Source organism: Schistocerca cancellata, chromosome 5 (genome assembly GCF_023864275.1).
Source record: "Schistocerca cancellata isolate TAMUIC-IGC-003103 chromosome 5, iqSchCanc2.1, whole genome shotgun sequence".
NCBI lineage: Eukaryota > Metazoa > Arthropoda > Insecta > Orthoptera > Acrididae > Schistocerca > Schistocerca cancellata.
This window is the reverse complement of record NC_064630.1, coordinates 63139491-63211579: the sequence shown is the minus strand read 5'-3', so window position 1 is coordinate 63211579 and position 72089 is coordinate 63139491.

The following is a 72089-nucleotide window of genomic DNA, read 5'->3' as shown; positions in this document are numbered from 1 at the left end:
ACGCAAAATTCAGACATGTCTACCACAAAGACGGCAAAATTGGGAGAAAAGTGAGGTGACAACAGTACTGAGTTCTTATAGGGAGAAGGCATGTCGTGTGGCAGGGACTGATCACACAGAGCACTGGCATTGGTGGATACTCAGGGAGATATGAACATGGAAGATAACTGATCAGTGCACACAGAGGAAGGCATGGCCATGGATGTCATATCAGAATCAGATATTGATGTAGTGTCTTCGTCAAGGGTAGTGGGTTTAACTCAGTTAAGTTACATGATCTGTTATTTCCCACTGAACAAGTGTCCAAAGGTTTATTCGTATGCTGAAGTACCCTGTTTGGGTTGGAGTAAACATGAGTAATGCTGCAAAGACCGTGTTATCTCGGAGCAGAACGAACTCACAGTGATCTAGGTATTTGTGTATGAACGCTCACAGTGCAGTGTGAGCATGTGCAGGCTGAGTCAGATGTTGGAAATGTGTGAGCAAATGCGATCGACTAAGGGAGGCAGCTCAGCAGGGGAGAGGAGCTCAGAAGTGTTTGACAGTCTTGGAAGGGAATATCAGAGTACCACCATAAAATATTATGGCTAAGGAAGAGTTTAGGTTGCCTTAGAAGGCTGTGCAGATGCTCAGTAAGACACAAGGAAGGGCCTCTGAGCAGGGGCCTTAGTGACACATGAGGACCATTTTAAGTGTGTGATGCCAAAACTTGACCAGTTCATTGCTCTGGGGATGGTACAGAGTCATGTGGAATTTCTCGGCACTACACAGGCACATAAGCTGGTAAATAGGAGTAACTTGTATTGTCTCCAGCAGTGAGTTGTGATAGAAGAGGGACAACAGAAGCAGGAAAGTTATGTAGTGACAAAGACTCATGTGACTGAATTGCATATATGTCTGCTGGAGGATCAGCCTCCACGCATCTGCCGGCATGATCGATGATAGATAGTATGTTGCTAGAATCTACTGAAGAGGAAAGAGGGCCCAAGAGGTCGAGGGGGTTGAACATGACAATCAACCTTGCTACTCTGTCAAGGTAAGCACACACATGTCTAAGAGCGACAATCGTTTTTTACCACATGCTAGTGAAACAGTCTGACACCAGACCTATGGTAGCATTAATTCCCAGATGTGCCAGGTCATGAATGGATGAAAAAACTCTACGTCACAGGGAGACAAAGATCAGGGCGTGGAGAATACCAGTAGATGTATCTCACAGCACTGTATGTGAAGAACTGGAAGACAGCAGGATTCCACTATCAACGCAGAGTTGGTGTATGGTTGCAGATTTTGAATGTCTGGGTCACTCATTTGCAAGTGTACTAACTCATCCAAGTCCAAGGGAGAAGAAGTGGCATGCCATGTGACATGTAGTCGGCGATAACTTTTATCATCTCCTCTGGTGTTGTGGACGTGTGTAGTTTGTTGCCTAATGAGGTCCACATGACAGAAACGTTTGGGGGAAATATCAATCGCAGGGCTGTGGAACGCATCCACAGGCGATTTGTGATCGGTGAAGATAGTGACTTCTCATCCTTCAGTGTCCTCACAGAAGTACACTCCTGGAAATGGAAAAAAGAACACATTGACACCGGTGTATCAGACCCACCATACTTGCTCCGGACACTGCGAGAGGGCTGTACAAGCAATGATCACACGCACGTCACAGCGGACACAGCAGGAACCGCGGTGTTGGCCGTCGAATGGCGCTAGCTGCGCAGCATTTGTGCACCGCCGCCGTCAGTGTCAGCCAGTTTGCCGTGGCATACGGAGCTCCATCGCACTCTTTAACACTGGTAGCATGCCGCGACAGCGTGGACGTGAACCGTATGTGCAGTTGACGGACTTTGAGCGAGGGCGTATAGTGAGCGTGCGGGAGGCCGGGTGGACGTACCGCCGAATTGCTCAACACGTGGAGCGTGAGGTCTCCACAGTACATCGATGTTGTCGCCAGTGGTCGGCGGAAGGTGCACGTGCCCGTCGACCTGGGACCGGACCGTAGCGACGCACGGATGCACGCCAAGACCGTAGGATCCTACGCAGTGCCGTAGGGGACCGCACCGCCACTTCCCAGCAAATTAGGGACACTGTTGCTCCTGGGGTATCGGCGAGGACCATTCGCAACCGTCTCCATGGAGCTGGGCTACGGTCCCGCACACCGTTAGGCCGTCTTCCGCTCACGCCCCAACATCGTGCAGCCCGCCTCCAGTGGTGTCGCGACAGGCGTGAATGGAGGGACGAATGGAGACGTGTCGTCTTCAGCGATGAGAGTCGCTTCTGCCTTGGTGCCAATGATGGTCGTATGCGTGTTTGGCGCCGTGCAGGTGAGCGCCACAATCAGGACTGCATACGACCGAGGCACACAGGGCCAACACCCGGCATCATGGTGTGGGGAGCGATCTCCTACACTGGCCGTACACCACTGGTGATCGTCGAGGGGACACTGAATAGTGCACGGTACATCCAAACCGTCATCGAACCCATCGTTCTACCATTCCTAGACCGGCAAGGGAACTTGCTGTTCCAACAGGACAATGCACGTCCGCATGTATCCCGTGCCACCCAACGTGCTCTAGAAGGTGTAAGTCAACTACCCTGGCCAGCAAGATCTCCGGATCTGTCCCCCATTGAGCATGTTTGGTACTGGATGAAGCGTCGCCTCACGCGGTCTGCACGTCCAGCACGAACGCTGGTCCAACTGAGGCGCCAGGTGGAAATGGCATGGCAAGCCGTTCCGCAGGACTACATCCAGCATCTCTACGATCGTCTCCATGGGAGAATAGCAGCCTGCATTGCTGCGAAAGGTGGATATACACTGTACTAGTGCCGACATTGTGCATGCTCTGTTGCCTGTGTCTATGTGCCTGTGGTTCTGTCAGTGTGATCATGTGATGTATCTGACGCTAGGAATGTGTCAATAAAGTTTCCCCTTCCTGGGACAGTGAATTCACGGTGTTCTTATTTCAATTTCCAGGAGTGTATTATACAGCCTCATAGACATCGTTGAGTCCCTGGTTTAATGCTGACCACTTGTGTTGAGAAACGGAGAGTTTCTCTGAGTAAAAACGAAGAAATTTGGTCGTATCACTCATGTGATGCTGAAGAACGGCGCTGATCAATGATTCATTCACCTCGGTCGTGACAGAGGTATGAGCATCAGTTAGCAGGAGCACAAGTGTAAGGGCGTTCGTGAGGGCAGTCTTGAGAGCTTTCAACGTGTGGATCGTGTCGTCGGATCGCTGCATTTTTGCCCCAGAAGGGTTCTTGCCCTCCAAAGCGTTCATCATCAGGCCGTGGAGAGAAGGAGAGTAAGGTATATGGCTCCATAAAAAATTACGATTCTGAGGAATCATCACAGATTGCGGTAGGTCTCTGGTAAACGAAGGTCATTGATAAATGCAAAGTGGTCCAACATCAGACAGATACGGAGCTGTGCCGGTGTGGCCCAGGAAGGTAGCACTAGTGTGGTGCAGTTGTGATCTGATGTGGTTAATCTCCACACCATTGTCGGCGAGTGCTTTAAGTGTTGCTCATGCTACTCAGTGAAGTTGGAGTAGATGAGAATGTCGTCAAAACAGGCATAGCAAAAAGGTAGGGAAGAAAGTACAGAGCAGCGTTCTTGACACTATGTGGCACAAAGCAGTATTCAAACCAACCAATCAGTGTAATGATCACTGCTTTCGTTATATTGTCTTTGAACATAGGGATCTGATACACGCTTCACGACAATAAATCACACTGAAAATCTGTGTGCTGGTGAGTTGTTGAGCAAAGTGTTGCCTGTGAGGAATAGTGTAGAAGCCCATAAAAGTATGAGCATTGAGCTTGTGATAGTCCCTACACAGCTGGAATGAACTGTCCTCCTTAGAGACTTGCTGATTGGGTGAAGACCAGTTCCTTTCAGATGGATTCACGATGCCAGCATTTAAGAGTCCTTAAACAGCTGCTTTCACGTGATCAAGATTCTTAGGGGTTGGGTGTAGGGCCCTGTAATGGACCAGAGGGCTTTTTGTGAAGAATAACCTGTGACAGGTACCATTTGTGATATCCCAATAATAGCAGTTTGAATACTTGGAGGAACACAAATGTACCAACATGTGATGGAAGTGCCTGATCAAAAAACCATTGATTGATAGGGTGTCACTGATCTGAGTTGTATGAAGCATGGTCAGGGGCGAGGGAGAGGTGGGCATGAAGACAGAACCCACAACATGAAACAATTGTGAAGTGGTAAGATCATTGATGGCATGAAGAATATGGGACAGGTTAGGTGAGACATTGGCAATCAGCTGATGAAGGCTGTTGTAGAGGGCGTCGATCTTGCAGTGCTGAGTCACAAGCTGAGCTAGTGAATTGACGGTGTTACCAATCAATTGTGATCATTTAGAAGTATCGTGAAACTGGGGGTCATATGGAACCAGTGGTGATAGAGATTTGGGGGGGGGGGGCAAAGGAGCTGCGAATGTATGTGCTGCTTGTGTGATGGAGTAAAGCAGCCGAAAGCAGACTGGGAGTGTGACCAAAAGGCTGCAATTCAGGTCATCTGGGAGGCTGGAGGGGTAGCAGTGGCGGACAAAGTAGAGGTGCCAGCAGAAGTCCACAAACATGGCAGGGAGGTCTGCATGAGGGAGGCAGATGGAGAATAGCTCTGAAAGTTCATAGGAAACATTTTGGACGAGCATGAGGAGCATTACACTGCATGGGGATAAACAAAGTTCTCACACTGTTGGGGCAGTGAAGATGGAGGCGTCAGTGTGGCAAGCTGATGTGTCGATGTGGCTTCATGCTTCAGATAATATGGCACACAGCTGGGATAGGCTGAATGAGCTTGGAAACAAACATGTGGTTCAGGACATAGTGGTGGGAGTACATATGCTTCCCACCATGACGGCATCAGCTGGGTGATGTTGGGTGCTGGGGCATGTATATGAAGTGAATGTACATGTGTTCTTGAATCTGTAAAATGCAACATAAACAGAGTTGATTCTTCGCAGGCAAAGTTAACTACAGGAGCTGGGAATGCAGAGTTCGTGTCACAATGTAATAGTGATCCATTGATTACATCTCTTGGTCTGAAACTGGTAATGCACAACACGTATTTTGCAGAAGGTAGAAATGAATCATGGTAAACAATATAGGAATGAGACCCTACATCTTCAACCTTTATTGAATAAATCATAGACAACAAATGCATACACCACAAGATTAAAAGGTAGAGGTACCTACTCTGAACTGTTGCGCCTTGCCCCATCTCCCACCTTCCGCCCCCACCCTTCTCCCCCTCTTCCAGGAGAGGATGGGACAAACGTACCTGTGAAGAGTAAGGGAATTGGTAGAGTCTCTAATTTACATTTTCAAGTCCAAATATTCCCATCAGTTATTACAGTAGTGGTTAATGTCTGAGAGCTTATAATACCGTATATGCTTTTTATTGGAAGTCCATCAAGAGACTGTGATAAAGAGGGTATGGTAAAGAAGAATGGAGGGGAACAGCTCATGTTAGTTTCTCAGAGAATGACAAACAGGTTTTGAGATTTAATGATAAAATAAACCCAGTACAGATATTAATAATCCATATCCATTATATGTTCTAATTTTCTTCAGGCTGCTACTGAATTAACTTTCCTGTCTGTTTGACACGCAGAATGTATAAAGTGCCACTTTGTGCCGTAGACCGAGATACACAGTCCACATGGAGCCAAATTCTACATCTAGTATTACACCTACGATTTTCCCATTTCATCTGAAGTTCACTCTTATTGATAACCAGAAATAGTAATAGGGAGGAGATGTATTGTAATTACAGTGAAACAATCCACAGTTTCTTGAGGATGTAGATTTTCTAAGCTATCATAAGCATGTGTGAGTTGTTATGTCATAGATTTGTCAGACCATCAGGCCTGTGGAGGACTGGAGTATTGAGAATATACACGAAACATGTTTACAATATCTGAGCAAATATGTTATTGTGGAACATTATCTTGGCACTAATCATTTTGCAAAAGAAACGAGTACAGTGACTCTGGAATGTACTTCCAGTTGTTGGGATAGTGTGACAAAATATGTAGTGGCAGCTCAATTAGCAAATGCCTTTGTAAACGGAGTCTGAGAGTTTTGTTTAAAATTTCATTGGAATCTTGCTCTCCCCTGATCAAACAACAGAGGGACATGCTAATCGTTGACACTGAGGTACTAACTATTCTCTAGTAATAACTCCTGAAGTTAGTAATTTTGGTTGTGTGTAGGTGCTATGTGATTAACAGCCCTACCTCTTGAGGTTGTCGATTTTCATCTACAGCACTTTCTTGTTGCATTTGTGCTCTGATATGATGGGTGTTAACAACAGTGGGTGTGAAATGTGTCATCCAGTTGCATTGGCATAAGTTGTTTGTAGATTATATTTATACGCTGAAACGCCAAAGAAACTGATACAGGCACATGTGTTCAAATACAGAGATATCTAAGTTGACAGAATACGACGCTGTGGTCGGCAACGCCTATATATGACAAGTGTCTGTCGCAGTTGTTAGATCGGTAACTGCTGGTACAATCGAAGATTATCAAGACATGGTGTTCTAGTCGGTGCATGAGTGATGGGCACAGCGTCGCCGAGGTAGAAATGAGGTGGGGATTCTCCTGTACGATCATTTTATGAGTTTACCGCGAATATCAGGAATCCAGTAAAACATCAAATCTCTAACATTGCTGTGGCCGGAAAAAGATACTGAATGTTATTGAGCATATCTGGGATGCCTTGCAACGTGCTGTACAGATGAGATCTCCAATCATTCGTACCCCTAGGGGTTTATGGACAGCCCTGAACGATTCATAGTGTCAGTTCCCTTCAGCACTACTTTAGACATTAGTCGAGTCTGAGCAACGTCGTGTTGTGGCACTTCTGCATGCTTGCTGGGGCCCTACACTATATTAGGCAGGGGTACCAGTTTCTTTGGCTCTTCAGTGTATTAAACACATGTCGGGTTGAGTGATCTAGTGGTAACACCCAATGCTGGAAACCGAGGAGTTACAGGATTGAATTCTGGTTGGACTATAAATTTTTTGCTCTGCATTTTAAATTAGCTTCCATCTCTCATTGATGTGGGAAGTCGACAGAAATGACAGTTGGTTCGGATTCCATGTTATGTGTAGGACCTCTTTCTTCATTTGGCTAACTGTGATGAGTTAGAGAAATGCACTAGCCAATGTAGTGTTGAACTGAAAGACTTGTACCAAGCACTTGAGTTACATGAAAGTATTATTATTATTATCAATAATATGATGTGTTAGCAAATACTTCCTGAATATGGTTGTCATACTAGATCCTTCCACACACAAGTTATTAAATGGAGGAAATGTCAAAAAACACTAAAAATTAACATTTGATATTAGAAATTATTCCAAAGTACTGCAAATAATACTAAAGTGTATCAAGAAAGTATTTTCTCAAAATTTGTTATTTATATAATTTAATAGAAACCTAATTCCATAAAGAAGGTTCCAATTACGTAAATAATTTGCTAAGGAAGCCGTTTTCACAAACCTTGTTATCGCATTATTGTCACTTTAACATGCATTTTCACAATACATGCAATCAAAAGCTGAGCGAAATTCCCATCTTGAAATACAAAGTATTCAATTTTCAATAAATTATGCAATTTCTTTTTGAATTGTGGTTTGTAGATGATTTCATCAGTAACACAAAGAAATTAACCAAAATCCTGGTTTTTGTGATTACAAGATCTACTGGAATAAAAGCTGTGGTGTTTCAAGCCAAGTGGCAGTGTTAAAATACCATGATAAGTGTCATACTTGACATCTTTATATGAAGTCTCTAGATACACAGATCCTGTAACATTTATACTAGTGGAGTGACCACCTCCACCTGCCTATGGGTGACCATGTACCGTTTGATCAGTGGATGAGTAGGACAGTGAGGCTGCAGTGGTGGGGTAGTGAGTGCTCCACTCACATCCTTACATGGGCATTCCAGCTATGTCTTGGGAGTTGGATGGTGCTGGTTGCTCTCTTGTCCTGTTTCCACTAACACTGGATACCATCACCACACTTACTTGATATCCTTCATCTCTGTTGAGAAGACTGTAGTGAGCCTGTATTCATGAAGCTCTCCCAGTAGCTACTTGCTCGGTATTTTCGCGAAATGTCTCCTTCAAGTATTGTAGTGAAGCATATATTATTAGGGCATTCGAAAAGAGACTGGATGTTGGAAACTAGCAAATGGAAGAAAAAGACAAGTTTCTCGCTTTCCATCCATACCAAGACTGCCTTCAGACAAAATCACAAGGCTACTTGAAAAATAAAACATAAAAACAGTCCTCTGACCACTGCCGAACATGAAAGAGTGTCTTGGCTCTGTGAATGACCCGCTGGAAATGAACGTAATTAGTATATACAAGACTGCCTGTGAATGCAGCCAGCAGTATATTGGGCAAACGCAGCACTGCACATAAGAGAGTGCTTCACAATGTCATAAAATAAACTAGAAAAGTAGCAATGATCACCACATAGTATAGGCCAGGAACAAAATGAAAGTCACCTGGAAGATGGTCAGAAAGCAAATAAATGGCCCCCTCCGAAAAATGAAAACCTCTAGCTACAGCAAGACAGAAAACTAATTACAAATCTGGAAGAAATAGGAAGTGACTTTAATACATATTTTCTCTATATTAGTGATCAATTACTCTGTTGCAGCAAATTTCCCAATACAATTTCTACCAGATCACAAGCAAATATAAATAGAAACCCTGACTCTCTATTTCTTCCCCACACAACACTAAAGAAATGTACTAGTAGTTAGTAAGTTAGGAGCAAAATTTCCAACAGGAATAGATGAGATCCAGGATTATGTCTTTAAAGACACAGCTGACCTTATTGCAGTGCCATTACGCCACCTTTTTAACAGTTCATTCACAACTGAAATCTTTCTTTTCGGCTTAAAGGTAGTGAAATTCAAGCACTGTTCAAAAAGGGTACTGTAAAAAGAACATATAGCGAATTGCTTTGCTCTCTCTATTTTCGAAAATACTAGAAAAAAATTTCATAAGAAGTTGTTAGATTTTCTAGAAAAGTGTGACATATTACTGACAGCCCAACATCGTTTCTAGAAAGGCCAATAAACAGAAACAGCAATATTTGAATTTCTCATTGAAGTACTCCAAAAACTTGATAGTAGCGAAAAAGTAACTGAAATATTCCATGATCTGTCTAAGACGTTTGACATCATAGACTACATTGTATTGCTGCATAAATTTGATACTATTGGAATCACAGGTACACCTAACAACTGGTTCAGATCTAACCTTACTGGCTGCAAGCAGAGAGTAGAAATACATTTTCAATAAGACAATAAATCAACCAGACATTCTTCTGATTACAAAGAAATAAAGTATGACATACAACAAGGCTCAGTAATATCTGCCATCCTGTTTTTGATATGTGTAAATGATCTAGCATTAACCAAACAGTGTCATAGCACAATCCAGTTTGCAGATAATCTAAGCACTTTACGCAGTGGGATGACACCACAAATGCTACAGACAACACTATCTGAAACATTAACTAGTCTTGTGAACTGGTGCATCCAGCACAAACTAATAATAAATAAAAGTAAAACGGTAGTTTCTAATTTTCCTAACATCAGGAGAAACAGTGAACAGGTCATAAATCTGCAAGTATCAGACGCAGACATTACATGTGTAGTGAACACAAAATTTTTGGGGATCTGGTCCCAAGATGACCCTAGATGAGATACTCACATTGGTAGCGTATTTAAGAGACTAAGTCCCATATGCTATTTAACGAGAGTGCTTGAAAACTTTTGTCATGAAGACTGCCTAATGACTTTTTACATGGTAGTATACACTGTATTCTGAAGTATGGCATCACTTCTGGGGTAACTCGACATCCTGCCTAAGACTCATCAGGTAGCAAAACAGGATAGTGAGAATCATGGTTGGAATGAAAAAGAACAAAACCTTACAGACTACTATTTAAAAGGATTGGGGTCCTTTCTCTTCTATGTCTTTACATCTTTAAAAGTGCAATGTTTATTACGAAATATGCAATAACAAATTCTAGTGTCCATCTGAAAAATGAAAATCTGCATCAACATAACACAAAACAGAAAACTGACTTTCATATGCTCCAAAAAAAAACAGTTTGTGACAAAAAGGAACATTACACTATGGCAAAATTATTTACAATAAGCTGCAAAAGAAAGTAAAGTAACAAATGATCTGGAAAAAATTTAAAGCAGTATTAAAAGTATATTGATTGATGCATTAATTTCACAGTCTGGAAGATTTCATAAAATCCTTTGAGAGCCTAGGAAAGTTAGGGTTATGTGTATAAACTGTAATGTTTATTATTTACAAAAATTTTGAGTAAATATGGATATCTACTTGCATAATGTAAAGACTGCAATAATTAATATTAGTTTATTCATATTACAGTTGTAATTTTCTAGCTTAAGTTTTTAATTATCAGTCAGTGCTGAAAAAATGTATTCATGATTGTAAACATGAAGATATATCTGCATTGACCTGTCCAATATCTGATGTGCTGTACTGTTCATGGAAGAGTTATTGGATGAAATAAATCCAATACACTGTGGTACACTATGCATTCTTTCATTAATACAGTGCACTAATGTACACAATAGCTCAGCCACACCAACGACTCGACCCCAAAACAGGCCAACTGGTTGATTATAGTAATCCTGAAAGGGGCATATTGATGATTTTTTATCATTTTCATCAAAAACCATTCTGTTCAATTTTGACCCAAGCAATAATGAAAATGAAAACTTTTTCTTTAATGACAGGCCAACTTTTTCATAGGAAAGGATGTGTAACTATGGTATTAGACCCTATGTTGTTGCACAGCATCCAGTTCATTAGCTGATTGGATTACGTGGTTTCAACAAGATTGTTTTATGTTACTACACTTTCACTACACGGGTTTCTTATAACAAGAATTCATTTCTGAGATTATAAATGAAAAGTTACATCTAGATATGAAACACACAGCGCTTACAATGATTTCGACTTGGCACTAACTTTGGAGGGTCAAACTAAGTTTCAACAAACTACAGCGTTTTGTTCTTCGGAGAGAGAGTTTTTCTCACAAAATGCTTGTATTATGCTAGTTGGTATTGAGTATGGTGCAGTACGAGACAATATCTTACAAATAAACTTTAAAGTACTTTTGACCTTTGAATGTTATGTCTCTTTAAAAAACACTTAATCTGATTTTATATAATAGTGCAAGATTTATCAGTGAGTACTTATTTTAACTGAAATCTTTTATGTTTACCAACATATATTTTAATTTCAGGACTTCAAGCTCATATCCCTTTATTTTTCAGGACTATATTCCTAGCCATCTTACAGAAAGTCAAGAGAGGAAACTGGAGGACTATGAATCCTCAACATCAAAATATAGCAGTGTATCCCTTGTCATGAAGTATGTATTGACTCAGTTATGAATACTATCTATGTTGGGTCCTATATTTCTTACCCACTGAAAATAATAGTGAATCACATTAGTGCTGTAGTATGTAAAATTATCAGATTCGAAATTAGCACACAACAATTTGAATCCTGTTACAAATAAAACACACACACACAAATAGAGAGAGAGAGAGAGAGAGAGAGAGAGAGAGTTGCTCAGTGACTACTGGGTGAGTTCAAATCCCACAATTAGTCTCACTTGAATTGTCCAGCCCTTAACTGTTTTATTTCTATCATACTTCTTCTGCTGGTTAATTCTTCATTACTTGTTTAAGTATTCCTTCTCCATATGGTGATTTATGTTTCCATTTCATACATTCTTGCTGTATTCTCCATTCTTACAGGATATATAATGATTATAATATACCACACCACAAGTACTTCTGGAATGGTTTAATATATCATTGATTTTCGCCCAGATGAACTGTCAGAAAATTATCAATAAACAAATTAATAGTCAATGGGGTTAATTACAATAAGTACAGTGATGTCAGTATCTGAAGTAGCCTTAGCTGAGTGGTGTACCAAGGTAGTGATTGGTACACATGAATTGGTATAACAACAGTTTGTTTATTCACCTTGAATTAAGAGGATGAAGGTTCACACTTCTCTACAACTGAAAATCCATCTGTGATGATGCATAGTGAGTGACCATTATGACAAAGACCATGGTTTCCGTAGTGGTGATCAACAGGGAGCTGCCATGAGTGCGTAGTCACATGGTCCCTCAAGGCTGTGAACTCTTGGACAGTCGAGGAGTAGATCTAACGAAGAGGGGCCTTCTTAAGCAACTGATGGGAGCCCAGTGGCTGTGACTAAGGCGAAGGGCCTTCTAGATCAGATTATAGTGCATCAAGCATCTGTGATCCTGGCAAAGGTGTGAGACAACACTCGCTGATGAGTAACAACAGTGGCAGATGTTGTGGTCCAAAACATAGGCTTGAGGATGGCTGGCAGTCAATCTGGAGCCTGGAGTTGAACTGGCAATCCTGAGGCTGAGTGACGACCAAGTACCCATGAGCGAGGGAATATAGGTGTGTTGTCACATGGATATGTGATCATATTAATGCAGATAGATGCCTGTGACTGCAGCGCTATCTACCATGGCTTGCACATCATATGTTGGGGTGGCTTGAACTGTGGGGACTGCAGGAGTCTTGGTGGTAAAAAGCTCAGCGATTCTTCTGTTGGCAAAAATCCTCCAGAGGTATGTCAGGGGCTGTACTTGGTCAGCAAAGCATATAAGCATATCCACAAGTGTGGTGGCTGAATATGCAGTGTCCTATTCCTGCATATACCACAGTATCAATTTCACTTTTTCAAGTAGAATGATAGTAGCTAATGCTGGCAACATATTTGTCAAAGGGATGAATTCAGACACATATTATTTTCTAAAATCTGATTAGTAGTTTGTTCTGTTTGACACTGTCTGTCAGTTTACTCTTTCATTCCTGCTAGAGACGTCAGTGACTCACTCGACATACTTATGCCTATGTCTGGTGAGTTCACTAGGCATGATACAGAATGATACATCTGCTGTTACCAAGTCACATGGGGAAACACCCATACTAGATTTCAAAGCCATTGGCATGGGCCAACCACCACAGTCTCACCTGTCAATCAACAAATGCTTACAGCAAGCTATCAAGTGTATCTCTTGAAAATGATCCTGTGCTACATGGTTCTCTTGTAGATTGTGATTTGAACTTTGCAGTTAGCTGCAAATGATATTTGACTAGCACACAGATTCACCAGTTTTCCAAATGTGGGGCAGTCTTGGGGTACCAGTCAAATATACATTGCATTTTCAGCAAACTAAATGAGAGCTTATGGGTGCACCAAGTGCATCGTTTGCCTCCAAATATTTCCCATTCAAACCTACATCAATGGTCTCCAGGACAGATGTGTGAGTTATACAACAATCATTCAGAGTATTGTTTTGACAATGAGGGATCCACCTCCAGAAGATCTTTGTTATGTATAATTCCAGAAGATCCAATAAATATTACTTTCTGTGATTTAGTTGTAAATAAGTTATGCTAAAAAAGTCTCAGTTGCTGAAGAAACAGACTTACGACAGATACCTGTGTACACGCAAATTAATTGATCTCTATGCAGTCCTGCATACTCTAGTGATGCACAATATGTAACTTCTCTTGGTTTGTGCAAGATATTTTTTTCCAAGGTAGCCAGGCCTTGATACACATATTCTACATACTGGATGATCAAAAAGTCAGTATAAATTTGAAAACTTAATAAACCACAGAATAATGTAGATAGAGAGGTAAAAATTGACACACATGCTTGGAATTACTTGGGGCTTAGTTGGAACAAAAAAACAAATACTGCTAGACATATGAAAGATCTCTTGCACGCATCGTTTGGTGATGATCGTGTGCTCAGCTGCCACTTTCGTCATGCTTGGCCTCCCAAATCCCCAGACCTGTCCATGCAATTATTGGCTTTGGGGTTACCTGATGTCAAAAGTGTATTGTGATCGACCGACATCTCCAGGGATGCTGAAAGACAACATCCGACGCCAATGCCTCACCATAACTTCCAACATGCTTTACAGTGCTGTTCACAACATTATTCCTCAACTACAGCTATTGTTGAGGAATGATGGTGGACATATTGAGCATGTCCTCTACAGAACATTATCTTTGCTTTATCTCACTTTATTATGATAATTATTGCTATTCTGATCAGATGAAGCGCCATCTGTCAGACTATTTTTTGAAATTTGTATTTTTTTGTTTCTAATAAAACCCCATGTCATTCCAAGCAAGTGTGTCAATTTGTACCTCTCTGTCTTCATTATTCTGTGATTTATTCAGTTTTAATATTTACACTGACTTTTTGATCACCCGGCAGATACGATAGAAAGCTGTATTTCCTCTGTGCTTCTTTTAGATTAGTATTTTGGTGGGTCAAAACCCTGTTCCTCCTTACCCAGTGTGATGTGTTTCCTTATCTTATGAAATCATAAATATCCATTTAAGAAAGCAATCATTTTGATCTTTAAACTAGATAAACCTTAATCTCTATTTACTGTAATTTGATATCTACGATTCATGAAGTGGAAATTATTATATTTCTGTCAAAAATCTGTAGTTTAGGTCAGTATCCTGTATCTTTTACATTAATAATGTATGATAAAAAACAAGACACTAATAAGGGAGGTCTTCCTTACAAGTGTCTCTGTGAAAAAGAAGAGTACATTACTTAAACACATTCACATATATTTAGGATGAATAACTTAGCTGAATAATTCTGAATGTTTACCTCCTATGCAATAGTTTTTATAGCTTTCCCTAACTTTGTAGGAATAACTGCCTAATTGATTTAAACTTGTATAAAAATCGGCTATTTCAATTGTAAAGGCTACAAGCATATTTGTAAAGTAAGATACATACTTATTTTCTACAAATGCAACTTTGTAGCCTCAATCAATATTTTCTTCTTTCCTATTCTTAATTTTAGAGCGGTTCAAGTAAATTTAGTAAGTAGGCTTGACTATTACACAGAAAAAAAAGTTCACGCTTTGTAATTCGTCTGTTTGTTAAATTCATAACCAAACTATCCATTATTTACAAAGGAAACTTGAAATTTCTGATATCTTGTTACTATTATTGACCAACATCTTTCTATTAGTACTCATTCTTTGTTGATGATGTTTCTCATAACGTATTCTAATCATCATTAACTTTTGCAGTGACAGAATAGGTCATCAAAACACTAACAAGTAATACCAAGGACAACTAATATTTGAATTGTAGAGATTATTAATATTTTACTGTCATCATATTTTACACATGTTTTTAATTATATTCTGTTTTCTAAATTAAGATTCCATTATGCTTCTAATAATTTTCAAGTGCATGATTTAAGCATTACCAACAACAAGAAATATATAAGTGATTTTTCATATGTATCTTTCTAATGTATACATCTACTACATAGGACTGAACTGTAACAAAATTAAATCATACTGACAGGATGGTGTCCACATATGGAATACGCTTTACCTAACACTACAAGTTCATTGTTTGATACCTCGAATTTTGTAAAACATAAGCAAACTAATCAATACTACACATCTCATCAACCTATATTTAACTGTGCAATACCCATGGTAACATTGCATCACATGTTTGATCTCTAAGGGTGCATCAGATTCCATATTCAATATAACTGTGGCAACACTTCATTCAAAAGTATTGAGCAGTCTCTCCCAACCATTTTTCTTATGTTACATATATAACTATGCAATACCACTAGTAACATTGCACCACATGTTTGATCTCTGATGTTACTATAGATTTCATGTTCAATATAACTGTGTCGATCTCCATTCAAAAGTCTTTAGCCTTTTTCCAAACCTTTTTCGTTTTGGTACATATAAATCTCAATAAATTTCGTTAACTTACACATTCAGGAGATTATTCTCATTTATTTCTGCTTAGCAACGAACTTTGTACACTTGTCTTGTCTTGAAAATTTGTTCTTGTACATAACTACCACATGAAACACTGGAAATCAATGAACTGGAGTGCTACGAACAAATGATGTATTTCCTGCAGATTTACAGGAACTGACTGTTTTTCACTTTTTCGTATCAAGCTGCAACGTATCCCAATGACTACGGAGTTTCATGTGCACTATTATAGTTTCCCTCCAGAACTGCAGATCTGTTTCCTGTTGCCAATGCCTGAGTTCTGTTAGCATATTTAAGGGAGCTGTCATTCATAAAACTGTGTGGGGGATAACCACGTGAGTACACACCAGATAAAAGATTGAGACTCTCAACATGGGTTAAATATACTTTATTGCTTGGAAGCAATACGCTGAAACTCATGTGCATACGACAAAAGCTCAGAATGAACTGACTCCAAAGATTGTCATGTCATAGTGTTGACCCAAAGAGTTTTCTAACTGGCTGGCATAACCACTGCATCTCTGTTGGTCCATCATAGACAGGGGACATCAGCTGATATGTAATTGTAAATGCCAATAAAATTCATCAACAGCCATATTCTTTAAGATATTATTTTATTTTATTCTGAAAGCAACCAGTTTTGGCACTTAATTACGCCATCTGCAGGCCTCATACATTTCTACCCAAATAAATGTATAGCACCATAAATCACTGGATATTGTGAATTCCAATCGTTATACAGTTCATTCATCCAACTGATTTCCATAATGATTGGAATTCACGATATCCTATGATTTATGGCGCTATATGACAAGTTCGTTTATTTGGATAGACGTGTATGGGGCCCGAAGATGGCACAATGAAACACCAAAACTGGTTACTTTCAGAATAAAATAAAATAATAAATTATATGGCTGTTGGTGAATTTTATTCACATTGTCAATTTACTGACATTGATAATCACTACTTGGTAGCCTCAGACTGCCCTTCGAACTGATGTTCACTGAAAAAGGGGCAGGTGAGAGGTGTGGGGGGGGGGGGGGAATGGTCTGGATGACACTGCAGTTGACCCTATCTTCACACAGGTGCATGTCACCAACCATGCTGTGACTAGCTGTCCAAACAGTTCATTGCCAGACTGACACTCATCAAGTGGATGGAGTGAAGTGTGATTGCTGCTGGTCAGTAAAGATGATGCTCTGGGAGGTGAAGGTTGTAGTGCGACATCATCCTCTAGCATTACTTTTCCTCAACAGTAGCTGTCTATATCAGTATTATTTTTCAAATTTTGGGCAGGTCAGTATTATCTCAGTATTTCTATTATGAATTGCTCAATCTAGTACTGTTTACTATGTTTATTTCTGGATTCATTTATGAAATAATAATAGAAATTATTATAAATTCGTTTGTCAAGAATTTTTGGAATATTGTTATTTCCGCTGAGTCAGATAGTAGCAAGCATGCCTCTGATGTGATCGGACGTATTTTTGTATTTTAGGTGAAAACTGTTATTTTGGCTTTGTTAATGTGAAAATTTAAAAGACTTTCTGGTATAATAAAATGTGACAAAATATATTAATATAACAACAAATATTCTGCAACAACAATCTTCAAATTTATTTATATCAATTCAACCATGAGAACTTAAAATGTGAGAATTTCAGCTTCAAGGACCATACCCCTAGACGAGAAGAACTGGGGCCAACTCTACATGGAAAGATAGTAAACTAGAAAGTTTATTCACTCACCTCAAATTTTCCATAGAAGGCTTTGCTTACTTTTTGCAATAGCTGGAATTAGCAAGGGGGGGAGATTACAAGTGTGGGCGTCGTCTGTGATTAGCTGACTAATAATGAAGTCTTGTCTGTTGCAGAAATTGCTTTATTTCGTTGATTTTTTTAAATTTGTGTACATATAAATTTTCGGTCACATGGAGCAAAAACTGAAGGCTGCCCAACAAATGATCTTTAAACCAACAATGACGATGTACTACCAATAATGGTTGACCAGTTCGAATAAACGTGAAGAGCACTACAACCAGCGACATAAAAAAGGAAAGATGAGTATAAACTATTTGTGAAGTTAATTTGTTTGTGGACTCATGTATTGTTAACAAAATGATTAGGGATGAAATCAAAGACAAAGTAGAACTGTAAGCTGCAGGATCCAATCAGGACTTTATTGAGCCAAGTGAAACTGTAGTCAGCAAATAAACTCTGAAAACTGATAATTTGCAGTTAATTTTGGCAAAATTGGAGGAATCGATGACAGATAACAATAGTAAATTTAGGCCAGTTAATGATCATTTACCTGAAATGAGAACTGTGGATATTTAACTGTAGAAAGTCGCAAAGTGCCAAATTTACGACCTGAAGTTCTTACAAACAAACTGTCTGTAATGCAGTGTTTTAGTTATTTATTCCTCAAACTTTTCCATGTTACAGATGAGTGTCTTATCATATATTAGTGGTGGTTTCATGACACAGTTGTAATCGTTTGTTGCTGAACGCAGCTCAAACAGAAACATTTATGAAACATGCTAAGGGCCATCTAATTATTCTAGGTGCTATGTTCTTAGTCACTCTCCATAGACCTGCACATAATATTCTTTATGCTCATTCTTTCCCAGGTAAGGTATCATAGCCTTTAAATCTTTTTCTTTTCATCTATAATTGAATGGATTGAGGAAATAGATTCAAAGGCAGCAGATTGAATGTTTCTAATATGTTTCCCTTTTTTAAGCACATTCACCTTATGGATCCTTTCCATGTCGGTGTAACATTCTTTTATTGCTACACATGCTACATCTGTTTAATCACATATGATACTGTCAGCTTCTGAAATGTTCAGCTTTTTTGTAGACAATATCTCGTCTGCCACAGCTTGCATATTAAAATATCTGAAGTATACATAGACATTACTTTGAAAGGTCTAATAACCTTTGCTTCCTCGACCATTTTCAATAGATCTCAGGGTACAAATACCTTCATCACAGACTTCCTTCTCTTTATCTAGGCAAACTCAGAGTCACAGAGGAGGAAGCTGTGTCCACTAACAAGAAGTCGTTGTGCTATTCGTGTGAACAACCCATTTCCCACCAGAAAAAGAGAAATAAATACCATCATTGGATTCCTGTTTCGTGCAACACAATTGTCACTCCAAACAATAAGGTTTTTCTTCGTTGTTATCCCAGTGTTTGACACTTTCAGAATGCATGATGCAATTTAATTTTCACCCGTACCAACGATACTCTCATCTCACATGCACATCTAAGACTGAAGGATGTCACCTACAGATAATGCCAAGTTGTAACAAGATAACTGGTGGTGATAAAACATCTCGGAGTTCGTTAGTGTGGGGAAAAATGTAACCTGCTGCATATCAATCGATATGCAGCAATGTCACTGTCAGGTAACTGAGAAGAAGTGATGTCACTCTTTAGAAAGCTTTGTACCATCTCGGCCTTCCTGTGACAGATCTCTAGATGTACCTGTGACTGTGGTGAAGCTGATTTTGCTTCTGTGTTCAGCAGGTTACATGTCTTGCAGGCACCTTTCTTAAGTGTGTGGGTGGAAAGGTTGGGAAATAACTTCAGAAAGACTCTGCGATAAAAACTGCAACTTATGGTGTTTTCAGAAAACACCTGAGGTATTCCTTCCTTGATCTTGGTCAGCTGTAATGGCTAACTTCCTAGGAAAGCCATTTTTGGTCAATCTGAACAAGAAGATCCTCATGATGTTTGTGAAGCTGGTGAATTACGAGAAGATGACGCTGCAAGCGCTATTGATGATGAGGAATATATCCCTCCCATCAATAAAATCAGTGACTCTTCAGACAGCGATTTTGCAACTGTTGGACAAGAGGAAGCCGTGAAGTTGCAAATCAATGTTGCTTTACCTATAGCAGCCACGTTGGTGTAGCCATTGTATTATTATTTTATAGTTTATTGCAAATGGTATTTCAGCAAACATTATAAATGTTTTCTATTTTGCTGTATTATAATTTGAAATTCATGCATTTTGTTGTATCTGAATCATCCTTGTATATACTGTATATTCAGGTACGTCAAACAACAGTGTGCGCTTACCTCCAGCTAACAGCATACGAGGCGTTCGTGGCAGAGTGAAAGGAAAAATTCAGATGAAAGATAATCTTTCCACTGGGAGTAGTGAGACAGCTAATGACGGTACAACATGAACTGTTACACGAACGAAAGCTCTTCCTGGAAGATATCCATAGCAGAACACCTCGAAAGTAGCACCAGAACCTATAGGCTATGTGAAGAAGTTTGTCAGGAAAGGTATATATTCTAGTCCATAGAGATTGCTAATTGATGACAGCATGCTTCAAAATATAAAGAAGTGTACAGAAAATAGAGCTCTCAGAGAGCTACATCATGCTGATTGGACTATCAGCGTCGTTGCAATAGAAGCCGCAATATCACTTACGTATGTACGAGGCATATATGGAGCAGAAAACTTTCTGTTGAAGCTGTTATGGTCGAATACTTGGGGACCAGCATTTTTTCGGAACACAATGAGCAGAAATACGTTCAACGAAATTTTGCGGCTTATGTGATTCGATGAAAAGAGCACACGGTCACATAGACTAAAGACAGATCGTTTTGCACTTGCTACCACTGTGCGGAATCCTTTCATTGCCAGATCCTTGCTGTGTTATATTCCAGGTGAAAATATCACTGTGGATAAGCAACTGTTTCCATGTGAGCCTAGATACTATTTCATTCAGTGCATGAGCAATAAACCAGACAAATTTGGAATAAAGTTTTGGCCTGCAGTTGATACGAATTCTAAGTATCTGGTAAATGGGTTTCCTTACCTAGGCAAAGATGAGCAGCGTCCCACAAGTGTTCCCCTTGCAGAGTATGTTGTAATTTGTCTTATGCAGCCCTTTGTTTCGCAGGAAGAAACATAATCTGCGACAATTGTTTCAAAGGAAATGCCTTGCGGAAAATTTGAAATGTAATAATACAAGCATTGTAGGCATAGTGAAGAAATCTAGAAGCGTCATACCTCGATCAGAGAAATCTGCTGTAGCACCTTTGTGCACAACTATTCTTTATAAGTCAGGTGACATGACTCTAATATGCAGGTCAGAGAAAAAAAATGTGTTTATTTTGAGTTCAATGCATGATGCAGTAACTATCGATGAGCATCATCCTAAAAAGCTACCAGAGTCAGTGGCCTATTACAACACCACCAAGTATAGTGTTGACATAATTGATGAAATGGCTCGGCTTTACACTGTGAAGTATGGCTGCTGCAGATGACCCATGTGCGTTTATTTCAATCTCTTGGACTTAGCCACTATAAATGCTTTGGTACTCTATAAGGAAGTAACATGAGAAAAATTAAGCAGACATCAGTTTATGTACAAATTGGCAGAAGAGTTGGCTTCAGCGTATAAGGCCACAAGGGAGCAAAATACTCTTCTTAATGCAGTATCACAACATTGCAACATTCGGAAGATTTGTCAAATTGGAGTGTGTAGATACGGGAATAGAAGCAAGCATATAACATGTTTACGGACCATGTTTAGGCAATGCTGAATACACCTGTGTGAGGTCTCACGATGCAGTAGGTGGTTTTGATTGTGGAAAAGCTGGGTTATAAAGGTTTTCTCTTGAATATATTGTGCTTTTCAGATATTTATGTTAAAACACATGGTTTTCTTTTCTACTTAAAGTTATCCACTCCATATTTTGTTACATAATGTTTTGCTTATCTTTTAGGTATAAAATGTTCATTGTACCATGTAATCCAACAGAAAAAAGTGGAAATCTATCCTGGTAAACTGTGTAACTCGTCTGAAATAAATTTATGTATGTTAAAATGTGTTTACTTTTTTAAAAACTGAAAGTGAAACTATACCCTTCAAAATGATAGGTCGGTCTTTCTAGGTAGACTGAAATCCCTGGTCGTTCTAGTGTTAAATTTACTGAATGCCCAGTTTACTGCCAATGATTCCTTTTCAGTCACAGTGTAGATTTCCTCACATTTTTGTAAAATGCTACTCGCAAAAGCAATGGATCTGTATTTAATTTTTCCAATTTCTCTTTCCACAAAGAACAAACCAGTATCGCTCCTGTCCATCATATTGCAAAAAGGAAGAGACATGTCTCACCTACACAACATTTTCTAAGAAAGAGTTGATTTTTGATTTCATCAAATGCATCCTGCCATTCGTAACTCCATTCTCAAATTGCATTCTTTGTATGATACTTCGTTCAAAAATAAAATGTCATAAATACTGAAATGCGTGAAAAAAATACCACATCATGCATGAAGTTTTAATATATGTTTATTCTTTATGTCTAAGAAACTCCCACAGTCGAGTCAACTTAAGGAAATCCCTGACACCTGGCAATGCTTTTGACAGCTTTCAACTACAAAGTGCAAACGGCTGTAGGTGGAAACGATGATCATCTACAGAGCTATGGCTATTCTGGAACTTCACGACTCTTTTATAACAGAGATATTGCAATTACAGATAAACACGTTTTATTCGTGTAAGATTACAGAACAGAGTAAGCAGTCTGCACATGCCTAACAAGTCAAGAAAGAAATTCCATCAGGATCAGAAAGATCACTCGAGTTGGTGAGGTCGATAGTCGATCCACTGTTGATCGCTACCACAGACGCCTCTGCCACTGTGGCTGGAGTGAGGGCCTTGTACGAGGAAGTGGCGGCGGGACAGTTTCGATAAGATGGTGAAGCAATTTGTCTCACCAGATGTGCTGCAGCCCGTCTCGAAGGAAAGCTCAGCGGGACCATTTCTCGTTGCTTTGGTGAGCAGGAGCGCGTGACCGACCATTCACGCAGGGGCTGGCACTTGTGTAAGACACAACTGGACCATCTCTCTGAGACTGGAGGTTGTTGGTTGGTTGATTGGTTGATTAGTGGGGGTAGGAGACCAAACAGTGAGGTCATTAGTCCCATCGGATTATTGAAGGATGGGGAAGGAAGTCGGCCATGTCCTTTCAAAGGAATCAACCCGACCTTTGCCTATGTCCTTTAGAGAAATCATGGAAAACTTTAATCAGGATGACTGGATGTTGGTTTGAAACGAAATCCTGCAGCCAAACAGGTGAGTGTAAAAGTCAAAATGTGCAGTAGCATGGGAGATCTATCAAGGTAACTCATGTATGTGCAGTCACTCACGATGGTATAGCGATGTGAAGGTGGCCATCCTTAGTGGTGTGAGCTTTGATGTTATGTGCATCACTAAGACTCTGCTGAGAGTGCAGTGGGCAGTCATGTTGGAATTATACATTCTCCATCGCATTAGGAAAATCAGCAAACACCAGGTGCAGACATTGCATAGCTGCAGTGATACATCCTCACGGCGGAAATTCAATATATCATCCATATATGTCGTAATACTGTAGGGTGAAGTGGTCAAAAGGTACTACGATGGTTGCACACTCTCAGCTGGGAGAGGAGTGTCACAACTAGGGGCGGTCTCGACCCATGCACCATAAATGGTATCACTAGATGAGTGTGGAACTGCACATGGGTTTGCATTGTCTCTGACCAGCCCCTCCAGAGTAGTGTTTGTGGGCGAAGGTGGTTCATCATCCATTGTCCACACAGGTTTAGCTCTATTGAATGAGATAGTTCGACTCTTTACGTTTAGAAGAATGTTTAAAGTGTTGGCCAGACTTCTGAGAACCTTGTAGCAACTGAATAAGGAGATTGAAGGACAGACCTTGTGGTGACATCGTGTAGCATGATATATTTGTAATGCACTAACTCACTGTGAACGAACACTTGTGTGAGAATACGTGCACAGGGCCAGCGTGTGTATGTCTGAAATGTGAGGACGAATTTGCTTGACTAGATCAGGAAGGGCCTCTAGAGGTGGTAGAGGAGTTACTTCACCGAATTCTATGGGTAAACCCAATGGCTCACCATAAAGTATTTAGGCCAGGGAAACCTTTAAATCCTTTTTATTGGCTTCAGAAATTCTCATTAACACAGGGCAAAGCCTCTGACTATGAACCTCCATGGCACATTATGGTTGCTGTAAGTGCATGATGCCATGTTCAGCTAACCCACTGTCTTGTGGGTGGTAAACTGCGGTATGGAATCTGTTCACACAACATAAGGTGCAGAAGTCAGAGAGTAGCAGAGATTCAAATTGACAGCTTTGGTCTGTCGTAAGGGAAGAAGGACAGCCAAAGCACACAATCCACAGAAATGAAGATTGGGATGACGTAGTCCACAGTGATGTTGGTCAGAAGGGCTGCTTCAGGTCACCTTGTAGTAGGATCTATCGCTGATAGAATGTACTTAAAACCACCTGAAAGAGGAAAGGGCCCAAATAAATCTAAGTGCATTCTAGGTGCATGTGTCGTAGGCGACCTTTGGGGATGTCAATAGTCGCCAATGCTGGCTGTGTGTCATCTGGCTTTACTACGGTGGCGCAGAAAAATCTCTAGCGCAAAGACGACAGTCTTTCTGCACTCCAGTCCACGAAATGTTAGGCAGTGAGGCATGTAGTGACCTTGATGCCTGGGTGTGTGAGGTCGTGTAGGGATGAAAAAACTGTCCAGCATAAGAGACTCAGGATGCATGGACGAAGGTTACCAGTGGAAGAATCACATCAAACAGGGGAGGCCGAGCCGGGAAGCTGGGAAGATATGAAGTGTAATTCTGAATTGTTATCTCGACATAAATTTTGAAGTTCAGTGTAATCAACTTGTAATTTAGCCAAACTCGTGCAAATCGATTGGGCTGATGATTACAACGATCCATTACCGCACTGTCTGCCCACATATATGTACCTGTTTCTGATGCTTCTCAACCGAGGAAGAGAAGCTAAGGATCTCATCAAGATAGTGGATAACAACGTGGGATTCCTAAAAACGATGAATCAATAAGTGTAGTCACACATTCTTTAGATCGTATGGTATAAAATACAATTCAAAGAGTATGAATGGAATAATAATTGCTGTTTTTAGAATGTAATTCCTAAACATGGGATTTCTAACTAAACCATCCAAAAATTGAATATGATAACCACTTCTGCCTCATTAAGGAGTTGTGTGAAATCCTGAACATGAGGAATGGGGTAATTGTCAATGATAGTGCACGTGTTCAACCAGGGATAGGCCTGCACAGATGGATTGAACTGTCACTATACTAAACATAATCGTCTTGAGAAATTCAGCAACTCTATTTAAATTTCACAAGATTCTCAATTATTGTTTCAGGTCAGTTGACCATTTTTAATGAGATTACATATTTGGATCACTCTGGATCATCTTAAGATCTAAGTAGTTGCATCAGCAAACTGTCTTGTCTACTCATAACTATGTATTGGGGTACTGACAATAAATGTAATGTAATCCATTTCAGTTGAACATCTTTAATTAAATTATATGTTTCAATCACTCTGGATCATCTCAAGATCTATGTAGGTGCGTCAGCAACCAGTCATTTCATCTCGGAACCACATATCAGAGTACTGACACTAATCTTGTACGTAGTTCTAAATAGACAAGACGGTTTTCTGACACAACTACTTAGATCTGACGAAAATCCAGAATGATTGAAAGATGTAATCGAATTAAAAATGTGCAACTGAGTTGGAACAATAAATCAGAATTATATTGAAAGGAATGAATTGTCTTTCCGAGTTATATGGTGAATATGCTAAGACCAGTTACAGTCTGATGGTCAGACATTCCCAATGGATACCACTTCATTAACAACAACTTCTGCATGGCGCAACTTGATTGGAGTATGGCAGTGAGCCTTATGATGCACATGGGAACCTTCCATTGTGTTTATCATACAGCAGGTACCGATAGTATCGTTTCTACCTGTATGTCCATCACATGCATAGGAGTAAGACAAGTGTCTTCACTAGAGGCTGCTCATCAAGAGAGAGGAAATGTCACTAACATTCATGTCCAGTGGCTGAGGTTCCAATAGCTGTGTTTCGGTAGCAGTCAGTGTCGCAAGGCCATGTGAGAGCAAACTGGTGAGGTTTCATGGTTTTCAGTACACTCGTGCACGGTTATTCATCACTGTGTTCAAATTGTGTATGAGCTCCCCACTGTGAGATCATGAGGCATCGACCTCTGATCGCTTGCAGAAGATCTTTACAAGTAGGGAAACCAAGAGTCGTTTTATAGAGGAACACTCAGAAAGCATGAATGGGAATGTGTCACAAGGTGAAGGAATGGTGTTCATAGTGGGCCCAGAAGACTGGATATTCACAAATGCACATGTGTAAGGGACATATTGGTAGTGCATAATGACATTTTAGTAGCCAGAGGTTGTGGCATCTGGTGGAATAACATCTGCTCTGGTATCAGTGAGGAAGTACATGATCAATGTGAGGTCCTGAGAGTAAAATCATCAACTGGGTGTGTTGGAGATATTAGATGACTGTTGATGACAGTGCCATGAGGAGTCATTGCAAGCCATAACGCCTAAATCGACTTGGGTGCAGTATTTGCTATGCACAGGGCAGTTTCTTGCTGCTTCTCCCTATGTCATTTGAAACCAAGATAGATGGAATGCTGCGTGTTGTGCATGGCCATAGTTTTGTACATCCCATCTCTACTAGTTGCTATGATGGATTCAAATGGGTGCTCTTGTGAAGTCAGTGGCAGTCATGAATCTGCCGCTGGTAGTACAAGCTTGCAGCTACTACTGTAATTTGCTGTTGTTGTTCAGCTGACCTTGCATGCCCACTGCTGCTGTAGCAAGGGAGCAGAGGGAAGGGGCTAGCACAGTTACCAAACTCACTTCCCACCCCCAAAGTTACAGCCAGTAGAAACTGTCTATGTCGTATAATTCCGGAGGCTTGGTTAGCCTTGTAGAACTTCACCTCGACAAGCTGAGATGTGTGCAACAGTAGCTGTAGCTGCAGTTCATGGCGGAGCCTAACTAACCACCAAATCCACAGTGCAATATCTGGCATGTATACAGGTTCAATTAGAGCATAGAGGTGACGCCAGAGCTGGGAGGATGTCCTGGGTCCCAGGTGATCATCGTCGATGATGTGGTTGATGGTTTCATCCAGTGGACGCGACAGGCGCTCTATGGCGGTTGATTTCGCTGTTTCATACTTATGATACACTGGGGGCGATAGCAGCATCGCTAATTATGTCATGCCTGTGACTGATCAGGCAAATAAATCAAGCATTGTCTCCTGGATACCAAGTAAATTGAGAAAGTTGTCGACTAAAACGAACAAGGTCTTGGAGTTGTATTTTGTAAATGCAGAAGCTTGGGCAATCTGCCTGCCTGTGCTTGGTAAATGTTCATAGAGTGTTTGAACGGCCTAGATAATCCACACAGTATGGTGGATAGGTGTTGTCATGAGTAAAGTGTCATCATAGTCTTTGGATGTCATCAACGAGACAATGAGAGTAGGAGTACTGTACACATTGTCGCCTTCGGTCAGTGTGCCATGTGCAAGATTATGGCTACACATAGTGCACTGCTAGGGATGGCATGACATTTACCCACATGGACGAAACGATTGAAATTTGACTGGTTACAGCACAAAATATGTTCAAAAGTTGAGGCAGCTGTCTCAAATGTACACTTCGTATTGTACACTTGGGTGGTCATCATATGTTGATTTTGCAGCACATATGGTATTTATGGTATTGTCAGATTAACACCAGTTAGCATTAACGTCTGGCTTTGCTGTAAGCAAACTGAGATCTGGCGCTACAGATGTGAACCAGTGTTTGGCATGGCCATATGTTTACAACGATGCTCGTGTGCCCGTTTCCACCATGGTGTATTTGCAGAGGTTAGGTGTACCATAGGATGTTCAGGTGGAGTAGAAAGTACAGTATAATGTGTGTCTGTCAGCAGAGTTCTTGGTGGCACTGTGACTTCACAAACATATCCAAGCGTGAAGCTCTCAAGCATGTGCATTGAATCATTCCAGTGCTGATGATCCCCTGTTTTAACCTGATGTGGATGCAAAACTGGAACGGACTGCCTGAAATGAACAACTCAGTGTCACCAGTATGGGCACTGTGGAACTAGACACAACTGATGTCTAACAGAAATAGCACACGTTTGGACGAACACATTTTATTGATGATAGATTACAGAGCAGAATGAACAACATGCCCATACCAAGCAAGACAAGAAAGAAGTGTCCAAAGACCGTCGAACCAAGAGTGAAAGTTCTAGTTGCTGAGGTCGATAGTCGATCCTCTGTCGATCACTGCCACAGAGCTATAAAGAGGCATTCCCATGTAGACGTTCACAAAATAGCATTCTAAACATGCAGGCAGCTGCGCCCAGCATACAGAAACTGTCCATGATCTTCGTGTTCTCACGAATACATGAAACTGAATTTTGTTTCTACCATCAACAAATTTCATTTTTTGGGGTTAGAAATTTGGCAAAATGAATACCTGGATTTGTTTGATAGTTTTCTATAAATACCTACTAACCTGTAGAAAGACTTCAGTTGCTTTTTGTTCCTTGGCGTCGAAAATTTTGCAGTTGCTTCAATTTAGGTATTATCTGGCAAAATTTCCTTTTCTGAAATGTGTCCCAAAAATTTGAACTCCTTCAGTTTACATTTTTTCCATCTGAATATCATTCCCCCTTCCCTTAACCACTACCAAAATTTGCCAGGGTGATGCATTTTATTAAGATTACCGCCACATGGAAGATTGATGACAAGAGAAACTCTCCATCACACACCCTCAGATTTAGCGGTGGATACCCCATCAAAAACTGAACACGGTTCAAGCATAAAAGGGTGTACTGAACTGTGAAAGAAAAGCAAAATAGAAACAGTAAACTGTCCAAGCTTAAGACATGCAACATCGAGCACATTGGAAGAACTATGGCTTCGCTGTTGTGTGGTCACGGTGTTGGACTGCAAAGTGAGAAATTCGTGTTCAAATCTCCCTCATGTCCCATTTTCTTTCACAAATTTACGCATCCAATCATTGACAAGTCCGTTCTCCTTCTGTAGGCTTTGCAATTGTCATACTATACATTGGTTATCGAATGTGAGTCACATGATAAGAATGTATTACTGTCGCAATTAAATGTGATGAATAGTGACAGAAGGCGAGATGCTACATAGACCTCTCACAGAAATGAAAACAAGAAATAAACATATAAATAGGTGTGAACTACTTTACAAGTAAGGAATTCAATAGGCAAAGCTTCCAAAATGGAACGCAAGAGTCATAACATGTGGAACCTGTGTAGAAAAAAGTGGATACACACACATGTGGAGGTTCATTGTTATACCTCATGTTTGCTTATGGACCTTACACCACGACACAGACTCAAATCTGAATACAGCCAACAGACAAGTCAATGACCAGACAGACCATAATTTTGTAAAAAAAATTGGCATGAGGGGGGTCTGATCTGAACATGTATCTCGCCCTTTGCAGTGCAGTCCAGCAGTGTGACCACATAGCCACGATGCCATACCTATTCTAATTTGCTCGATGTTACACATCTTCAGCTTGAACTGTTCACCGATTCTATTTTTCTGCTTTTTTCACGGTTCAGTATGCCTTCTTGTTGTTTTCATGCTTTGTCTGTGTTTAGTTTTTGACTGGGCCATCTTACTACGAAATCTGAAGCGGGTGCGATGGGGAGTTTCCCTTGCAGGAAGGCTACTCATGCTACTATCAGAGAGAGGATTTGCTAACCAAGACGAAAGATAGATCTCATTTCAGAGGAATTGTAGCAGTTACATATTACAATACATCCGTCTCCTGTATTATGCGACTGGGTTGATAAAGGGTTGTTGCCAAGTTCAAGGACCCATGGGGATGCAATTTTTCGGCTGATGTGGAAAGTTTGATCATCTGTTGACGCAGCAGTCGCCGCCGCAAGAGGGTGTATGGTCTGGTTACATTGTCAGTTTTACAGAGGGAAAGTTTGGGCAATGCGACACTGTCTATACTAAGCAAGGGACTTCATTTTTCATCTGCATCTAAAGCACCTCTCTTAACAAATTCTTCCTTTGGATGTTGCAGAAGAAATAAGGAGAAATTTTCTGTGTTCTTTCGAAAGCTCCTCCTCAGGTAAGTAACTTAACCTCTGCAGAAATGGCTGCACTATAATTCTTGTGACAGGACCCCAATGCTGTTGTATTTAAGGCTGACAGAGGTAATGCAACTGACGTTTTACCTCATAGTGTGTACGGTAATAAAATGCATAGTCTGCCAATTAAGATGGATTACGAACCTACAGGACGTGTACAATGGAAACTTCTGCATGCCTAAATTCCTCATCATTACCTCAAGAGATTAAGACCAGATGTTTGTGTAGCATCAGGACTGTATGGCCTTCCAAACATTCGTAGGGAAAATCTTCTTTTACGTCCAACAGCAACATAGGAGCTCCTAAATGCGATTTAGCCAAATATCTTGCTTGTTTCCTGCGACCATTGTTGGACAAATGTTCACATGAAGTTCGTAATTCACCTGACTTTGACAACAGACTGGAGGTGTCCATCTAAGCAACTTGAACCGTTTAGTTAGTTTTTATGTGATATCATTTGTTACAAGGATGCCTCTCACAGATTCTCTGGTACTAATTCATGAGAAATTTTGGGTGGAAATCACTGCTTTGTTTCAGCATGCACTTTCCTCAGCCTATTGTATGTTCAACCAAGAATAATTTGAACTGACTGACAGCATTGCCAGGGTAGCCTTCTGTCTCCCTCGATGGTCAACGTTCTTATGGAGGTCTTTGAGGAGAGGAAAGAGCGTTTGGATCAGCTGCCCTCAAAACCAACTTTATTTTGGGTGTACTCAGGTGACAGTCTCATAGTGTTGCCTCACACAGATGATAAATTAATGAAGTTTCTACACCACCTCAACTCCATCCATAACAGTGTTTGGTTCACAATGGAAATAGGCAAAGATGGTTATCTACGTTTCTTGTATGTCTTAGTTAAACAGAAGAAAGATGGATCTCTAGAGTATTCAGATTATTGTGAGCCCACTCATACTGACTAAAATTTACAAACTTCGAGGTTCCATCCATCGCAAACTATGCTTAAGAGAATTGTACACAGAGCTCACATAGTCTGAAATCCAGAAAGTTCGCCCATAGAGCTGACACACCTAAATACAGTGTCCAGGAATAATGAACATTCTACCTAGCAGATTAACTGGCCACTCTCAGTTAAAACCAAGAACCAGGGAGTGGATAAAGAGAAGACACCGGCAAAATTTTTAGCTTTTCTTCCTTTTGTGGGCAATTTTCGTTTAAGGTATCAAGAATCCTCCATAAATTTCAGGTGAAAGTGGTTTTCCACTCACCACTCTAGATTGCAGACCTTTTGTGATCAGTGAAGGACAATTTATTGTTGCAGAAGGTCGGAATTTACAAAGTACATTGTCAATGTGGTATGTCTTATGTAAGACAGACCACAAGCACTGTGAAAGAATGCTGCACTCAGTATCGATTTTGCACTCTCCTTTTGCAATCAGGCAAGGCCACTATCGCCGAACGTTGTATTTCCACTGTACTTTCAACTACCAGTTGGACAGTGCATGGAACCTTTTTCATTTCCACATTGCTCTAATCAAAGTGGCTGCAGCGAGTGGTAATGCAGAGGACAGCCGACTTCCACAGTTCCACCAGAGAGGGCGCTGCCATGGGATAAGTGCTCCGTCTGTAAAACTTATGTTGACACATATGCAGATTATTCACAGCGTGCTGTGCGCTACATATTGCGAAATGGAGGATGTCTTCACGAATCTTCGATGGCTCACCTGAGGATGACTGGCAGATGCACAGTTAAAATATCGTGCCGTGTATTGAACGAGGACCAGCCAGAAGCCCAAAACTGTTTTGAACATTCTGTTCACCGGAAAATTTTCAAATTTTACAACTTAGCTGCTTTCATGACAATCACTGAAGATCCTTCGCATTTTTCTTTGGCGTAGTAGTCTCCTTTTGTGCAAAAGCTGCATTGAGGTCTCCAAGTGCATATATTTTTGAACAATAATTCATTGTGGGATAGCATATTGTTTTCAAACGGTTTTTATTGCGCCATTTCATTTTCAACATCACACAGTCATTCCAAGTCATTACTACATCAGCTAACTTACAGACCGCAAGTCCATATTCACTACAAATACCTTACAACCTCGTTACAACTGCTACTGACTCGTACCAAAACACTCTAAGTAGACAAGAACAAACATAACAATATAAAGCTCACAACACACTGATATTGTCTAGACAATTAGTATTATGTTCAGAGAGATTCACTCCACTGTCATTTCTTTTTACATTTGTTTTTATAATTAAATGTAAATATAGGAATAATGACAGTTTCTAGTGTAATTATGATTTCAAATTAAATGGAAAATACTGAAAGTAATTATGTTTACTCGAAATTAAATCCATGTCAGTTCCATCTCTCATTTCTGTTTGCAAAAGATAGAAGACTGAGTTACATTGTCAGATTTACAACAAGTACACAGCTAAAATTTTGGTTCTATGGATCAGATTGTGAAATAATTGATATTGGATTCTTCCACATATGATGAAACAGAGGTGCACTGTCTAGCTCCAGTATAGGATGGATTTACTGTGCTTGTAATATGTTACTTGCCCCACATGCACATGAAAGGAAAAATTACAGTATAAAACTTAATGTTATATTCATTACTTAAATACTTTCTGCAACATTTGAAGCAAAATGACAGAATGCTTTAACACTTAAGATAATCGTTTTCTACATTGGCCACACGGGATTAGCCAAGCGGTCTAGGGCGCTGTAGTCATGGGCTTGGAGCTGGTCCTGGCAGAGGTTCAAGTCCTCCCTCTGGCATGGGTGCATGTGTGTTTGTCCTTAGGATAATTTAGTTTAAGTAGTATGTAAGCTTAGGGACTGATGACCTTAGCAGTTCAGTCCCATAAGATTTCACACACATTTGAACTTTTTTTTCTACATTGGTCCACACATTTGAATTCTATAAAATCTCATTTATTACTAGAAATTATATTTATTATAATACTAAATAGTTCACGTAAGGCCAACGTAAACAGTGACCCAACAGCCACCACCATGCATCATCATCTACATTTTAAAAAATTGGGGCCAATCCATGGTTCACTCGAATTGGTCGTGATAGATACGCGAGCACCAGTAAATGTGTGCACAAGTGTAGTAGCGTTCCTGAGGGCAGTCTTGAAAGCGTCGACCGTGGGTGTCATGTCGTCGAACCCTGCACTTTCTGCACCTAAGATGAGTTCTTGCCTATAAAGGCACTCTTTAAAGGGGCCTAGAGACAAGCAATTTGAGGTATACGGCACCCAAAAAAATTTACCATTCCAAGGAGTCGCTGCAGATTCCAGTAAGTTTGTGGTAATGGCAGGTCATTGATAAATGCGAAGTGGCCTAATGTTGGATGGATTGCCCGAGCTGTAATGGTGTGACTGATTGAAGTAACACCAGTGTTTCACATTTGTGGCCGGTTGCAGTTAATCTCCACACTGTGGTCGGTGAGTCCTTGAAGACCTTTGTTGTGTGTTGTTCGTGCTCCTCAGCAGAAATGGAGAAGATAGCCATAGCAATAAAGTAGGGAAAAAATTAAAGAGTCAGTGAACTGCCACCAGATCTGAATGGCGTTCTCGAGACCATATGGCATAAAGCTCCATTCAGACAAGCCAAACAGCGTAATGAAGGTTGTTTATGGCATATCATATTTGTACAGAGGGATCTGATGATATGCCTTATGACAGTTAATTACACTAAAACTCCATGTGTCGTGGAGTTGTTGAGCAAAGTCTTGTATATGAGGAATAGGGTAGTTGTCCATGATGGTATGAGCATTGAGCTTGTGATAGTCCATACACAACTAGAATGCACTGTCCTTCTTAGGGACTTGATGAAAGGCTAATGACAAATCGCCATCACACCGACACATAATTCCATTATTTAAGAGTTCGTGAATGACTACTTTCATGTCACAAAGTTGATTGGAGGTTATGTGTCGAGCCTTGTAATGGAATGTAGGGACTTCTGCAGCAGATAACCTATGGCAGGTAGCGTTTGTGATAGGGCCAACAAGAGCAGTTCGAGTAAATGGAGGAACACATGCGTATAGACATGAAATGGAAGTGCCTGATCACATGAAGATTGGTAGGATGAATATCACTGACTTGACTTGTATGAAGCGTTGTCAGGAACGAGGGAGCAGTGGACACAAAGGAAGAAACAATGACGTGAGGTTGCCTCGAAGTGGTGAGGTCAAGACTGTGCAACAACCACATGCCAGGTTGGCTGGCACATTAGTGATCAGCTGATGAATGATGTTGTTGTTCCAGCAGAGTGTGTCGATCCTGCAGCGCTGAGTTGCAAGGTTAGCTTGTGAGTTGACAAGGTTACTGTCAAAGGGGAACATTCAGAGCACATGAATAGTGTCGTACTCAACCACTGGTGAAGGGAGGATGGATCGAAGGTGCCAGGAATGCATGTGTCGGTTGTATTTTGGAATAAGGGGACCCAATGCTGGTTGGGAGAGAGACTGAAATGCTTAGGAAATCGATCCCAAAACTGGGTTGTCCATATTGGCAACATGGAAGGCCCAAGAGAACTCCAACTCTTGTGTAAGCAGGAGCCAGATGTCAGCAGTGCTGTCTACAGTGATCTCAGAGTTGTTGGCAGTGCATTGTTGGCAGTGCAAAGAACTAGCTTCATAGGGATAAGGCTCGAAGGAGTATCGAAGGAGGGAATGACATTGACATCCATGCTGGTGTTGGTCACAAATGTAAAGTTGTTGGCAGAGCCTGAGACGTAGAGTCTGCTGCTGGTAGAAGTGTTTAACAACTGATGTAATGGCGCCCTGTAGTGTTGCCATGAGCTGTGGCCCCTGAATTGACCTCATGTTGAGTTTGGAAAGGCGCAGGTGGGATGACAGGTCCTCACCACAAGAGTTGCGTGGTACCAGAAAAGTGGGTATGTGGGATGCAGAGTGAACTGTGATGTAGGTGAGCAAGCTGCAAGCTGTGTTTCAAGTCAGTTGGGAGGCTGGTGAGGGGAGCAGTAGACCATGGAGCAGAAAGTACCAGCAGTGGTCCACCACATTGCAGGGAGGTAGCTCGTTAAGCTGCAACAGCTTGCACATAGCTTGTACCATCCAGGCATGGAGTGCTGTTACCGACGTTAGAGGTAGGCAACGAGCTAGCCATAGGAAGAAGCTGTTGGTGAAAGATGATACGATATGCCTGAGCTGCTGACCGAAATTTAGATTTCTAATGTTAGAAACCAAGATCACTTGATGTGAAGTTTATTACATGACCAGCTTGGACAACAACTAGCTGCAATCTTCAGATTCTCAGATGTAAAATGTGCAGAGAGAATAACGTTAGTTTGATACTCAATGTAATTCTATAACAATTACACACAAGGAGCCATATTACCTGAATAGTAAAATCGTATTTCACATCAAGCGATTTTGGCTTCTAATATTAAAAACAATAACATTAGATGGCCCCAACGAAGTTGAGATTCAAAAGTGTCAGTAGAATGTGAAAGTAATTGAAGTCGTAAGTCAGTTGGAGGTTTAATGAGTCACAGTTTCCACAAAGCAACATCAGGCTTGTTCCGTAAACCAACCTGCATTAGAAGGTGCCTTCCAGCTGCGAAGGTGTTCTGTCTTGAAGTTGTACCTACTGTACTCGTATATTGTGATGTATCGCCTCTGATAGAGGGTGCAACAGGTGCTCAATGATGAGGGGCTTAATGGTGATGTATTTCCACTGAGTAAGAGAGCTGAGAAGAAGATCTCTAATAAGGTCTGTACGATCATGGAGATGGCTCATAAGACAGATAAAACAAGGGTCATCGTTAATTATTCCATGACCATGCAGGCCGGCCGCGGTGGTCTAGCGGTTCTGGCGCTGCAGTCCGGAACCGCGGGACTGCTACGGTCGCAGGTTCGAATCCTGCCTCGGGCATGGGTGTGTGTGATGTCCTTAGGTTAGTTAGGTTTAAGTAGTTCTAAGTTCTAGGGGACTTATGACCTAAGATGTTGAGTCCCATAGTGCTCAGAGCCATTTGAACCATTTGAGCCATGACCATGCAAAACGTTGTCAACAAAGGCAAACCACGTTCTTTTCCTGCTGCTTGTGGATGTCTGAAGAATCTGCCCACAGGAACACACTGCAGTGGAACAGGGTAGAGTGTGGACCGATGAGTGGATGGCAAAGGCTTAGGTAGCTGAGGAGGAACGCCGTCGGAGTCTGAATTCTGATGTAGATTAGCGGACAAGGTAGGCATAGGATGCAGTTCGTCAGCCGAGCCCGGCATGTGGGGAGCAGGTGGTCACTGTCTGCACATCACACACAGTGAGGTTGGTGTAGAAGGTAACCTGACAGACGTGATGCAACTGCGGTTACCAGAGAATGATTCAGAAAGTTTGTAGCAAACAATTTGAATGAGCATGCGGAACATTCATAGGCTGCTGGGACAGTGAAGACAAAAGTGGAAGTGTGGCAAGCTGATGTGACAATGTGGTTGTGTGCTTCAAATACCACAGCAAACATTGCAAATGAGCCTAGAAACACACTTTTAGTTCTGGATATAGTCGTGAAAGTACATATCGTTCCCACCATGGCGACGTCGTCCATATGAGATTATGGACTGGAGCACATGTATTAACGTGCAGGTGCACGCAAATCTGGACAATGTAATGAAGACAGAGTCTGTACTTCAGAGTCGGAGTTCACTGTAGGATACGGGAATGTAGAGTTTGAATCACAATGTTGTAAGCACTTCATTGTTTCCAGATCTTGGTAACATACAACAAGTATTTCATGAATGAAAGAAACGGACTGGGGTGATGAATGTGGCACTATATACTGACACGTGACCTCTTTACATAACGAAATGTATTTATTACAATACGTTGATACAAAGTCGTCATTCACCAACAAACACAATGGCAAGAAAAAAAAAACAGACTGAGTCAAAGATGATGTCACAGAGTTTTGCAGCAGTTTAAGCTGACAATTATCGATAGTTTCCACATGTGTGTCCTACAATCAAATTATTTAGATTTCACACTTTTCTTGTTTCATTAAGGTATCTTCTCAGAAAACACTTGCTAATGGAATTTCAATTATATACAATAAAACCTTTGCTGGTATTTAAATATTGGTGAAGGTATCATGTTACAAATTGCATTGAAAACAAAATGCTGAGTGATAGGAATTTCCAACACAATATGCAGCCACTTAAAAAGAGTATCCAGGGGTAGACATTGCTTTATGTATTTCAGCTTGCTGTTCAGCACTTTATCTCAAAGGTGAGTAGTAAAATTTGTGGCATAATTTTTACAGATTTTCTGGTATCACTTAGCAGCATTTCGACATGATATTGCTTCCTAAAACAATAGCAAAAAGTAAACATTTACATAGCATTTCGTTTCGAAGGTCAACATAATTTTAATTTTTTTCGCTGTAGTTAACTATAAAATCTTGGGAGCACATTTAAATTTGATCTAATTAAACTATAATGCTAGCAAAAAGATGTTTATATGTAAGTTCTGCACTAACATGCATAGTTTCTTCCATGTTACAGGATCAAGAATTTAAAAAACATGATGTTTACACCTGATAATGTAACAGTGCAAGTATGGGAAGTTATCACATTCACAATTTGTGCCTACGTACACTATGTTACTGCACTTTATCAAGCTGTATTTGAGGAATATTGCACATGGCTTTTGATTGTTGTATATCTATTGGATGCCATATCTTTGATTGCAATGTATTTTAAATTTCACACTGGTTATGAGGATGAGTTTGGGAACATCGTGCGGGATCCAAAGATGATAGCTACAAGGTAAGAAAATAGTAATTGAACACTCAGACTAAACTTTAATAAATTAGTGACTAATCAGCTAAATTATGATAGTAATAACCACCACTTATTTACAATCCTGTGCATTACCCATTGATAAGATGTTTGTACACCAAACAACCTCCAGTGATCTAGCTACAACACAAATAGACAATGATGTATCTGGTCATGATCGTCTAATGTTAACAATAAAATATGCTGACCAGTTAGGTACAGCTAGTAGAAGGTGAGTAAACTATCAGAGTAGCTTAAAAAATGAGTTGAGCATGGGGCTCAAAAATAAATTATGATAAGTATGAAGAAGAGAAATTTATAAAATAGATAATGTGAATAGAAGATATAACTCTTTTGTGATTTTATTTTTACAGAATTTTACAGCTACACATACATTTACATACATACTGCACAAGCTACCCTATGCTGCGTAGCGGAGGGTGCCTTGTACCACTACTAGCAAATTCTCTTACTGTTCCACTCGTAGACAAGGCGAGGGAAAAGGACTGTCTATACGCCACCATATGAGCCATAGTTTCTAGTGTCTTATGTTAGTCGTCCTTACGTAAAATGTTCTTTGTGGCAGTAACATCGTTCTACAGTCAGCTTCAAATGCTCCAGATTTTCTCAATAGCGTTCCTCAAAGAGGATGTCATCTTCCCTCCAGGGATTCCCATTTCAGTCCCTCAAGCATCTCTGCAATATGTACATGTTGACTGAACCTACCAGTAACAAACCTAGCAACCCCATCTCTGAACTGACTTGACATTTTTATTTAATCCGACTGCTAGGGATCACAAACACTCGATCAGTACTCAAGAATGGGTCGAAGTAGTGTTTTGTTTATGGTTTCCTTTAGAGGCGAACCACAATTTTCTATAACACTCAAGGTAAAATGAAGTCGAGACCTCCTCGGTTCTATTTCATATTGCTTTGCAATGTTATTCCTACATATTTAATCGACCTGACTGTGGCAAGTAGCACACAATTAATGAGGTATTCGAACATTACAGAATAGTTTTTCCTTCTCATCTGCATTAACTTACATTTTTCTACTTTTAGAACTAGCTACCATTCATCACACCAAGTAGAAAGTTTGTGTAAGTCATCTTGTACCCTCCTACTGTCCCTTAACGACTGTGCTTTCCTGTACACCACAGCATAATCATCAACCTGCCACCCACCCTGTCCGTCAGATCATTTGTGTATGTACAGAGAACAACAGCGGTCCCGTCACACTTCGCTGGGGCAGTCCTGACGATACCCTTGTCTGTGACGAACACTCGCCATCGAGGACAACGTAATAGGACACAGAACTCAATAAGTCTTCGACCCAGTCTCATATCTGGGAACCTATTCCAGAAGTTCGCACCTTAATTAACAGCCTGCTGTGGGACACCGTGTCAGACGCTTTTTGGAAACCCAGGAATATGCAATCTGCTTGCTGCCCTTCATCTGTAGTTCACAGGTTGTCATGTGAGGGAAAGGGCAAACTGAGTTTCGCACGTTTGATTCTTTGTAAAACGCGCTGATTCGTGAACGGAAGCTTTTACGCCCCAGCAAACTTCATTACATTCGAAATGAGATGTCCAAGAATTCTGCAACAAACTGGTGTTAAAGGATGTTGGTCTATAATTCTGCAGGTCAGTTGTTTTACCATTCTTATACGTAGAAGTTACGTGGACGTTTTTCCAGTCGCTTGGGACTTTGCGCTGGACGAGAGATTCAAGACCAATGCGAGCTAAGTAAGGGGTCAGTGCCGTGAGTAGTCTTTGTAAAACCAAAGTGGGTTCCATCCGGACCTGGAGACTTATTTCTTTTCAACTCTTGTAGTTTGTTCTCTATACCAGGGATACCTATGATTATGTCCTCTACACAGGAGCCTGCGGTGGTCAGACTGCGATATATTTGTACACTCCTCTTGCGTGAACGATTTCTCAAACGCTAAATTTAAAATTTCAGCTTTCCATTTGCTATCTTCTAATACCACAACAGATTTGTTAACGAGTAAGTGATTAGAAGCCTTCGGCCCGCGTAGCAATTTTACGTAGGACCGGAATTTTTTCGGGTTCTTGGCTAGATTCTTTGTTAAGGTATAGTGTTGGTAGACGTTCTATGTTTCGCACATCGATATTTTTACAGACCCACGAATCACTACTAACGTTTGCCTCACGCCACTTTCGTGTTTTCTTTTGAAACTAGAGTACAACAGTCCTTGCTTCCTCAGTGTTTCCTAAATTTCGTTATTAAATCACGGCGGTTCTTTTCTGTCCATAATCCACTTACTCTGCACACACTTCTACAGGACGGGATATGCGATCCATTTAAACATTCCCCATAACTCCTCTACTTCCATCATACTAGAACTAAATGCTCTCCTCTCAATGCCTGAGTGGGAGTCTAGTTACTGCTTATCTGCCCTTTCTAGAAAAAATACTTTCCTAGCATTCTTGATTTATTTATTAACTTTAGTAACCATAGTCGCTATTATGAGTTCATGGCCACTGATCCCTATATCTACACTGAAACCATCGATAAGGGCAGGCTTGTTTGTTGCTACAAGGCCTAAAATATTTCCATTACGCGTGGGTTTTCAAACTAGCTGCTCAAGATGTTGTTGTTGTTGTGGTCTTCAGTCCTGAGACTGGTTTTATGCAGCTCTCCATGCTACCCTATCCTGTGCAAGCTTCTTCATCTCCCAGTACTTACTGAAACACACACCCTTCTGAATCTGCTTAGTGTATTCATCTCTTGGTCTCCCTCTACGATTTTTACCCTCCACGCTGCCCTCCAATTCTAAATTTGTGATCCCTTGATGCCTCAGAATATGTCCTACCAACCGGTTCCTTCTTCTTGTCAAGTTGTGCCACAAACTCCTCTTCTCCCCAATTCTATTCAATACCTCCTACATCTACATCTACATCCATACTCCGCAAGCCACCTGACGGTGTGTGGGGGAGGGTACCTTGAGTACCTCTAACGGTTCTCCCTTCTATTCCAGTCTCGTATTGTTCGTGGAAAGAAGGATTGTCGGTATGCCTCTGTGTGGGCTCTAATCTCTCTGATTTTATCCTCATGGTCTCTTCGCGAGATATACGTAGGAGGGAGCAATATACTGCTTGACTCTTCGGTGAAGGTATGTTCTCGAAACTTTGACAAAAGCCCGTACCGAGCTACTGAGCGTCTCTCCTGCAGAGTCTTCCACTGGAGTTTATCTATCATCTCCGTAACGCTTTCGCGATTACTAAATGATCCTGTAACGAAGCGCCGGCCGAAGTGGCCGCGCGGTTCTGGCGCTGCAGTCTGGAGCCGCGAGACCGCTACGGTCGCAGGTTCGAATCCTGCCTCGGGCATGGATGTTTGTGATGTCCTTAGGTTAGCTAGGTTTAACTAGTTCTAAGTTCAAGGGGACTAATGACCTCAGCAGTTGAGTCCCATAGTGCTCAGAGCCATTTGAACCATTTGTAAAGAAGCGCGCTGCTCTCTGTTGGATGATCTCTATATCTTCTATCAACCCTATCTGGTACGGATCCCACACTGCTGAGCAGTATTCAAGCAGTGGGCGAACAAGCGTAATGTAACCTACATCCTTTGTTTTCGGATTGCATTTCCTTAGAACTCTTCCAATGAATCTCAGTTTGGCATCTGCTTTACCGACGATCAACATTATATGATAATTCCATTTTAAATCACTCCTAATATATTTGTACACTCCTCTTGCGTGAACGATTTCTCAAACGCTAAATTTAAAATTTCAACTTTCCATTTGCTATCTTCTAATACCACAACAGATTTGTTAACAAGTAAGTGATTAGAAGCCTTCGGCCCGCGTAGCAATTTTACGTAGGACCTCATTAGTTATGTGATCTGCCAAGCTAATTTTCAGCATTCTTCTGTAGCACCACATTTCAAAAGCTTCTATTCTCTTATTGTCCCAACTATTTATCGTCCATGTTTCACTTCCATACATGGCTACACCCCATACAAATACTTTCAGAAACGACTTCCTGACACTTAAATCTATACTCGATGTTAACAAATTTCTCTTCTTCAGAAACACTTTCCTTGCCATTGCCAGTCTACATTTTATATCTTCTCTACTTCGACCATCATCAGTTATTTTGCTAGCCAAATAGCAAAACTCCTTTACTACTTTAAGTGTCTCATTTCCTAATCTAATACCCTCAACATCACCCGACTTAATTCGACTACATTCCATTATCCTCGTTTTGGTTTTGTTGATGTTCATCTTATATCCTCCCTTCAAGACACTATCCATTCCGTTCAACTGCTCTTCCAAGTCCTTTGCTGTCTCTGACAGAATTACAATGTCATCGGCGAACCTCAACGTTTTTATTTCTTCTCCATGGATTTTAATACCTACTCCGAATTTTTCTTTTGTTTCCTTTACTGCTTGCTCAATATACAGATTCAATAGCATCGGGGAGAGGCTACAACCCTGTCTTACTCCCTTCCCAACCAGTGCTTCCCTTTCATGTCCCTCAACTCTTACAACTGCCATCTGGTTTCTGTACAAATTGTAAATAGCCTTTCACTCCCTGTATTAAACCCCTGCCACCTTTAGAATTTGAAAGACAGTATTCCAGTCAACATTGTCAAAAGCTTTCTCTAAGTCTACAAATGCTAGAAACGTAGGTTTGCTTTTCCTTAATCTTTCTTTCTTCTAAGATAAGTCGTAAGATCAGTATTGCCTCACGTGTTCCAACATTTCTACGGAATCCAAACTGATCTTCCCCGAGGTCAGCTTCTACTAGTTTTTCCATTCGTCTGTAAAGAATTCGCGTTAGCATTTTGCAGCTGTGACTTATTAAACTGATTTTCACATCTGTCAACACCTGTTTTCTTTGGGATTGGAATTATTATATTCTTCTTGAAATCTGAGCGTATTTCGCCTGTCTCATAAATCTTGCTCACCAGATGGTAGAGTTTTGTCAGGACTGGCTGTCCCAAGGCCGTCAGTAGTTCTAATGGAATGTTGTCTACTCCCGGGGCCTTGTTTCGACTCAGGTCTTTCAGTGCTCTGTCAAACTCTTCACCCAGTATCGTATCTCCCATTTCATCTTCATTTACATCCTCTTCCATTTCCATAATATTGTCCTCAAGTACATCGCCCTTGTATAGACCCTCTATATACTCCTTCCACCTTTCTGCTTTCCCTTCTTTGCTTAGAACTGGGTTTCCATCTGAGCTCTTGATATTCATACAAGTGGTTCTCTTTTCTCCAAATGTCTCTTTAATTTTCCTGTAGGCAGTATCTATCTTATCCCTAGTGAGATAAGCCTCTACATCCTTACATTTGTCCTCTAGCCATCCCTACTTAGCCATTTTGCACTCCCTGTCGATCTCATTTTTGAGACGTCTTCATTTTTGCCTGCTTCATTTACTGCATTTTTGTATTTTCTCCTTTCGTCAATTAAGTTCAATATTTCTTCTGTTACCCAAGGATTTCTATTAGCCCTCGTCTTTTACCTACTTGATTCTCTGTTGCCTTCACTACTTCATGCCTCAGAGCTACCCATTCTTCTTCTACTGTACTTCTTTCCACCATTCCTGTCAATTGTTCCCTTATGCTCTCCCTGAAACACTGTACAACCTCCGGTTCCTTCAGTTTATCCAGGTCCCATCTCCTTAAATTCCCATCTTTTTGCAGTTTCTTCAGTTTTAATCTACAGTTCATAAACAACAGATTGTTGTCAGAGTCCACATCTGCCTCTGGAAATGTCTTACAATTTAAAACCTGGTTCCTAAAACTCTGCCTTACCATTATATAATCTATCTGATACCTTCTAGTACCTCCAGTATTCTTCCATGTAAACAACTTTCTTTCATAATTCTTGAACCAAGTGTTAGCTATGATTAAGTTATGCTCTGTGCAAAACTCAACCAGTCGGCTTCCTCTTTCATTTCTTAGCCCCAATCCATATTCACCTACTATGTTTCCTTCTCTCCATTTTCCTACTCTCGAATTCCAGTCACCCATGACTATTAAATTTTCGTCTCCCTTCACTACCTGAATAATTTCTTTTATTTCATCATACATTTCTTCAATTTCTTCATCATCTGCAGAGCTAGTTGGCATATAAACTTGTACTACTGTACTAGGCGTGGGCTTCGTGTCTATCTTGACCACAATAATGCGTTCACTATGCTGTTTGTCCCCCCCATGAACCATGGACCTTGCCATTGGTGGGGAGGCTTGCGTGCCTCAGCGATACAGATGGCTGTACCGTAGGTGCAACCACAACGGATGGGTATCTGTTGAGAGGCCAGACAAACATGTGGTTCCTGAAGAGGGGCAGCAGCCTTTTCAGTAGTTGCAGGGGCAACAGTCTGGATGATTGACTGATCTCGCCTTGTAACATTAACCAAAACGGCCTTGCTGTGCTGGTACTGCGAACAGCTGAAAGCAAGGGGAAACTACAGCTGTAATTTTTCCGGAGGACATGCAGCTCTACTGTATGATTAAATGATGATGGCGTCCTCTTGGGTAAAATATTCCGGAGGTAAAATAGTCCCCCATTCGGATCTCCGGGCGGGGACTACTCAGGAGGACGTCGTTATCAGGAGAAAGAAAACTGGCGTTCTACGGATCGGAGCGTGGAATGTCAGATCCCTTAATCGGGCAGGTAGGTTAGAAAATTTAAAAAGGGAAATGGATAGGTTAAAGTTAGATATAGTGGGAATTAGTGAAGTTCGGTGGCAGGAGGAACAAGACTTTTGGTCAGGTGATTACAGGGTTATAAATACAAAATCAAATAGGGGTAATGCAGGAGTAGGTTTAATAATGAATAATAAAATAGGAGTGCGGGTTAGCTACTACAAACAGCATAGTGAACGCATTATTGTGGCCAAGATAGACACAAAGCCCATGCCTACTACAGTAGTACAAGTTTATATGCCAACTACCTCTGCAGATGATGAAGAAATAGATGAAATGTATGACGAGATAAAAGAAATTATTCAGGTAGTGAAGGGAGACGAAAATTTAATAGTCATGGGTGACTGGAATTCGTCAGTAGGAAAAGGGAGAGAAGGAAACATAGTAGGTGAATATGGATTGGGGGGAAGGAATGAAAGAGGAAGCCGCCTTGTAGAATTTTGCACAGAGCATAACTTAATCATAGCCAACACTTGGTTCAAGAATCATAAAAGAAAGTTGTATACCTGGAAGAATCCTGGAGATACTAAAAGGTATCAGATAGATTATATAATGGTAAGACAGAGATTTAGGAACCAGGTTTTAAATTGTAAGACATTTCCTGGGGCAGATGTGGATTCTGACCACAATCTATTGGTTATGAACTGCAGATTGAAACTGAAGAAACTGCAAAAAGGTGCGAATTTAAGGAGATGGGACCTGGATAAACTGAAAGAACCAGAGGTTGTACAGAGTTTTACGGAGAGCATAAGGGAACAATTGACAGGAATGGGAGAAAGAAATACAGTAGAAGAAAAATGGGTAGCTCTGAGGGATGAAGTAGTGAAGGCAGCAGAGGATCAAGTAGGTAAAAAGACGAGGGCTAATAGAAATCCTTGGGTAACAGAAGAAATATTGAATTTAATTGATGAAAGGAGAAAATATAAAACTGCAGTAAATGAAGCAGGCAAAAAGGAATACAAACGTCTCAAAAATGATATCGACAGGAAGTACAAAATGGCTAAGCAGGGATGGCTAGAGGACAAATGTAAGGATGTAGAGGCTTGTCTCACTAGGGGTAAGATAGATACTGCCTACAGGAAAATTAAAGAGACCTTTGGAGAGAAGAGTACCACTTGTATGAATATCAAGAGCTCAGATGGAAACCCAGTTCTAAGCAAAGAAGGGAAGGCAGAAAGGTGGAAGGAGTATATAGAGGGTTTATACAAGGGCGATGTACATGAGGACAATATTATGGAAATGGAAGAGGATGTAGATGAAGACGAAATGGGAGATAAGATACTGCGTGAAGAGTTTGGCAGAGCACTGAAAGACCTGAGTCGAAACAAGGCCCCGGGAGTAGACAACATTCCATTTGAACTACTGATGGCCTCGGGAGAGCCAGTCATGACAAAACTCTACCATCTGGTGAGCACGATGTATGAGACAGGCGAAATACCCTCAGACTTCAAGAAGAATATAATAATTCCAATCCCAAAGAAAACAGGTGTTGACAGATGTGAAAATTACCGAACTATCAGTTTAATAAGTCACAGCTGCAAAATACTAACGCGAATTCTTTACAGACGAATGGAAAAACTGGTAGAAGCCGACCTCGGGGAAGATCAGTTTGGATTCCGTAGAAATGTTGGAACACGTGAGGCAATACTGACCTTACGACTTATCTTAGAAGAAAGATTAAGAAAAGGCAAACCTACGTTTCTAGCATTTGTAGACTTAGAGAAAGCTTTTGACAATGTTAACTGGAATACTCTCTTTCAAATTCTGAAGGTGGCAGGGGTAAAATACAGGGAGTGAAAGGCTATTTACAGTTTGTACAGAAACCAGATGGCAGTTATAAGAGTCGAGGGGCATGAAAGGGAAGCAGTGGTTGGGAAAGGAGTAAGACAGGGTTGTAGCCTCTCCCTGATGTTATTCAATCTGTATATTGAGCAAGCAGTAAAGGAAACAAAAGAAAAATTCGGAGTAGGTATTAAAATCCATGGAGAAGAAATAAAAACTTTGAGGTTCGCCGATGACATTGTAATTCTGTCAGAGACAGCAAAGGACTTGGCAGAGCAGTTGAACGGAAGGACAGTGTCTTGAAAGGAGGATATAAGATGAACATCAACAAAAGCAAAACGAGGATAATGGAATGTAGTCAAATTAAGTCGGGTGATGCTGAGGGAATTAGACTAGGAAATGAGACACTTAAAGTAGTAAAGGAGTTTTGCTATTTAGGGAGTAAAATAACCGATGATGGTCGAAGTAGAGAGGATATAAAATGTAGACTGGCAATGGCAAGGAAAGCGTTTCTCAAGAAGAGGAATTTGTTAACATCGAATATAGATTTAAGCGTCAGGAAGTCGTTTCTGAAAGTATTTGTATGGGGTGTAGCCATGTATGGAAGTGAAACATGGACGATAACTAGTTTGGACAGGAAGAGAATAGAAGCTTTCGAAATGTGGTGCTACAGAAGAATGCTGAAGATAAGGTGGGTAGATCATGTAACTAATGAGGAGGTATTGAATAGGATTGGGGAGAAGAGAAGTTTGTGGCACAACTTGACTAGAAGAAGGGATCGGTTGGTAGGACATGTTTTGAGGCATCAAGGGATCACAAATTTAGCATTGGAGGGCAGTGTGGAGGGTAAAAATCGTAGAGGGAGACCAAGAGATGACTACACTAAGCAGATTCAGAAGGATGTAGGTTGCAGTAGATACTGGGAGATGAAGAAGCTTGCACAGGATAGAGTAGCATGGAGAGCTGCATCAAACCAGTCTCAGGACTGAAGACCACAACAACAACATGCTGTTTGTAGTAGCTTACCCGCAAACCTATTTTTTATTCATTATTAAACCTACTCCTACATTATCCCTATTTGATTGTGTGTTTATAACCCTGTATTCTCCTGACCAAAAGTCTTGTTCCTCCTGCCACCGAACTTCACTAATTCCCACTATATCTAACTTTAACCTATCCATTTCCCGTTTTAAATTTTCTTATCTACCTGCCCGGTTAAGGGATCTGACATTCCACACTCCGATCCATATAACGCCAGTTTTCTTTTTCCTGATAACGACGTCCTCCTGAGTAGTCCCCGCCCGGAGATCCGAATGGGGGACTATTTTGCCTCCGGAATATTTTACCCAAGATGACGCCATCATCATTTATCCATACAGTAAAGCTGCATGTCCTCGGGAAAAATTTCCCCTTGCTTTCAGCTGTTCGCAGTACCAGCACAGCAAGGCCGTTTTGGTTAATGATGCAAGGTCAGGTCAGTCAATCATCCAAACTGTTGCCCCTGTAACTACTGAAAAGGCTGCTGCCCCTCTTCAGGAACCACACGTTTGTCTGGCCTCTCAACAGATACCCCTCCGTTGTGGTTGCACCTACGGTACGGCTATCTGTATCACTGAGGCACACAAGCTTCCCCACCAACGGCAAGGTCCATGGTTCATGCTCAAGATAGTATTCGGAAAACGTGTTCAAAATTATTACGAAGACTGCCTGTCTGTACCCCACGCAATAAATCATAGATGTGCTATTCTATACGTGGTAAGTGAAAATCTCCAACTAATATTGTATGATATTGATATTGCGTCGCTACTAAGACTAGACTTTTTTTGTATGACCAAAATTATTATGACTAACATTATGACGACAAAATCTTGTGGCCGGTGAAAACATTCAACGATTAAACAATCCAACAATTAACTTGATTTCACTTAGACCTGTTATACAGAGCCAGATAACTTCACAGTAACACTAGTAATCGACCTCATAAGAGAGAATATTTTTGCCGACTGCAATGAACAGTCCACTCCAATGGGATACTTAGTTTCTGAAGTACTTTCCATGACTTGTTAAATATTTCATACCTTTCTACTCGGGGTTTCAACCTACTCTGGGTTCCGAGAACAATTTCAGCGCAACAAATTTCCAGGAGGGCTGGAAATCGGAAACTTTGTTAGAAATACTTCAACAATTTATAGATAAAATTTTGGTAGTCAAAGTGTCCTTTTTCTAAACCATGTCTCATTTTCCTATCAGTGTGCTGAATGGCGACCGTTTTTCAGAGTACTGAAAACTACCACCATGTCTAAAAATCCCAATATGCACTCCACAAATACTCTGCTACCCGAGTAGCTGCTTCCTTTATGTGTTGCACCCCTGACCTATCAAGTGGAGTACTACAACTCTCCACATCTACATCTACGTGATTACTCTGCTATTCACAATAAAGCGCCTGCCAGAGGGTTCAATGAACCACCTTCAAGCTGTCTCTCTACTGTTCCACTCTCGAACGGTAACACATGCCAATAAATCTGCAGTCAAGTCCGTGACAGACGACAAAGCTTTTGGTTGAGACCTTCAACTCAGCTCCAAACCAAAGGACAGTGTTTATCTGTGGCAACAATGCTGCAGATTGCTGCGAGCTCTGCCTGCAGCCTACATTTGAGGCCAGCAACCTTCAGCCAGACTCCTGGATGAACTGATGATGGCCTCAAAAACCAAGCAACTGGCGTCACTGGTGCCAACATGAGCCACAACCAGAAGACGACTACACTCTACATTCTCGATACTCACAGGCAAGACCTCCTCCACACCTCATATGAGTCCTGCTGACAGATATATGGAGTTTGTATTGGCTTTCTTCCAACCCTGAACACAGTTTCCATAAGAGACAGTATAACACACCTAACATTGGAGCTCCTGATAACTAATAAACCCTTCCCTCCATGTGTCTGCTCAGACCCTACAGAAAGGGTGGCCATCTGTCCACTCACAGGGTGAGTGGGTGAGGCCATATGGCCAGCCTCCACATTGGCCCTCCACCTGGAGCGACTCGAGTGCCTTACCACCTGCCACATACCCTGTGGTGAGGCTCTATATTGGTCCGCTGGAAGGTGCCTCAGCAGCAGAGCTCCTGAGGTAAAGAGGCGACACTTGGGATGTCCCATGCAATGCACTAGATGCTCCACCCCAATACACCCTAAGGCAGCATTATGAGACTGCTGCCAAAACTGCCTCTTCAGCTGTTTGTGTACTGTGACCAGCTCCTTCTACGTCTGCACACAGCATGTGCACATCTTATCCATCCAAACACTACAATGAAAACACAGATAGAGCTAAATACATAACTTATTGCTCTGCAGGTGTGTAGGAGGCGACAGTTGTAACCCGAACAAGCTGAGGTGAACAGTTGCTGCTCTTCAAAACAAGCAAACTAAAACCACTGCACTACAGATTGCCTGAATTTACACTTTAAAGTTACAAAACGCGAGATTACACCCCTTAAAAAGAAAATATGTATGGAAGTTAAGAATTAAACTACTGTGTGTGGGGAGCAGTTTCATTTAGAGGAAAAACGGTTTTTCAAATTTTCTCCAATTTTCCATTGTAATTGTGTTTCATATGAAATACAATACTACCTCTTCGGTAAGATAGTGGCAGAGCCTCGACTGGCATAGTACTGATGTTTTGTGTAACACCCACGCTCAGTCCACGTGAACATAGTCCCATGGTAGTACCACTGACTAGGGACACTATGTTGAAGGACACCCACTGGAGCCCCTTCTGCTCACAAATGGGAGGATTGGGGTGGGGGCAGTCAGGTGGGGTGGGTCAGGTTGGTTGGTGAGTATGGGTTAGTATTGACAATGCTCTCTTGTCTGCCAGCGCAGTCCGCAACTGCATAATCAGACATCTCAACTAGTTCCTCCCCAAATGGCGAGCTGCGTCCCAGTGTAACTGTGACAGCCTCCTGTTGTTACAGTGAGATTGAGTTTAGTGTACCACTTAGGCTTTGACTTTTGGAGAAATAAAACATCCCTGATAACTGGAAGCAGCCTTTTCTTTCGAAGATTTTTCTCCAAACACCAGCGGACGCCCCACTCCCCGCTCATTTTCCCATCCTGACCAAGTCCAGCATGTACACTACTAAGAAAACACAGGAAGAGCTATATATGCGCTACCTCGCTGGTCAGAGGGAGTGCAGCAGGCAACAGTTCTAACCTGACTGTAAGTCCTGTTTTTACCAAACCAAAAATGGGCGAAATTAAATAGACGGAAGTGAATGATGGAATGAATGTATGTTTATTCAAAGACTCTGTGATCAGAATAGAGGGAAAGTTGGATCTGAATTTGGTGGGAGTGGAATGTATGATGAATTCTAATGAGACACTATTCAGTAGCAAGAGTTACAGTAATGTAGTCGAAAGTAATTAAAATGAATTTGCATCAGAGAAATTAGATGAAGCTATATATGAAAGTGACGTATCAGTAGTCTCATCAGCTGGTGATGAATTTTATTATGTATCGGTGGAAGTGGGTGGTCTATTGTTAAAGGGAATAAAGATGATGTTTTAGAGGCTGAAGATGAGACAGTTGAGGCTACTGATTTAGATATCTCGGAGGAAGAAGTTTGTGCATTAATTTCTGTTGAGGGGAATGAACCAATGGCTGTAGACGAAAGAATGGTTTGCGAGTGGATGTGGAAGGATGAATATGAAAGTAAAGTGTTAGGTAGTGGATCAGACTTCAAATTGTTGGAGAAATTTCAGAGGAGAAAAATTGTTATGAAGACAGGGGTAGCTCCGAATTTGGCGGAATTCGAGTGTCCTATGAACTGTGGTGTGGCGAGTGCAGTAACGGCACTTTCAGTGGTGTATAGTAGTAGTGGATGAAGTTATTGGTGGTGATTTCTACAATGTATCTAAGGATCAAATGGTTCTTTTAAGTAAAGCATCTTATGAGTTCTCGGTGGATGTTAATGGAGTTACTTTTGGTGCAATTTTCAGTGATTTGGCAGAGATAAGTGAGGATCTGTTTTAGAGAGACAAAGTCTTAAGTTGTGTGGTTGACTGTGAGAATGTTGGAGCTACTGATATCGCGGAAGGAGACATTTGACTCTGAAGAGGACAATAATGCGACGGATTTAGAGGATGATTTAAATCCTACAGATGATTTGGAGGTAGCTCCGGAGAAGGGTTGTTCTGAAATTATAATGCGCACTATAAATGCCGAGGAAAAGGAAAGGATGTTGAAACTGATCATTTGAGGGCACGGTGTTTATAGAGGGGTGAAATTAATGATGTGCAGCCTGTAAATGAAGTGCATAATTTTGATAATGAAAGAAAGTGTGTGTTCCTCGAATCTAAAAATGGTGTTCTGGCAGTAGTGACAAATTTTGCTGAAAATCTAAGGGTCCATTGGTGAATGAGGAAAAGGCCTCCAATTTGAGCTATTCAGAAAACGCGAAAAGGTGAGATTTAAAAGGTACTCGCACTGGTGAGAAAAATTGTGTAAGAGGCAACAGTGGCAGAGTTGCCACCTTGTAAAAGAATAATGGCGTGTGTCTTAATAAACGTGTGTATTTCCGTGTAATTTTCATGTATAAATTACAAGAATACTTCGGGGTTATTTCTGTTTTGCGTAAGGCATGATTTAAGGTGTAAGATGCATGGAGGCACAGCTTAGTGGAAGAAGAGTGCCGCATTTGCCGCACGACTCTTGGTGTGCGGAGGTCAACAGAACATACTTGCACTGATGTCCAAAATTAAAGCAACAAACGGAAATTTTTCAAGGCTGCGTTTATTTGGCCACAAAACAGTGTGAAAAGGTGACAGTACAGTAGAAACAATGTAAAGAATCCAGAATGTAATCACCTGCAACATGCATACTGGTACACAATAAGGTTCTCCGTCCTTTTTTCCCAATGTAGCTGATTTGCGTACACATTCTGACAACTGGTTAATGTGCTCATATGGGGTGTAACTACTTCTGACACCAAACAGGCCTGACAAAGATGGGACATGCTGTGAATGATGTCATCAATCTGTCGTTGAGGAAATAATGCCCATTCTTTCTGCAGAGCTGCTCTCAAGCCTTGGAGAGCGGATGGTGGATGCTAACATGATGCATCTCGTCTCCCTAGTGTATCCTAGATATGTTCTATGGCATTCAAACCCGCAGAGCGGGCAGACCACGGCCATACGTACAATACCTCCCATTTAAAAAAAAAAAAAGTCAACCAACCGTGTTCTATGAGGTCGAGCGTTATCGTCCATCAGTTAGGAGTCTGTACCCACAGCACCTCGTAACGTCCGCACATGAGATCTCAAGATGTCCTCACGGTATCTGACAGCAGTTAAATCTTGCTGATCCACCTGTTCAATTTTATGAAGAAGTGTTCGAGTGGTCAACATAATCGCTACCCACACCATTAGGGAACCTCCTCGATATTGATTTCTTTCCAGAAAGTTTGCGTCCCGAAATACTGTTCCACGTGCCCTCCAGATGCGAATCGCTCTCCAGATGAAATGGGGACTCATCTGTGAAAAGAACATTAGCTCACCGTTCGACGGTCCAGGTGGCATGTTGACAGTTCCACCCTAGACTTTCCCTTCTGTGAAGACACGCCAGAGGTAAACAGACAGCAGGTCTCCAACAATAAACGCCACTCTGCTGAAGCTTTTTCATACCGTTTGCTCGATACCATACGTCCAGAAGATGCTGAGAGGTAAGATCCCAGATTTCTTGCAGCACTAAGGCGGTATCGCCGTGCCCTTACAGTCAAATAACGGTCCACTCTTTCTGATGTTAAATGCGTTCCTCCCGCTCCTGGTGTTTGGGGTACAGTTTTGGCCCCTATAAATTGTTGCCTCATCTGAGAAGCAACAAAACGATTCACATTAAGCCATCGGGCCACATCAGTTTGCGAAACTCCTGCATCCATTCTTCCTATGGCCCTCCACAGCAGAGAATCTGTAGGCGTCTTCTCTGTGCTGTACTGCACCGTCTGTGACTGTGCACATAGGGGTTGTGGATGTGGGGCCATCCGGAAAACACTACCTCGTTTCATAGGTAACCCTGACGTCATTGCTAGCATGGTTGTCCTTTGATCAGAATGCCATCCTTCCTGCAGAACACAATCGTAACGTCATCTATTGACAGTTTGTATGATTATATCGTAAAATAGCAACAGAACGGTGAAAGAGCAGTTCGTTGCTTTAATTTTTAACACCAGTGTAATTTTGTATTTGCAAAAGAGAGGAATACATTGTATTGTATGTGAGATTTGGAGGAACTTTCAAGGAGTTATTTAAATGTGTTACTTGTACTATTTTGGATAGGTTTCTCATGTGATATGTGTAGTTTAAGTGCAATCATTAATTGCACAAAATCTGATGCCTAGAGGTCATCAGGCCACATTAAAATTTTAATTACTTATGGCAATAAAAGATGGGGTTATATGCAAAGTAGCAGCTAAGCTTTTTAGGGTATGTTATGTAGTTGATTATTTATATGCTTTTTTGAAATGGTTGTTGAATAAATCTGTGTACGTAAAATTCTGGGCATAAATGCTATTTTTAGTGCGCATGTAAGTAAACATTTGCTGACTTGGCATGCAGTTATGTGCTGATGTGAAAGAAAAGTTAAATGGGGCATGCCTGCAGAGTGTAGTATAAGTTTTAAATTTTCAAATTAATACAATGTATTAATTCGAAATTCTAGCCAATGTATAGATTATTTGACTGCAGGATCATGGCTACAAGCTATTATTTGCAGCTAATTAGCTGTGGTGCATGAAAGGAAACTTATGCAGCTCGATGCTATGACTATGTGGCGTCTCTGATGCGAAGTGACTCTTCCTTGATTATTCTCTTTTTCTTTGCATTCTGTCTTTGTTTGCTCTCACCATGTTTGACATCCATTTCTGTATTCGCTCTGTTCAGTGCCGAAATAAATGTTAATTCTTACTCTAAAAGTGTGTTATATGGTTCTATGCCTTGTGTAACCCACACTGGTGACCTTGTCTTCAAGGTTGTGCGTTCGGGAATTATTTTGTGCTTACTTTCATCAGTAACTGACTCTGTGTGTCGCCCCAGACTGTCTTGAAAACTATGTATCCACCAGTGTTGTTTTGTGCAAGTACGTCCCACCCTAGCAATTGAGCTTGTGTTTTCAATAGAGTTCCTAATGTATAGTTAGGTAAAAGTGATGAATTTTATGGCCCCTACCATGCCAGCGGTCACTTAAACGTTGCGGGTCCAACATGGCCATCATCAAATGCTACGCACGCTCACTAAGATAGTGAACGATAATCGTGTGAAGGACATGGTGTTTCGCCCTCTGGTTAACCAGTCGCCTTCTGGCTGCTTTGATGTGCTGATGCAGATCGAGAGCTGTACTCTGAAAGCTCATACACGTGGGGTCACACATTCTTAGTTGCCTGACGTCATTGCACCCCCCGCACACTGTCTTGGCGACACCGTTCGCCTCAGCCGCGCCGGTTGCTACGAACATCGCTCTGTGGTCACATCAAGATCGCTTTCCGCCCGCTCCCGTAATGGCACCAGCCGTTTCTTCCGCGCCGGTTTCGGGATCAGCCCCCCCCCCCCCCCCCCCCCCTTGGCTGTGTCGCGACTGCCTTCCGCCTGCTGTTAACCTGCAATAACGACCACGCCACACCTGCCTCCAGGTCTGCAGTTGGGACACATTGTGCCGTCGGTTGCGCCGGCCCACGCCTCTTCATGTGCTGCTTGCGGCGCCCCCCCCCCCACCCCCCCCCCCTACGAACACCTCAGGCAATGCATCGCTCACTACTACTGCACTCCCAGCGACAGGTCTCCCTCAACCACCGACACGGATCTGCACCTGCCTGCGCTACATCAACAAGTGTTACCCTGCAGATTTCCTAAGCTGCCTGCATTGAGAAAGGACAACCCCCCTCCCGGTGGACTATCTACTGGATATCCACGGGATCTCGGACGACAACGTACTTTTCATCTGCCTAGTGAGCCACCTCCGTGACCACCCTGACGTAATCAGTGATCTGCTGCTCTCGCCGCCCACCTCACCCAAGTATGCGACGCCAAAAACTTTGCTTATTGAACGCCTTTCTCGCCTTCCGGCTGAGGCCATGCACCACATCATCCATGGCGAGCATCTTTTACGACTGCACGCCTTCGCAGCTCTGGCGGTGCCTTTGTACACTGACTGATGACCAAGCACTACCTGACGCCACACTATGGACTCTGTGGACGATCAGACTACCATGAGACCTGCAGCTTCACCTGCTATCATACATAGCCGACCCTCTCAAGGTCCGCCTACGGACGGTCCATCGGGCCTACGCAATCAATAGTCACCGACACTGCATGTCAAGAACGACATTGCCTTCGCCTTCTGTTGGCACCCCTGCTTCGCTGGTTCCATGTGCCGCCAATAGAAGTCAGCACGCACGCCTCAGCAGCTCAGCGACCTGCCAGGAGCTGCCTCATGTATCCTATAGGAGGTACTATCTGCACCCTCCCGACAGCAGCCGACCTCACCCAAGCAGCAGCCCGAGCGTTCTCGAGCTATGATGCAGCCAGCTGCGTCCCCAGCTCGCCCCACAACACCTCGCCTCCAGGCTCACCCACTTTGCTGGTACCATGCAACCTACGGGGACACAGTCACAACTGTCGTCAGCCTTGTGTGTACCCAAACGAGTTCGGCAGGCACGTTTAGGCGCCACATCCCGCCATGATAATCAATGGCGACTACCTTCCGGCGCCATACCACTTACAGCAACAGCGCGGTGCCTCTACATCACAGACTTGTCGTCGGGCATGCACTTTCTTGTCAACACCAGCTATGATGTCAGCGTTATGTCAGCTAAGCATGCGGGCAACGTGGTTTCTTCAGCTAACCTATCACTGGTCGCTGTGAATCACTCTCATATCGTGGTCCTCAGCTCCATCAAGATGTTGCTTCATCTGTCCCTGGGTGCGACATTTCCTTGGACCTTCCACGTCGCCGACGTGGACGAACCTGTGATCAGGTTGGACCTTCTACACCAATGCAAGCTTTTGCCAGACCTACAGGCTGCTATGCTCCACCACACATCTGGTTCTACCGTTCTGCACTCGAACGGGTGCAGCACATCCCTGCTCCCCACATCCTTGGCAATGCTTTCCACATGTGCTTCTCTGCTCGAAGATATTACAGTTTGCCTCTCTGACTTATCGAACGTCTGCTAACAGATCGATGAAGTACACACTCATAACACAAGGTTATGATCCTGCATTCCTACCACCTCTGCTGAATTGGCTCATGCATGGATTACCTTACGCTGCCTCTCTACAGAGCCACTCCTGTCAACGCAGTCTATCTCTCCTACAGTGTTTTCGCCCTGCCCCACTCCTGTGTCGAGCTGCACCTTTCCTGCTGCCAGTTCAGTGCAGATGCAGTTGGACCTACAGGACACTCCTGTCACGGCGTCACAGGATCTTCTGCATTGCGTTGCCGTCATGCCACGTCCACCGTCGCGGTCCCCTGCCGAGGCCCTGCCCACATCACTCCAGCCCGACTCGGACGTCCATGTGCCCACTTCGTGGGATCGCTCGCTTTCCATGGCTACCGCACTGCATGCTCAGCCATTGCCTACTGCCGACACTTCGTATACACCATCCCAGCACTCCAAGGTCAGACAACAGCGGCCACTCGTCCCGTCTCTCTCGCCCCACCACGCATGCCTCCCTTTGTGGGTCTCGGCAATCAGCAGCAGCACCTGCCAACAAATCCGCACCACAGACGTCACAAAGCTCGATGTCTTAACGCTAGGAAACTGTTGAGAGTGAAACAGATAGTTCAGGATTTACTGGCTTCCAGTGTGCTCCGACCTTCTGACAGCAACTGGTCCTCCCCCATTCACCTGGTGCCTAAGAAAGACGGTTCGCTCTGCATGTGTGGTGAGTACAGGTCCCTTAATGCTAGAACTCTTATAGACAACTACCTGATTCCTCATGTACAGCCGGTCGCGGTGGCCGAGCGCTTCTAGGTGCTTCAGTCTGGAACCACACAGCTGCTACAGTCGCAGGTTCGAATCCTGCCTCGGGCATGGATGTATGTGATATCCTTAGGTTAGTTAAGTTTAGGGGACTGATGACGTCAGCTGTTATGTCCCATAGTGCTTAGAGCCATTTGAACCATTTGAACCTCATTTACAGGATTTCACAATGTTACTGCATGGCTTGAAGTTCTTTTTTGTATTGGACTGTTTGAAGGCATTTCACCGAATTCCGATGCATGAGCCAGACAATCCGAAAATGCCACTCATTACGTGTTTCGGCCTTTTCGAATACTGCTTCATGCCATATGGTTTAAAACGCTGCACAGACATGGCAACGTTTCATTGATTCGATTTTGCTACCACTTCCTTTCGGTTTTGCCTATTTGGATGACGTACTTACCTTTGCCTCATCTGCAGAGGAACACAAATTTCACCTTGACGCAGTTCGTGTGGCTCTTCAGGCCAACGTCGTGGCTATTAACGACAACAAATCGCAGCTCTGTTTCACATCTGTTACTTTCCTTGGCCATACGGTTGTAACGCCGGAAATGCATATCTCTCTATTTCCATCTATTGTGCTATAATTTTTTCCTTGTTTTGTTACCTCAAGATATGACATTTTTTTTATATATTGTAATTGTTTTACTATTTGTATATATATATTTATGCATTTATGTCGATGTATAATTGGTTTTTCTTTTGTGAATATTATTTGTATTTATACGCTGGGTCTGGCCTAGGGAAAACTATACTATCGAACGAATACATCGATAGGTCGTGTGGAGAACGAAAGTGTTTAGGATCTTTGGTAGTGTTAACTCTGCCGCGTGGAGCGCGGGCTGAGCAGAGAGAGTCTGACTGGAGTAGCGGGTGGAGCAGGTGTGTTGTGTGAAGCTCCCGCGAGTTGCCGCGCTTTCGGGGTTTGGCAGCATGTAATTGCGCTCGACTTGCGATGATAGTTTCTGACATGGTGTCGCGGACAGGAAGCATTAGCTGGCGCACATCAAGAGCCCGTTTCGTCTGGTGACTGTGTCGAGAAGAAGGCGCGCCAACATCCAGCTTCTGCAACAGCGATGGCTGACAATGAGTGACTGTCGCCACCTCCTCGATCGACGGCTTCAAACCTTCAATCAACCAACAAGGAAGACTGGAAGCACGTAAAGTTTTAGAACTGCATGGCAGACCTCAGCTTTTAAAATTGTTCAAATCACAAAATTACAGCAACGTAGCATGAACGTTTGTTGCTCATTGTCCCAATTGCATTACCAAGCAGGGTCCCTTCCTTTTTCGGAATGAACCCGAGTGTCGTTGAAATTCATACGCCAGCGTTAAAGTAATATTCCATTTCACTGCTTTAAGTTCAAAGTTCAGTTAAAGTAGTCATAGCTGGCTACAATATTTAGATTACACAAGCACAAAGTAAGAGTGCGAGTTTTGTTACCATATTTTAGCTTACCTGTGACTGCAGCTCAGCTTGGTACGTACTAAATTTTACTATTGTTAATTGTTCAGAATCATTTAACTCAAGTTCAAAGTTAAATCTCTTATTTCTAATTGCGTAGATTCAAGTAGCTTTTGGAATGATTGTTGAGGTAGTTCAAGACTAACCGTATTTTACTGAATTTCGTGGCTATTAACGACAACAAATCGCAGCTCTGTTCCACATCTGTTACTTTCCTTGGCCATACGGTCTTGGCCGACGGCCTCCGCCCTACTGACTCACGAATCGCGAGCATCCTCGCTCTGTCTCTCCCTGAGGATTATGCACAACTACGCCGTTTCTTAGGGATGGTGAACTTTTATCGGCGACATATACCTCGGGCTGCCTCCGTCCAGTCGGCTCTAACCGACGCTCTCTCTGGTAAAAATACAACTGAAAAGCCTAAACTGGACTGGACTAGGCCCATGCTGGATGCTTTCGACAGTTTGAAATTGGCCATCGTGGAGGCTATGACTCTTGCGCACCGTAACCCCGAAGCGGAGATTTCTATCACTACCGATGCTAACGAGTCAGCGATAGGTGCTGTCCTCCAACAGCACACTGCAGACTCAACGCAGCCGTCGCGTTTCTTCTAAAAAAAAAACCCTACGAGGAGTCAGTGTAAATGGTTGGCCTTCGACCGCGAGCTCCTCGCCGTTTATGTGGCAGGCAAATATTTCAGGAGCGACATCGAAGGACGCGCTTTCACCATCTATTCTGATCATAAACCTCTTGCTGACGCGATCCGCAACCCGGCGAGTAGATCTCCCACAGCGCCGCTTCCAGCACATGGACTATATTTGCCAACATTCTTCAGATGCTTGGTACATCCGCAGTGTGGAAAACGTAATTGCCGCCTACAACTCCCTCATTTCGATAATCTCTGCCCCACTGAACTTAAAGGAACTGGCGCGGCTTCAGGCCGAAGGTGCAGACACACAACATCTGCTCTCAGATGACGGTTCTTCGTTCATCATCAAACCTATTGCCCTGCACAGGTCATCAGTTGCTATCATCTGTGACGTTTCTACCGGTTCGCCCTGCCCCTTGGTGCCTTCCCCTCTCCGGAGTGGGATTTTTGACACATTACATAATCTTACTCACTCCAGAACATGGGCAACAAGACACCTCATAACCGAACGTGTCGTCTGGCCGGGCGTGCGGCATGATTGCCACTAGTCCAGACTCCTTACTCGTCACAAGGGACGAGTTGCCACTTGCACGCCAATCACACCTTTTCCACTCCACCAGGCTACCTTCGTAGCTGTGGGGCTTCCCCACATCTTTTACATTCAACCCTATGTTCCCAAACTATGGACCAAGTCATTTACAGTACATTATATAACAATTATTTCATTAGTTATTTAAATCCACAAGCTTAATTTAAACAACATCAATCAAAGGTTTCACGTAAATGATACCTGTATACACAGTCAAAGAATTTCCGAGACAGACACAACATTATACATAAGCAATACCACAAACTGACATGAAAATATCAATACAGATACAAAATACGTCAAAAATAGGTGTTACAATATGAGCAAAGCTAGACTTCTAGATCCTCTCCACGAGTCATTGTAATGAACCAAGTAAGACCTTGGACCCAATTTGACTGGCAATATTCTCCCTAACGTTCAGCACAGTCTGCAGATGGTTACACCTTGTTCCCTTAGTGACTGACTGAACAGCCTTGGCAACATATTGAATGAGTGTTTTTAACGCTTTCAAAACCATGGCTTTTCGCTTATATATGTGTATCATACATATTTCACACATATGTGACTGATTCCCTGATTCCATCACGCAATCTAAGAGAGGACGTTAAATTTATCTGCATTATTTTGCAATGTGACATATTTTTTGGTCCACTTGATGGCAAATTCATTGAATTATTGTCACGACCTTGTTGACACACTGAGCAGCACAAGTAATAGACATACTACACTTCATACTTTTAAACTGTTTTTACTGAACTAAATACAGAAAAGAATTACCAGTGGGTCATTTTAGATCATTTTTATATTTGTGTTGTCGGCAGTGAGAGCTAATGCCTTAAATGTGGTAATATCAACATGGACATAATCACGTGGGAAACCGTTTCACGTAAATCACCTGAATACACATGACAGCTCCGCCAACACACTGCTCTTTTACATCTTGTGTACATGATACTGCCGCTACCTGTGCATAATGCTATCTCATGAATTTTGTCAACTCGCTGTACATTTTTGTAAAATACAAGGTTTGCACCCATGGTTTCACCTGTGTACACGTATGTTGGCTATGATTTTGCCAAAAAACAGGAAAAAATTATATCTTTCCCTTAATGTACACCCCACTTGTACTTTTCTCTCCTCTCTTCCACCTGTTTCATGGCGTCGTATCTCTCTTACAACTGCCATCTCGCACATTGTCCTTCCACCTGCCTCCTCACGTCCGTGCATCTTCCACCTGCCTCCTTGTACCTTCTCGTTCTTCGATCTTACATCCTGTCCCTCTTTCATCTGCCTACTTACACCCTATCCCTCTTCGACTTCAAATCTTATCCATGTTCCACATGCCTCCCCACATCCTCTTCCTTTTCCACCTGGCCTCTACCCTTCTCCGTCTTCTATTTTCCCATAAACCGTCCCTTCTTCCTAATTTCTCCGATCATACACTACTCCCCAACTCTCTGTCCATCTTCTCCTCCTCTCTCACTGTGTCCAGTTCCCTTTCCCACTCTCTATGTCCATTGCCACCTTCTCCCTCTTTCTCTCCATATCATTCTCCCCCTGTCTCTGTAAATTACCTCTTCCCCTTCTCTCTGTCACCCCCATCTAAACAGGAGCTAGGCGTAAAACCTGATTCTCTCCCAGCACATGCAATGTTAAAATAACTTATGAGAATTCAGCCAGGTGACATCTTCAACAACCGCCAACATTTCGACAAAATGCAAATGCAGCAAGGAAGTCTGTGCAAGGTAATTTTTAAACTCAGTATACAGAGTATTTCTGCACATTCACTCACTCACACACACACACACACACACACACACACACACACACACACACTCACACACTCACACACTGCAAGAACTAGAGTAACAACATTACCAAAGATGATCTACATCAAAAGTTATCGATAGCGACAATTTATAAGCAACAGGGTTTAACATTGTCCCTGTGTTTTTTGACATGGAAGAGACCTGAATACCATGCTGAATTTAAGCTAAATCATCTCTGTTTGTAATGTCACTTCACAATTTAATTTCCAATGGTTCCTACTACCTGAACATCTGGAGGTGGATGGCAGTATTTACTTGTTGTTATATTCCATAGAAAGATCAGAGCGAAGGCATTGTTCTGCAATAGAAGATTTTCTGAGCTGTTGTAAGCATGTGCGACACTTATGCTTAGCACATCAGTTCCGCTTGGTACACCAGTCCCCAGGATTCTGATGGTCTGACATGTGTATGACATGCGCCAACAGCAATGAAAACGATAGATAGTTACCTGACACAAACGAAGATAATCCTTTACGGATCCTAAAACGGCCCTAATCTTAGATGATGGTCTAAAAACACGTTTTACATCATACTTCAGCAAAATACGACTAACCCTGCAGAAATGCTTCCTGCCAAAGACAAAAAGACCGTTAGACTTCGGTGCCACCTGGGCATTAGCATCACTCACCCAGTGCGTTGTTGGCTGATAGTGCAATCCTTATCTGATACGTCTTTCACGATAAACATTCTGGCGAAAGGTGATCGAAAGATGTGCTCCCTCAGCTGACAAATTCTCATGGTCTTAGATAACGTGGGCCCTGTGAATCAAGCTATGATACATCCCTTCGCGCTGAACTGGATGGTGACATATGTCGGCCAATAGATACATGTCAGTCTGAGATGGCTTCCTGTAAATGGCTGATCAATACATCAAGGGAAGCAAGCCATCCATCCTTTTCCAGCTCCACAAAGAAAAGAATATTCAGCCAAAAAAACAGGAGGTTTCAATGCTGCTGATACCAAGGCACGTTCCTCGAAGTTTTCCATAAACAAATTGGCAATAATATGTAACAACAGGCTTCCCGTCAAAATGCTATCCGTCTGTTCGTAGTACTGGTCACGCAATTAAAAGTAAATCTGTCAATACATGTCGATAAAGGTTCCTAAATTCGACACACAATGTAACCTCAATTAATTGCGATGAATCAGACAGATAAACCCAAATGAAGAGAGAGACCACACCAAAACCATTCAAATGCGCGCTCTCTAATCGTGCAAGAAATCCGACAAGTTCTTAATATGCTCAAACCAACTACTAGCGGGATCAACAGAGTAGCAAGGTGTTTTGCTACACAATATGTCAGTGCACCAACGTTGTCACAATTGGACTAAGAGGAACCCATTCTTTGGAGGTTTGGGGTGGACACCATTAAAACAAACGCGTTTCAATCACCAATTTTCTCCTCTGAATGCGAAAATATTTTGTTGACACCGACCTATATAGGGAGTGATCATCATAATAAAATAATGGAAACTGAAGCTTGCATGGAAAGATATAGGTGTTCTTTTATTCTTCGCGCTGTTCGAGAGTGGAATAATATGAGCTAGTGTGAATGCGGCTCGATGAACCCATTGCCAGGCACTTTCTGCTGCATCTGTGTCTAGAAAATAACATGTTGTTCACTTGTCGAAATATCGGTGGTTGTAGAAGACGTCACTCGATTGAATTCCCATACGTCACCTGAACAGGAACTAGGTGGTTCTTAGCTTTTGTCAGACAATAAGTGTTTTGCGAACATAAGTTTTCCAGAAATGGAACCAGTGGTTTAACAAGAGATATGGAATATGTATACATACATATGAACATACATATATACACCATATGATCAAAAGCATTCGGACACCTGGTTGAAAATGACTTACAAGTTCGTGACACCCTCCATCGGTATTGCTGGAATTCAATATGGTATTGGCCCACCCTTAGCCTTGAAGACAGCTTCCACTCTCGCAGGCACACGTTCATCAGGTGCTAGAATGGCAGCCCATTCTTCACGGGTGCTGCACTGAGGAGAGGTATCGATGTCGGTCGGTGAGGCCTGACACTAAGTCGGCGTTCCCAAACATCTCATAGCTCTTCTACAGGATTAAGATCAGGACTCTGTACATACCCGTCCATTACAGGGAATTTATTGTCGTGTAACCACTCCGCCATAGGCCTTGCATTTTGAACAGGTGCTCGATCGTGTTGAAAGATGCGGTCGCCATACCCGAATTGCTCTTCAACAGTGGGAAGCAAGAAGGTGCTTAAAACATTAATGTAGGCCTGTGCTGTGATAGTGCCACGCACAACAACAGGGGGTTCAAGCCCCCTACATGAGAAACACGACCACAGCATAACACCAGTGCCTCCGAATTTCACTGCTGGCACTACGCACGCTGGCAGATGACGTTCGCTTGGTATTCGTCGTACTCACACCCTGCCATCGGAGCGCCACATTGTGTACCGTTATTCCTCACTCCACACAACGTTTTACCACAGCTCAGTTGTCCAATGTTCACACTCCTTACACCAGGCGAGGCGTCGTTTGGCATTTACTGTCATGATGTGTGGCTTATGTGCAGGCTCTCCATCATGAAATCCAAGTTTTCTGACCTCCCGCCTGTCATGGTACTTGCAGTGGACCCTGATGCAGTTTGGATCTCCTGTGTGATGGTCTGGATAGATGTCTGCCTATTACACATTACTACCCTCTTCAACTGTCGGCGGTCTCTGTCAGTCAACAGACAAGGTCGGCCTGTACGCTTTTGGGCTGTCCGTGTCCCTTCAAGTTTCCACTTCATTATTGCATCGGAAACAGTGGACGTAGGGATGTTCGGGAGTGTGGAAATCTCGCGTACAGATGTATAGCACAAGTGGCACCCTATCACATGACCACGTTCGAAGTCCGTGAGTTCCGTAGAGAGCCCCATTCTGCTCCCTCACGATGTCTAATGACTACTGATGTCGCTGATATGGAGTACCTGGCAGTAGGTGGCACCACAATGCTCCTAACATGAAAAACGTATGTTTATGGGCTCCCTTGCATCTCCTCCTCCCTTACCTCTCTGTCCTTCGGGTCCTCCCCCACTCTTGCTCCATCCGCTCCTTACTGTCTCTATCCACCATCTCACATGTCACTCCCACTCCAATGGGAGTTAGGTGGTTCTTAAACCAAAGTACTTCTTTCTGGACAATAAGTGTTATCTGTACAAAGTTTGGTTGAAACTGATCCAGAGATTTAGGAGGAGATGTGACACATACATATGCACACACATACATACATTTTTGATATTTAATAGATTATTATCAGTATTATTATTGTAGTTATATTTCCTTTCGAGACATATTCAATCCGAACTTTGTCTACGATAGGGGTAGAAGCTGAAGCAGTGAGCTAAGATTTGTGTCAAGGCCGGGACTTCAACCCAGGAATGCCACTTACTAGGCAGATGTGTTATCCGCTACACCACCTTAGTGCTGTGGCCACCACATCTGCACGGACTTCCCATATCCATTGCCTTCCCTAACACAAACTCCAGCTGACACCTTATCGAATTTTCCCCTTCTTAAATCATCAGCACTGCCGAGGCTGTCCAAAACTGGAAAAGCAATCTGGCTTTGTACGTAATGGGGAAATCCTTCCTCTACTGCTGGCGATTTAAGAATAGTAAGCAGGAGCCTTGGGTTCAACTCTCAGCCGTAGGACGAATTTTGACCCACTAGTTCAGCTTCTATCCACTATTATTATTGTTATCACAATCATAGTTAAATTATATTCAATTTGCAGTGAACTTTATAGCTGATTTTCTTTCGCAATTATTTTAAATAAATGTATTTTAGATAACTGTTTCATCTAGTAGTTTAAATTGTTGTCCAATTTCATTCCCTGATGTAAATGCTGGGTTTTCTTCCTTGACTGTACATAGGACTATGGGTAATATACTTAGGCCTATTAATGTTTTTCTGATACGCACAACAGGTTGGGAAGTGAACTCATTTGAAGAAGGAAGGATACATATTTTTTAAATATTTCTGTACATTTAGCTCAGCTACTAAATTTACTAGTTATTCTCATGGCCCCTTTTTCCTGTTTGAAAATTCTGTCCATGCATTTTGCATTTCATTCCAAGAAAATAATTTCTATCTACGAATTTAGTGTACAATAGACTGATATGTCGTAAGTTTCCAATGTAATTTCCACTCGTCCATATGAATGAATCAGTGTGATGGAACTACTAAACAGTTACCTGCTTGCTGAAACTGTTGTTGTAAACGTATTTAGCGATAAAGTATTCGTTAACTGTACAAAACTGTTATTTACTTCAAATTTTCAGATACATGAGGTCCGCATTGGGATTTTATTTTGACCTTTTCACCTTGTTTCCCTTGGAATTATTTTGTTTTGTGGCCCCATATGGACAAAGAATGTTTTACTTTGGCATTCTTCGTTTAAACAAGGCTCCTCGAATTGTAAGTATTATTTTTTCCAGATGATTTTTAATAACTATTCCTATCATTTTCCATGAAAAACACAATGTAGCCATGGCTTGAAGCACTAAACTGTGGGGGAGTGGACACAAATATGAATGACTGAACACTTTAATGGAATGCTTTTCTTGTGATGTTAATTTTTTTGCTCACTACTCATTCGCTTGAGTTCTCATTAGTCATTTATGACTTATGTCCATCCAACAAGAACCTGAGTATCACGCAAAACGCTTATCTGAAAATAGTGTAAAGACATTATTGTGAAATTTTTAATTTCTCTAGCATACAGATTGTTCCGTGAAGTAATGGGTGCTTCTGCTGCAAGTCAATCTACTGTTCCACACGTCCTCCATGATGAAAGCTCACCTCAATGACATCATTAATTGTCTGTAAATGGTAAAATCGCAAAATGACACTGGCTACACATTTCACGAAGTTTTTTTATGACAGAATCCCAAGCTGATTCTATCTGGAAATCACCATCTTGATTGATAATGAGCTGAGATATCTGTATTTCCATTGATGCATGGATGAAGACGAATGGCTCACAAATTTGTTTCATTGTGTATCATCGACTGGCCACTAGAATTACAGTGTTCTGCAATAGGAGATTTTCTATCTTAGAGCAGGTGAAGTAGTTGCTAGTAGTGGGGCAACAGGGGCATCACCCTATGTTGCATTGTTGCTAAATTTGTTCAAGATGGAGGATCCATGGTGGCGGCGATAGATATGACAATGTCGCAATGACATCATGGCGGGTAGTTCAAATTCTGCAGGGAAAATAAGTCAACTGGCCTACCTCCACTAACCTAACCACCTCCCCTCCCCTTCCCAAGAACATGGCGTGAAAAGTTTGGCAGAAAAAAATGGGGGAAAAAAGGTCACTTGGGCAACCTCCACTAACCTAAGTCAACCAACAACCACCTCTTCCTTAGAATTGGCGGGAAAAGGACTCACGTTGTGTCATGATGCTGGAGATGAAGAAGTGTACTTTATGCATTTTCAGTGGAAAGTTGGAACAATTTGTTTAGGGATGGATTTCTTGTAGATTATTTACTACGCTGATACAAAACACTCTCCCTGATGTGCTTGGGGCCACAGTAAATAACCTACAGACCTGCAAACTTCTCGTAAATTACCGAAATAATGCAGTACACTGGTGTACAGACACGCAACCAACTCGTAAATTGTCAAAATAATGCATTTAGAACGCTCTGCAAACACGTTCACTAATTATAAACTGTCTAAATAAGCAGTACACTGATGTATAAAACGTTCACTACGCGTAAAATTGGCTAAATAATCCATATATAATGCTGTGCAAACACGCTCACAATGCTTAAACAGCCGAAATAATGCAATGCACAAACACTCGTTGCATGTAAAAACACTTTTGAACTATTGTTAAGAAATTCGACCATGATGTATCAGTGAACTGATCCCTACAGAGGTCCAAGGTGGAATGATGAACGAATGTGACAGGGCATGCCGGACACACCTGACCCCTACATGTCAGATGTCTCTGGGTGTGCATGTGTTTATCTCGCCACCATTGCTGGTGCGTTATGGCATCGCCTTTGTATCTGTGGGTCCAGTGCCAGCCTAATTGCTGAGTGAGATGTTTGCCCAGCTACCCACCCTCGCAGGTGCAGCCAAAAGATTGTCAGTGTTATACTGAAGTCTCATGTCTATGTAAATAACAGCCAAGTCATCCCCCTGGATGCGCTATAGAAACCTTTTGCAATGCTTTCAAAAATTGTTTACGAAAGTATCCCAGAATAACACAGGATGCATTGTTCCCAGAGATCCTAACAAGACAGCTCGTCCTTACATATCAACCCTTCAAGGAAATTGTGAAGTGCTGCAGAAATAGCTAATGGTCGCCTTTGCTGTCGCAGGAGCTTTCTTAATGCCTCAGCTTCTCTGGATGGAAATTCTTGTCCTAACAGGATCTGTTTACGAAAATATCCGTGAATAACACCGAATGCATTCTTCCTGATGGTCCCAACGAGGCCCTCCGTCCATCACGTGTTACCCTTCCTAGAAATTGTAACGTCCTGCTTTCAACATACGTGTAAGAAATGGTAAACGTCCGCTCATGTTCTCACCACTAAAAGCCTTCATCATGTTTGTGCATGATTGCGAATACACCATTCATATTAAAAGCATTATTGTTATTTGGAAAGAGATCACTGTCTAAGTACAGACGATAAAATTGGAACTATTACTCAAACAGAATTCGAAGCTCTGTCCTACAAAGCAGAAAAGTGGCTGGAATTTTCGGTGTCCTACAGCTGCTGGTCTGGAGACGTCCTAATGCCACAGTGCGGATAAGAGACAGCATCTCGCCAGAGATAGATTGTCTGCTTCAACTTGTCTTTGAACACTTGAACAAAGAAGACATCATGTTACTCTCAGAACTTTCTGTAGATACGTTGATCCCACCTTGTTCGAATCAGTCTGTAGAGGCTCCTATGCCCCAGCACAGAGGATGTCTTCATCTACGACTACATCTATGTTTACGTCTACGTGATTACTCTGCTATTCACAATAAAGTGCCTGTCAGAGGGTTCAATGAACCACCTTCAAGCTGTCTCTCTACCGTTCCACTCGCGAACGGTGTGATTGAAAAACGAGCACACAAATTTTTCTGTGCGATCCCTGATTTCTCTTAGTTTATCGTGATGATCATTTCTCCCTATGTACGTGGGTGCCAATAGAATATTTTCACAATCGGAGGAGATAATTGGTGATTGAAATTTCATGAGAAGGTCCCGTTACAATGAAAAACGCCTTTGTTTTAATGATTGCAACCGCAATTCACTTATCAAGTTCGTGGCACTATCTCCCGTATTTCGCGATGGTATAAAACGAGCCGCCCTTCTTTAAACTTTTTCGATGTCATCCGTCAGTCCCAACTGATGCGGATTTCACACCGTACAGCAATACTCCAGAACAGATCGGACAAGCGTGGCGTAAGCTGTCTCTTTAGTAGACCTGTTGCACCTTCTAAGTGTTCTGGCAATGAATCGTAGTCTTTGGTTTGCTCTACCTACAACATTATCTATGTGATCGTTCCAATTTAGGTTATTTATAACTGTAATTCCTAAGTATTTAGTTGAATTTACAGTTTTCAGATTTGTGTGACTTATTGCGTAATCGAAATTTAGCGGATTTCGTTTAGCACTCATGTGAACAGCTTCACACTTTCTTTATTCAGGGTCAATTGCCACTTTTCGCACCATATAGATATCTTATCTAAATCATGAGTATAAAGAGCTAGTTGTGTTTCACAAGAACGATAATTTTGAATCCGTGCTGACTATGTGTCAATGAATCGGTTTCTTCGAGGTACTTCATAATGTTCGAATACAGTATATGTTCCAAAACTCTACTGCAAACCCAAATTAGTGAAGGTATTGATTACGTCATGTTACTGGTGTGCTTTATGTGTGATCAGAATCTCTTTGGGTTTTCTGCCAGAATTCGAGACAGAATTTCGTTGTGGAAATTATTAATGGCATCTCGCACTGAAGTACGCGCTAGATTTCGAACTTTGCCAGTCTTGAGGATTTTGCGTTATTTTAAATTTGGCATGCTTTTTTCGCTGCTTATGCAGCACCGATTTGACTCTGTTTGTGTACCATGGGGGATCAAAACCATCACTTATTAATTTATGTGGTATATATTTCTGAATTGCTGTCGATTTTATCTCTTTGAAATCATTCCACAATTTTTTACGTTTACATGATCAGATCGGAAGGAGTGAAGACTCTCTTAAAAAGGCATTAAGAATATTTTATCAGCTTTTTTAAAGAAATATGCTTTTCGTTTCTTTTTTATGGTTGTGGGTGTTACGGTATTCAGCCTAGCAGCAACTGCCTTGTGGTCGCTAATCCCTGTATTCGTCATGATACTCCCTATTTGTCCAGGATTATTTGTTATTAAGAGGTCAAGTATGCCTTCGCAACCATTTACGCTTCGAGTGGTCTCATGAACTAAGTGTTCAAAATAATTTTCTGAGAAAGGATTCAGTACAATTTCGAATGATGTTTTATCCCTGCCGCCGGCTTTAAATGTATAATTTTTCCAGTATATCGAGGGTAGATTGAAGTCACCACCGACTATAATTGTATGAATGGGGTGCCTATTTGAAATAACACTCAAGTTTTCTTTGAACAGTTCAGCAACTACATCTTCTGAGTCGGGGGGGTCGGTAAAACGACCCAATTATTAGTTTAGTCCGATTGTCAGGTATAGCCTCTACCCATACTATTTCGCAGGAACTATCTACTTGAATTTCACTACAAGACAAGCTACTTCTGACAGCAATAAATACTCCACCATCAACTGTATTTAATCTATCCTTACTGAACACTGTTAGATCGTTTGAAAAAAATTCGGCTGCACTTATTTCCAGCCTTAGCCAGCTTTCTGTACCTGTAACTATTTGAGCTTCAGTGTTTTCTATTAGGGCTTGGAGCTCTGCTTCTTTCCCAACACAGCTACAACAATTTACAACTACAATACCGATCGTTTCTACAACTACCTTACTGTGTTTTTCCTACCCCTTTTTAGACGGACGCCCTTTCTGGGGTTCCCTGAGTCCTTCTAACCCAAATAACCGCCCAGTCTCTTCCACACAGCCCCCGCTACCCATGTAGCCGCCTCCTGTGTGTAGTGGACTCGTGACCCATTAAGCAAAACCCAGAAACCCATCACCCATTGCGCAAGTCAAAGAATCTGCAGCCTACGTGGTCACAGAACTGCTTGAGCCTCTGATTCAGACCCTCCACTCAGCTCTGCACCAAAGGACTACAATCGGTTCTATCGACGATGCTCCAGATGGTGAGCTCAGCCTTAATCTTGGGAGCAAGACTTGCAGTCTCTACCATTTCCGCTAGCCGCCCAAAACCACACAAAATCTCCTTCAACTCAAAGCAACACACATCATTGGTACCAACATGAGTCACCTCTTGCAGTGGCTGCACCCTCTCCTCTTCGTGGCACCCAGAAGAACACTTTCCACATCCGGAATGGCTCCCCCCAATATGCACACGGAGTGCACATTGACTTCCTTCCTCTCCTTGGCAGCCATGTTCCTAAGGGGCCCCATTACACACGTAATGTTGGAGCTCATGACTACTAGCAAACCCACCCTCTGTGAAAGCCCAGACCTTGTGAGCTGAGAAGCTTCCTCTGGAACAGGGTGGACAACTGCATCTGGCATAGAGCCATCATCAGCCATAGATAACGCCCGAAACCTGTTAGTCAAATGAACCAGGGAGGCCCTACGATCGACCACTTCCAAAGTTTTTTGCTGCCTGCTAGACTTTGGAATGATTTCCCACTTGACCATGGGTGAGGGGTCAACCTCAGTGCAGGTGGTACCAGGGGTGGCCAGAGCAGTGGACCAATCAGGGGGACCTGTGGGATGGGCTCGACATCCCTCGCATCCCTGCGTCTGACCCCCCACAGTGGTGTCCCTTGGCAGCAGCCTCAAGCTGTGTGATGGAAGCCAACGCAGCCTGGAACTGTGACCGAAGGGTCACCAACTCAGCTCGCATCTGTACACAGTAATCACAGTTCCTATCCATTGCTGCAATTGCTCCTGTTCGAAGCTCATAAAATTATGTAACAAACGAATGGTGTACTCGCCTTATTAGTAGCAGGAAAACGAGGTGCTCTGTCTCTATCCATCTATCTTGTGAATGAATGGACCATTCTCATTGGCTCTTTCTGAATTTACCCAACAAAGTGCTG